The sequence below is a fragment of the Cornus florida genome, unplaced genomic scaffold (assembly GCF_030987335.1).
Source record: "Cornus florida cultivar Cherokee Brave unplaced genomic scaffold, ASM3098733v1 CherokeeBrave_3.0.0_Hap2_Chr11, whole genome shotgun sequence".
In the NCBI taxonomy this organism is placed as follows: domain Eukaryota; kingdom Viridiplantae; phylum Streptophyta; class Magnoliopsida; order Cornales; family Cornaceae; genus Cornus; species Cornus florida.
Genome location: NW_026775581.1, coordinates 5,612,967 through 5,685,055, shown reverse-complemented (window position 1 = coordinate 5,685,055; position 72,089 = coordinate 5,612,967). Strand labels below are relative to the sequence as shown.

Below are 72,089 nucleotides of genomic sequence, written 5' to 3'. Positions count from 1 at the left end.
TGATTTTCAATCAGAAGTAGATACTATGAGGTTCATGACTTATTGTATATTTACTCAATCGAAGGGAAATCAGTTAGTAGATTGTTAAGCAAATTTCATTTGCTGACTCAAACCTGTAGGGGAAGTTCAGTGCAGCCTTAAAGGCGGCAGAGTAAGCCTTTTTGGTTTGATCTCACTGATTTAGAGGTTATGGAGCATACTAGCCTGCCTATCGAGCTATATTGCGACAATAGTGCAGAAGTAGTCCAAACCAATGACCCAAGGTTCCATAGATGAACAAAATACACTGATAGGAAGTATCATGTTCTACATGATATTGTCCGGTAAAAAAATATACTTGTAGCTAGAACATTGCATTTGAACACAACTTTGTTGATCCATTAACAAAGGTGTCGTCGATCAATAGTTTTGATCAACACCTGCATAACATTGGAGTTAGATGCAATTTGAATTGGTTATGAGGGCAAGTGGGAGCTGTTGGGATTTATATGCCCTGGCATAGCAAATTCCCATTTGGATTAAAGTGACATAAGTTCCTGACGTTTCTGAAATATTTATGCTTTATACAATTGGTGAATTCAATGTTTTATGTTTCGATTCATTATAGAATTGATAGTGTCCACTTGATTACAAGAGATATTTATATATGTATGTGATGACGATCAATACATGAATATAAATAGTAATCATAAATGGTTCATAGTCGGTAATTTTGGATGGACTCATAATTAATTAAGACTTGAACTGGATCCGCATTAGGTTGAGATATATTACGAGAGCCATTGTATGCAATTGCTCCCTATCACCGTCATGGCATTTGACTCTTAAGCATGAGAGAAGTATAGACTCTTTTATTAATTAGTAGTTACTTTGATTTGTCCAACGGAATCTTCGGAATCCTTAGACCGGCACTTTGGGTAATTATGTAATTAATAGTTAGAGGGTTATATTTTCAATATTTGTATCGTTGCTACTTGTATTTATTTTGTATTAATTATGGTTGATCACAAAGTAAATTCGAAGGCATTCGTGTGTTTTTAGACAAAATGATTTATTATATATTTATTTATTTAAATTATTATTTTTGTCAAACAAATGTTTTATTGTGATCGAGCCAGAAATAATCAATAGTATCAAAATAAATATATTAATTAAGTAGTCGGATTGATGGCCTTATTTATCCGATAACTAATTATGCATAGAGGGGTCAAAGTGCAACATTGACTTAGAGGTTATTTATTATTTAATTGAAATTCAATTAATTTCTTTTAGTAGAGTAGAAATTAATTTATGAATTAAATGAATTGGGTCCATGGACCGGGCCAATTATTAATTCATTATAGCCAATAAAATAATAAGCCCAAAGGATTCTCACTCATAGCCCAACTTGATATTGAAATCCTATTAGATTTGAGACATGTGAATTAGAGATTGAGAATGATTTGTTATTTCCTTTTCTTTATCTTTATGTTGCCTATAAATATACATGGTCTATGTATATTATGGGGGTGATTTTTAGGAGAAGGAAAAAGGAATATATTTTCTCTCTCTAGTAAATTAGGGTTTATGTTCTCATCTAATGGAGGCTCCCACAAGCCTAGTTTTTCAAGGTCATTCATGGAGGCATATGAGTGATTCCTAAAGGCAAAACAATTACCAAGAAGATGGAGATCCAAGGAGAAGGCATCTTGCTAAGGGATCTACAATAAGTGAGAACATTCACTTTAGAGAAAAGTTTTAAAGGTTTACTCAGGCCTTTGATGTAAGTATTCAATCTGTTAAATGAATGATACATCATATTTTATTTTTACATAAAACTTGTCTCTATATGATGAATCAAGATCTATGAATCAAAATCCCTCGAAAAGTTTTTAAAACTAGCAGGTTTCCCAACACTAGTAACCCTAAAGTAACCATGTTGTTGGTCTGATCCGGCGTGGTGTCCAAGTATCCACCTTGTTTGATTTCATATTTATTTAGAATTGATAACTAGATGATGTTCTAACTTCTTGTTCCTTATTTGATTTCCCATCTTAAGCTTCAAGATGTTAACTTTGAGAAATAATGCTTTATGCGTTGTATTGGAAGTTCCAATGTTGGTTGAGTTGCATCGATATTGTGATTTGTGTTTTATTGTTCTAATGTAGCCTAGGATGATTCCTTAGACTCATTTGGAATATAGACGTTAGGCGACATGAGCCATTTTAGTTAATTTCGCATTTCAGATTTCAAGTTGATAACTTCAATGATTTGTATCTTGTTGCATTATATAGTATGCTTCTATATTGTTTAATTGCATAAATATTGTAGTTTCTACTTGGAATGCTTTAAAGTAGCTTATGATGATTCTTTGGTCTCACTTATGACATAGGCGTTAGGTGGCATAATCCTTTTGAATTGTTTCATGTTAATATAATAACTTTGTAACAAGTTAGGTCTTTGCATACTCATTCCCTACGAGTAACTTGTTTACTCACCCTAAAGTTATCGGGTGATTTTTCAGGTACGGATACCTTAGTTCAAGACACACACCATTCCTTTGATGACTTGTAGCTTTTAAGTTTACATTTCATGCAAATGTTAGTGTGAAATATCATTTTGCAGCTTTATATGTCAAAACTTGCATATTTGATTTTAAACATGTAATGCGTGCATAAGCACACCTTTTGGAATGTATTTGACATATATGAGATGAGGCCGGAGGCCAATGACATTTATTTTATATCCTATGTAATTTTTGACTTCATGAAATATTATGAAAATATTAAAAAATGACAAGTCATTACTTCACCATGTTTGCATCGGGTGTGGAAATTCCATTTTTATTCTTCCATAGGGTCCCATTAATCATGTATGAAGTGTGGCTAAGGGCCAAACGGTAATTTGAAGCCATTTCATAATTTTAAATTTCAAAATTTTCATTTCATGTGCATTTTTGACTTTTTGGCCATTAGGGGGTTGGATTTTGCATTAACAGTATTTTTAAGCCAGGGATCAGTGCAACACATTCCAATAGGTAAGTTGTGTCTGCGTGCATGATCGTTTCCAGGCAGAACTTCTTCTTTGGTGAAATGAGCTTCCTGTAGACTCATTTTGCATTTTTATTGCATAATATGGTTTAAGGGCATTTTGGAAATTTTCTTCTGGAAATAAACCCCAGCCTTAACATGGTCATTTAGAAAAGTGATTTTAGGGGGGGTTTTTTCTTCGTGTTTTTCCATAAAATGTTGTCTTGGTACTGGAAATCTCTCGCGAAGTTTGATTTTCTCTTTTTCATTTTAGCAGCTTTGTAACCCTCTTGACCTGATTTTTCTTGGGGGCATTTTTGTCATTTTTCTTGTTTTTCAATTTTGGTTTGGACCATGGTTGATCATAAAACATGATTTTAGGGGGTGTTTCCTCTTTGTGTTTTTCCAAAAACCCTCATATTGGCCCTCAAAAACCCATTTTTCCCCGAAAAGCTGTCAGCTTTTTGCTGATCTATTGTACAAGTGCACGGGTGGTTGGATCTCATAACCAGTTACATGTGCTTGGGCAAAATATGGTCATCTCTGATTTTGCCTCGTAACCAGTTAGGAAGATGGTCTTGGGTCGACTCTTTTTGACCTTTTTACCCCTTTTTCTTTCGTTAGCCATATTTTCTTCGTTTGAACTCCGAATCAAGTGATTCTTGAGTCTAAGTTTATTAATTTTTCATTATCTTTCAAATAATGTGCTCGGTAATACCCACTTTTATTTTGGAAATTACCATTTTGCCCCTAGGTTCATTCTTGTCCGTTTTTGAAACGTCGTTTCCGCATTTGTTTCTTAGGTTTCGTGACCTCATTGAGGGTCACATTGGTGTCTTAGAGACATGTTGTATCTCTAGAGACTGTTGTTTTATCTTTTGCTTTCGTATTCTGGATTCGTTATCGGATCTACGCTCGGTTCATCGCAGGATGCACTGGCCTAAAAACCAAGGCAATCACAGGTGGTATTAGAGCTCCTAAGTTCGAAAACCTTAGGACGATGGGTTTTAGGTGCATATCATGCTTGTGTTACCATGCTTCATGTGTTTATATGCTTCATGATAACATGTTTTAGTTTGGTAACATCTTTATGTGCTTATGTGCTACATGTGGTATACCGTTTGATTATCATGATTTTAAATTCTAATGTAAAGAGCATGACGTATGATGTATGCTAGATTATATTTATATATGCATAATTGTTTTGCATATTTGGCATAACTTGGGGTTAGTCGTAAAACACTTGATTTGAGGTTGGATTGTTTGGTGAGTTTGCACTTAGTGCGATGGTTGGTGTGTCTGGTTATGTTTAGGCACCCTTTTTAGATGTTGTTGGCATTTTGTTAGTTTAGTTTCATGGTAGTTTAGGTCATTGTTGACCTAGCATTGGCTTTGAATAGGTGGAGAGTCACCTTTTGTTTAGGCTCTCGTGAGGTGAGCCATTAGGCGTAGCCGTAGTGCTAGATTTGTTGGTTTTAGGCCATGATAAGGTTATGGACCTCTTAGGCTCCTTGTTTATTTGGGAAGGTTCCTCTCAGATTGTAATTTTTGTGGACGGGTACGCTTGTGGGCGGGTGCATGGCACTGTCATGCTACCGTATTGGCTAGCTACGAGCGCAGTTCGGATGGAATCAGCTTTGGTTTTTGTTTCGATAGGCGTAGTCCTTTTGGTTGGCGATGATACGAGTTTTGTTTTGAGCATCTAGTGTTGAGACGGTGATTGATAGTCATTTTGGGGACGATTTTGGAGATTTATTCGGTTGTCTGATTGTATGGCTAAAGTAGCTATTTCGTTTGAGTTCTCCTTGCATGATGATGCTTTTGGGATCAAGTCGATTAATCATTTTTTTGGGTTAGTGAGAGCATTGCATTGTTAGTGTCACTTGTAGTGTCACCTTTAGATTCGAAGATGGATTGTCAGAGTCTTACCATTGTGGTAAGGGCAAATGTTTGTTTTGAGATAGGTTGTTGTCGCATTAGTTTTTGGAGTCAGTTTATGGCTAGAACTGGTCTTTCCTTTTACCTAGACACTTTAGGACACGATGTCTATAGGGCTCTTGGTTGCATCGTTTTATCTTCTGTAGTTTCGTTTACTACCATATTAGTAGTATGATTTATGATATTGTGATGAATGAGTAGGTGGAGGTGTCCACATTTGTCTTCTTGTTGTGTAGTATTAGTATGCCTTATTTATATGCTTAGAGATGCCATGTTATTACTGTGCTTTAATGACATGCTTTTGTATTTACATGGACACATACTGCATGTACCCTTGATTTTATCTATATGAGTAGATTTGCTTATTTGGTAGTTGCATTCCTTGTCATATGCATGACTTCCATGTTTGGTTTTCCCTTTTGTTTCCCTCGGTCACACGTAGTTTGTATACTGGTTTCTGCAATGGTTTCACTGTGAAATTCCTTGTAGAAGAGTTATCACATTTATTTTGTCTTGAGCTGTCTACTTCCCTAAGGTGGGAAGAATGCTCCATTTTCATGTTTATTATGTTGATGCTCATGGGAGAATAGGGTTTCTCCTCCTTTTCTTGGTTTGTGTTAGGGATTCACAAGGAATGAATCTTCTCTTCGTCGCCTTGCGCACGATTTTGGAGTTGGTCGGTCCGTGAGGACCACCATTGTTATCTTGAGTCCTTGGTGAGGATTTGATGGATTTTGGTCGACTTACTCCCATGTAGGGGGCAAAGTCTTTGACCTTATTGCCTTTCATTTCAAAGATGGAATCGTGGTGTTATCCTTCTTAAGACTGGTGGTTCCTTTTCTTCATGTCTTCCCTTGGGCAGTTTAGCCATGATTGTTGACGGAGTTTGTTGTGCTCAAAGTGAGTGGATTGATGTGAGGTCATTTTACGGTCCATATCATTGAGGATTTGTTTGATTTGTTGTGTGAGCTTGTCGCTGTTTAAGGACGTCTTTTGGAGACTTGCTTTGGTTTTGGAGACCTGGATGCGGTTGGCTCTTAGGAGAGGTTTTAGGGGATCGCTGTTAGATATGGCTTGTTTGTGGAGTTTTCTCGTCATAGTATGGCTAGGCGTAGTTTTGAGGGATTGTAGTTCCAGTGATTGTTTATGGATCAAAATTGAGGAATTTTGATTTAACTTTATGATGCCAAGCACGGTTTTGAGAGACTCGTTTTGTGACCTTGATGGTCGGGATTTTGGTGGACTCATTTTTCGAGGATTTAGTTATCCATGATAGGGATTTTGATCCGATGTTTAATTACGATGAGTAATCTAGTGGTTGATCTGTTTTAGGATGATATTTGGGATTTTGGAGATGCTGTTTTGCTTGTCAGGCTTGGGATTCGTGACTAAGGTCGTTGATAAGAATGTTTTGCAATGTAGGAGTACGTTACCGGCTCTACTTACACTAAGGATTTAAGGCCTTAAGTGTAGTGGTGTCTATGATATTGTTCTCAGAGTTTTGGGATTAGCTACCCCAACTCTCACAAAATGCCTAGTTTCCGTAGTGTTTTTAGTAATGATTTTTTCTGACATTAATGTCACTTGTATCGAGAGGTTTAATGGGTAGACCTAGTGAAGGCAGGTTATAAACTAGTGCCTTATACTATCAAGCTACCGTACAAGTTGTGTGCTGTGGGCGGGTGTTAATTGTCGTCGTTGCTACCTTATTGACGAGTAAGTGTGGGCGGGTACTAGGCACTGTCATTGCTACCACACATTTGAGTACGTCGTGGGCGGGTTCTAGTCGTTATTCGTACTACCACGTCATCTTTGTTCAGTACCTCAATTTGATAAATGGATATCTTGGAGTTCTTCTGGTGGTCGTTTTTGGATCCGTATGATGGTTCATCAAGAGGGATGCTTATGGTTATAGTCTTCCATTCCTTTGTTTGACCTTGGGTTCCATGTGTGAGTTTCGACTTGTCGTGTGGCCGTGTGGTCATCATTCATTTGAGAGTGGTCATCATAAGCACGTGGTGCAAATGACATTGGTTTGTGGGTTCTCCTTCAATTTTGGGATTGCTTTTGTAGCATGTTGTGAGAGATACTCGGAGATATACTCTGTAGTTATCCTGGTTTCGCCTTTTGCTTTGTTGGGGCTGAATTTCAGGGACGAAATCCCTTTAAAGTGGAAAGGTTGTAATGACCCGATCATTTTCCTTCCTTTCCTTTTCCCTCAAATTTTACGGATAAATTTTTTCCATTGTCTTTTCTTTTCTGTGTTTGGCTTCTCTTCACTTAGTGTCGTCTCAAGTGCTCGAAAATAGTTTCCGAGACTCTTTCATTTGGATTAACAACTTTCCTTAAGGACCGAGTCATTTTTACATTTTTAGTTTTTGGACACTATTCACTTTTCATCTTTTTCCTATTTGTCATTTTGTTGGCACAACCTTACTTTTCGTGTTTCGGATTTGATTCCGATTTCGCATGCATCCACGATATTTAAATTCCATGCCATATATATTTTTACTTTTATAGAAAAGTATGCTAGCTGCTTACTTTTTTGAAAAACGGCATGAATGCATGGTCTCTTAGAAACATTCTTGATTTTTGGGGTTTTAGTGTAATTAAATACAGTAATTATTTTTTGTCTTAGGGACCATTTTGTAATTTAATTTGGAAGATATTTTTAAAAAGGACCATTTTACAATTAAGTTTGCAAGATATTTAGAGGAGGGACCTTTATGCAAATATTTTTGGGCCACTTTGTGATTTTTACATTAGAGAGGGGTTTTGTGTGATTGACTAAAGTAGTGTGTGTTAACCATGGTGCTAGTTCACATAGTGAGTGGAGGATCTCTATGTCCTCCACTCACATTTCATCTTCACCATTTTATCTTATCCCTCTCTTGAAAAAAGAAACCTAGCCACCATTGAAGCAAACATTGGCTTAGAGCTTTAAGCTTCATTTTGGTCCCCTTCCACTCACCTTAGACCATAAAGTTTGGAATACAAAACTTTTGCCTCACTTTCCTCTACATAACCCTAGAAAGGTTTTCCATTTTGAGCTTGCTTACCTTGGATTCTAGAGAGACATTTCTCTAATAAGGTAAGGGATGTTCTAGTTTATTATCTAAATAAATTAATTACTTTTGTAATGATGTATAAGTTGTATACATGTCCTTTATTAATTTGAGAAATTAATGATTAATTGTAACTTGCATATAACTCACTTTAGACTTGATATATGGCATGGCCATGACTTGATCTTTGTTATATATTAATTTGGGATGATTTAAAGGAGTTTTCAAATCTAGAGATTTAATAAATTTAAATTGATTTAAATTCTACTTAATTGTACCTTGCTTGTATTCCCTTTTAGACTTCATATATGGTATGGCCATGACTTAATCCTTGTTATATATTAATTTGGGATCATTTGAATAACTTCTAAGATTTAGAGATTTAATTAATTTAAATTAATTAAATTCTACATGATGATACCTTACTCATTTTGCACTTTTGATTTGATATATGTAATGACCATGCTATATTGTTTAACATATATTAATTTGAGGTTATTTGGAATTGATTTGAAATCTAGAGAATTTAATTATTTTTATTTAATTAAATTCTATCTAATTGCTCCATGGATTTAATTGTGTTTTAGAAGTTGTTTCCATGTTTAAATCATGGACTTAGACTTATTGTATATCCACTTAATTACGTATTGAGCATTGAATAACATAGTTGTTATATTTATATTCATGAGAACATGTTTCCTTTATTGAATATATTATTGTCTTGGGTAATGAGTTGTACACTTTGTATTTGACATCTTTCATGCTATAGTAGTTGTGTACTTAGAGTATGTATTGTATGTGTTTCAAAATTTGGTTGTGTGTGGTAGATAATTGATTATCTTGTATATACATGTTGATATAAACGTTGTTGCACAACTTGTTGATTTTGGAAACTTAAGATGTCATTGTTTGACTACGGCTAGGGCATGGTTCTAGTATAGGGGATTGTCCCCCTATAATCTAGTGCGCATATAGGGAAGTTACCCGTGGACTAGTAACCCTAAAGTAACCACGTTGTCGGTGTGATCCAGCGTAATGTCCAAGTATCCGCCTTGTTCAATTTCGCATTTTATTTCAAGTTAATAACTAGATAATGTTGTAACTTGTTGTTCCTTATTTGATTTTTCATTTTAAGTTTCAAGATGTTAACTTTGAGAAATCATGCTTTATGCGTTGTATTGGAAGTTCTAATGTTGATTGAGTTGCATCGATATTGTGATTTGTGTTTTATTGTTCTAATGTAGCCTAGGATGATTCCTTAGACTCATTTGGAACATAGACATTAGGTGACGTGAGCCATTTTAGTTGATTTTGCATTTCAGATTTCAAGTTGATAACTTCGATGATCTGTATCTTGTTGCGTTGTATAGTATGTTTCTATATTGTTTAATTGCATATATATTGTAGTTTATGCTTGGAATACTTTAAAGTAACTTAGGAAGATTCTTGAGTCTTACTTATGACATAGACGTTAGGTGGCATGATCCTTTTGAATTGTTTCATGTTAATGTAATAACTTTGTAAAAAGTTAGGTCTTTGCATGCTCATTTTATACGAGTAACTTGTTTACTCACCCCAAAGTTATCGGGTAATTTTTCAGGTATGGATACCTTGGTTCAAGACGCACATCATTCCTTGGATAACTTGTAACTTTTAAGTTTACATTTTATGCGAATGTTAGCATGAAATATCATTTTGCAGCTTTATATGTCAAAACTTGCATATTTGATTTTAAACATGTAATGTGTGTATAAGCACACCTTTTCGAATGTATTTAACATGTATGAGATGAGGCTGGAGGCCAATGATAATTATTTCGTATCCTATGCAATTTTTGATTTCATGAAATATTATGAAAATATTAAAAAAAAAATGACAAGTCATTGCTTCACTATATTTGTATCGGGTGTGGGAATTCCACTTTTATTCTTCCATAAGGTCTCATTAGTCATGTATGAAGTGTGGCCAAAGGCTAAACGGTAATTTGAAGCCATTTCATAATTTTAAATTTCAAATTTTCATTTCTTGTGCATTTTTGCCTTTTTGGCCGTTAGGGGATCGGATTTTGCATCGGCGGTATTTTTAAGCCGTGGATCATTACAGCATGTCCCAATAGGTATGTTACGTCTGTGTGCATGGTTGTTTCCGGGCAAAACTTCTTCTTTGGTGAAATGAGCCTCCTATAGACTCATTTTGCATTTTTATTGCATAATATGATTTAAGGGCATTTTGGGATTTTTCTTCAGGAAATAAACCCCGGCCTTGACATGGTCACTTAGAAAACGTGATTTTAGGGAGGGTTTTTTCTTCATGTTTTTCCAGAAAATGTTGTCTTGGTACCGGAAATCCCTTGCGCAGTTCAATTTTCTCTTTTTCATTTTAGCAACTTTTCAACCCTTTTGACCTGATTTTTCTTGGAGCATTTTTGTCATTTTTTATTGTTTTCCAATTTTGGTTTGGACCATGGTTGATCAGAAAACATTTTTTAGGGGGGGTTTCTTCTTCAAAACAACCTCATCTTAGCCCTCAAAAATCCATTTTCTCCCGAAAAACTCTTGTTGTCAGCTTTTTGCTGATATGTTATACAAGTGTACGGGTGGTTGGATCTCGTAACCGGTTACATGTGCTTGGGCAGAATATGGTCACCTTTGATTTTTCCTTGTAACCGGTTAGGAAAGTCTCCTAACCAGTTAGATGGTCTTGGGTTGACTCAATTTCACCTTTTTACCCCTTTTTTCTTCCGTTTGCTATATCTTCTTCGTCGGGACTCCGAATCAAGTGATTCTTGAGTCTAAGTTTATTAATTTTGCATTGTCTTTCAAATGGTGTACTTGGTAGAACCCATTTTCATTTTGTAGATGACCATTTTGCCCCTAAGTCATTCTTGTACCTTTTTGAAACGTTGTTTCCCTATTTATTTTTTTTGGGTTCTGTGACCTCATTGAGGGTCACATTGGAGTCTTAGAGACGTGTTGTATCTCTAGAGACCGTTGTTTTATCTTTAGCTTCTACATTCTGGATTTGTTATTGGATCTACGTTCGGTTCATCAGAGGACGCACTGGCTTAAAAACCAGGGCCATCATACGAGGTTTACCTGAATTGAAGATGCCTAAGAATGAAATATGTGGTCCATGTCAATTAGAAAAACAAACTAGAGTGTCACATAAGAGACTTATTCATAAAGTCACTTATCAACTTTTAGAATTGATTTATATGGATTTGATGGGTCGCATAACACTTGATAGAATTGGAGGAAAAAGATATATACTTGTTATGGTTGATGATTTTTCTAGATTTACTTTTGTTGCATATTTAAGAGAAAAATCTGATACTTCTGTGAATTTCAGGTCTATTTGCCAACTTATTCAAAATGAGAAGGGATATCGAATTAATCGGATTAGAAGCAATAATGGAGGTGAATTCGAACATAAGGAGTTTATTGAATATTATGATAAGATTGGCATTAAGCATGAATTTTCAGCACCTAAAACACCACAACAGAATGGTGTAGTGGAAAGGGAAAATAGCACAATTGCAGGTATGCCTCTTACTATGCTTCATGAGAATAACATTGCAAGTCACTTTTGGGCTGAATAAGTAGGTACTGCTTGTTACATCCTAAATAAAGTTTATCTTAGGCCTAGAACTAAAAAGACTTCATATGAATTGTGGAATGACAGAAAGCCCACTATTAAATACTTTAGAGTCTTTGGAAGTAAATGCTATATCCTTAGAGATAGGGAACACTTGGGAAAATTTGAGTCTAGAAGTGATGAAGGTGTGTTTTTGGGTTATTCACAAATAAGTCGGGCTTATAAGGTTTTTAATCTTAGAACCAAAGTGGTCATGGAGTCTATAAATGTGGTTTTTGCTGATACAAAATCTAGGATAACCTCTTCTCAACTTGATAAAGAAGAAACTAATTTTGAAATTGTAGGAGAAAGGAAAGAACCTACAATTCATGAGGAAGAAAGAGTTGAGAATTTAGGTGGAGAAGATGAAGAGGTTAAAGAAGATGAGGATGAGGAATTAGAGGTCATCCCTGATGAACTTATAGGAATTCTTGCACCATCTTTAGATATTCCCACATCTAGTAGTTCTAGAGTTCGATCAAGTCATCCATTTGACAAAGTGATAGGTCCATAGGATCAGCATGGTACTAGGAGTACAATCCGTGATCATACAAGACATTTATGCATTATAGATGGCATAGGACATTCATGTCACATGATTCAATTTGAACCTAAAAATGCTGATCAAGCTCTCCAAAATTCTGATTAGCTTATAGCTATGCAAGAAGAATTGCTTTAATTTGTGAAAAATGATGTTTGGGAATTAGTGCCTCGACCTAGTGATGTTAATATCATAGGAACCAAATGAATCTTTAAAAATAAACTTGATGAATATGGTCTTGTGATAAGAAATAAAGTTAGATTAGTTGCACAAGGGTACACTCAAGTTAAAGGAATTGATTTTAATGAGACTTTTGCACCTGTTGCTAGACTTGAGTTTATTCGACTTCTTTTTACTCTTGCATGTCACTTTAAATTCAAATTGTTTCAAATGGATATAAAAAGTGTTTTTCTAAATGGTATTTTACAGGAAAAAGTTTATGTAGCACAACCAAAAGGTTTTATTGATCCACATAATCCTGATTTTGTTTTTTATCTTAAAAAGGCTCTTTATGGTTTAAAGCAAGTACCCAGAACATGGTATGAGAAGTTAACTTCTTATTTAATGCACAAGGGCTTCAGAAGAGAAGGAGCAGATAAATTATTGTTTATTTTCAGGAAAGGAAAAGATTTTCTTGTTGCTCAAATATATGTGGATGATATTATTTTTGGTGCTACATGTGATAACCTTATTCATAATTTTTTTAAAGACATGAGTAATACTTTTGAAATGAGCATGGTTGGTGAACTGAATTTCTTTCTAGGTCTCCAAGTGAAACAGCTTGATGATGGGATTTTCATATCTCAATCAAAATATGCAAATGAGATAGTTAAGAAATTTGGTATAAAAGATTCAAAGCATATTCAAACTCCTATGAGTACTTCATCCAAATTGGATAGAGATTCTTATCCTAACAAGGTTGATCGTTTCTTGTATAGGAGTATGATTGGTAGTTTGTTGTATTTAGCAGCAACTAGGCCAGATATTTCATTTAGTGTAGGTGTTTGTGCTAGGTATTAAGCTAATCCTAGAGAACAACACATTCTTACAATTAAGCGCATTATTCGTTATGTCAATAGTACATTGAATTATAGATTACGTTGTTCTTCTGAGTCTAACTCTGAGATTGCAGGCTATATTGATGCTGATTGGGCTGGTAACAAGGATGATAGAAAGAGTACTTCAGGTGATTGTTTCTATGTTAGTACTAACCTTGTTTTATGGTACAGCAAGAAGCAAAATTGTATATCTATATCATCTTATGAAACTGAATACATTGTTGCTGAAAATTGTTGCACACAATTGCTTTGGATGAAACAGATGCTTCTGGATTATGAAATTGATCAAGGTACTATTGCTATCTTTTATGATAATACTAGTACAATTAATATTTAAAAGAATCCAGTTTTGCATTCTAGGACTAAGCACATTGACATTTGACATCATTTTCTTAGGGAACTTGTTGAATAAAATGTTGTGTCTTTGGAAAAAGTGCATACTTGTTAGGCGCTGAATGTTATACATTTTAGCCCCTTTACTTGCATGTTTTATTTTCTTAATAATAGTTTATTTGTGATTTTACATTGTTTTATTTTTTTTATTTATTTTAGGGCTTTAATTGTAAAATTAGTCAAGACCAATGATTTTGAGCTTTAAAAGATGACATTCCGTGGGATCGAGCAATGTTGAAGATCCAAGTCTAATTATACTTATAAAATAGTCCAAAAGAAGCCATAAGTTAATGAGAATGGAAAGAAGAAGAAAAGGAAAAATCCTTCTTCACAAAAGAAACCTTCGCTAAAGTTGGTAACTTGAACCTGTTTTGGTAATCTGGCTATATCTCTCTCCTTGAGTGTTAAAACAGCTAAATTTTCATGCAAGTTGAAAGGAAATTCAAAGAGTTACAATTTTGTATTTCACGAGGATTCCATAACACAGCTATTTACCTTGTCAAAATTGGGCTGGAAGTCTGTACAAATTTTGGAATCCTTATTTGGCAGAATTTCTATGTATGTCTTCTATATGAAAAATAGAACTTTAGGGCTAATCTTTTATTATTTAAAGGGATTCCTCTATAGCATTGAAGCATCATTATACAGAGGAGCTTAAGACTGAGATCAGAGGAAGATGTCTTCCTCAACCATGAAGAATTCTACTCCAGTAATACTTGGCTAAATACTTTACTAGGGTTGTGATGTAGCCCTAGCTTAGCACACTGGTTTGATTGTATTTAATTATTAGAGAAACAATTTTTATCATGCATGATTGTGTAATCTATAGGATTTTTAATTGACTTTTCAATAAGAATTGGTTTTAGAGTTTTAATTCAATTACAAATATTTTTCTATCTTGTTTTAGATATTTGATTGAACACAACTCATTCACTTCTTGTAGTTGTGAATGAGATGATTACACAATGGTATTTCCCTGAAAATAGTGTTAAAGATTTGATGGATTATGCCTAGAAAAGATAAACCATAGAGTAAAGTAGTTAGGTAGATCGTTTACACCAGTCGAAGATAGTCCACGCTAAGCTTTAAATTATATTATTTTCTAACTGAATTAATACGTGCTTGTAGCCATGATTAATTCCCTATGCATGTTATTTGATATATCTCCAATAAATTGATGCAATTGACTGGTGGTGCGATCTTAGTGGTGAAATCATACCCCTAGTTCTCTCTCTCTTCTACATCCTATTTAGTCATTGTTCTTTAGTTTATTTTATTTTTCGACTTAGTTAATTTAGAATTAAGCATCACAATTCGATTATCCTACTTTCAAGTTAATTTGGAATTTAAGAAATCTATTGACAAATCTAATTTACACAAGTCCCTTGGGTACGACACCCTTACAAGTAAACCCTGTCTACAAAGATTCGTGCATTTGCGAGTGGTACATATAAATCTCACAATAATACTGATCAGAGTTTGGGTGATATTCTCACTAAACCATTAAATGCTCTTAAGTTTTCTCATTTTAGGGAATCTATTGGTGTCTGTTGTCTTGATTAGTTGTATTGCAAGAACATAGTCTAGAAAGGATTTTCATGCATATCTTGAGTGTTTAGAATATGTTTTTGGGAAGTTAAGCAAACCATATTAATTAAGTATATTGAACACAAGGAGTTTCATGACACATGGATTATAGGTGTATGATAAGCGCCGAATATTTCATATTCAAGCGCGCTTAATTGCATTAGTTAAGTCGATTATTTGGTATTTGTATATAGATTATCTTCATTTTTGTATTTTTGTCTATTTTCAGGTGTACTCTCCAAAAAGAAATAAAAAGAAGACTTTAAGAGTTTTTGAAGATCAAATATGCTCCGAGTGTCAACATTTAGGGCTAGTCAAGAAAAGATATTCCAATATACCTATGGAAACTCTTAGCAACACATTTGGATAAAGGACTTAATGGTCTAAGCTAAAGAAATGCAAAATAGTTGCATTTGGGCATGCATCATGTGACGACCCTGGTTTTTAGGCCAGCGTGTCTTGTGATGAACCGAAGATTGACCTGATAATGGATCCGATATGCGGAAGCAAAAACAGAAAACAAGACTCTAAGAAGTCAAAGTGACCTTCCATGAGGTCGTGGAACTCAATGAGAACTGATGCGGAAGCAAAAGGTCAAAAATATGACAAATAAGCCCCCAGGGGCAAAATAGTCATTTTACATAGAAATGAAGTCCCTAGAATGTAAATTATTCTCAAGACACATCCATGACTTCCCGTGAAGTCACGGAACTCAAAAGAAAGTAGCGGAAGCGAATTACAAGAAAACCGGACAAAAATAGCCTCAAGGGCAAAATGGTCACTTCTGAAAAAAAAAAAATCGGGTACTACCTAGCACACCGATGGGAAGACAGCGAAAAATTAATCAAGTTAGACTCAAGAATCACTTAATTCGGAGTTCGGATGGAAGAGAAAAGTCAAAACAAAGTTTTGACGTCGACGCGACCGTAAATAGTAACCTGAGGAACATGCTGAAGTTCGTGTGCCGTTTTGAGGTACTAAATGATGTTTTTTGAAAAAACACGAAGAAGAAACCCCCTTTAAAATAATTTTTCCAAGTTGACTATGTCAAAAGAAAATTTTATTTTTGATGTAAAATCCCCAAAATGCCCCTACAACAGACTTGTTCAAATAGTGCAAATGCGCACAGGAAATCAGATTTTGGCGCGGGGTTTTCGGGTCCGAGATGACATTTTCTGGAAAAATGTTGTGAAGAAACCCCCCCCCCCCCCCCCTAAAATCAAGTTTTCTGTGTGACCATGTCAAGAACGAAATTTATTTTTCAAAGAAAATTTCCAAAATGCCCCTAAATCAGAATTGAACAAGAGGGTTAAAAGTTGCTACAGTGACTGTCTGCAACTGAGAGCAAAAACGGGCTAGAAGGTGAATTTTTCTGGAAAAACATAAAGGAGAAACCCCCCTCAAAATTGAGTTTTCTATGTGACTTGTGTGAGAATTTTAAAAAAACACAATGTAGAATGCCCGAAATGCCCCTCCATGAAATCTGGTCAAGGAGGTCCAAAAAGCTGCTAAAAAAAAAAAAAACAGAAAGCTGAACTTTGCGATCGATTTCTGGCACCAAGACGACCTTTTCTGGAAAAACACGAAAAAGAAAACCCCCCTAAAATCACGTTTTCTAAGCGACCATGTGAAAACCAAAATTTATTTCCTGAAGGAAAACCCCAGAGTGCCCTAAAATCAGATTATGCAACAAAAGTGCAAAATGAATCCATAGGAGGCTCATTTCACCAAAGGAGAAGGTTTGCCCGGAAACGACTATGCATGCAAACGTAACTTACCTATTAGGACATGCTACAATAGTCCACGGCTTAAAAATACCACCGATGCAAAATTTGACCACCCAACGGCCAAAAAGGCAAAAATGAACTAGAAATGGGAAATTTGAAAACTAAAATTAGGAAATGGTTTCAAATGACTGTTTGGCCCTTGGCCACAATTCATTCAAGATAAATGAGACCTAGTGGAGGTGCCGGAACACACTTTGCACCACCCGATTTTAAAATGAACCCTTAAAGGCTCGGATTCTACTATTTAGCCCAAAAATGCAATATGTGAACTAAAATGCAAAAATAAAAACTAAATGGTGTTTGGCCCTTGGCCACACCTCACATATGGCAAATGAATGCTAAAGAATGAATTGCATACATAATGCACGCACCGGTGCGAAAATGACATATCAAAATCCTAGTTTTCATGTTTTTCTCATTAAAGGCAAAATTCTACATTTTTGAATATACAAAGATTACAAATGATGTTTGGCCCTTGGCCACATATTATATACATAGAATGAATACCAAAAAGTGTGCTTAAGCACATAATACAAGTTTTATACAAAAGGCTATAAAATGATATTCCATGCTAACATTTGCATGAAATAGAAACTGAAAAGCTAGAAATTATCCCAACGAATAGCAAGCATCACGAACCATGTCTTCATACCTGATCAAATCCCCCAGTAACTTCGAGGTGAGTAAACAAGTTTACTCGTAGAGAATGAGCATGCATCGACTCGATTTCTTTAGAGATTTTTAGGACTAACATGTTATATTTCAAAAGGGATCATGCCACCTAACGTCTATATCAAATATTAGACTCAGGGATCATCCTACGCTACTCATGCAATTGAAATGAAATACACGACATAGAAGCATACCGGTTACAAGTGTACTAAACAAAGATGCAACATGCTAGGTAAGTATGCAAAACACAAGTATACTAAACAAGATCGGAAACACACAAGGTAAGTATGCAAGACAAGAGTACGCTAAACGGAATCCAGGTACAAGAAGCAAGTGTGTAGTTCCAAGTATGCTAAATAAGATCTAAATACACAAAGTAAGCATAGCATCTATGCATTTAAACAAGGTGGGAAAACACTCCATAAAACATGACAAGGTTCTTAGATCTTTAAGAAATAACACTAGAAGTCTAAGAATTTAGAGATTTTGCATGTTGATATAAATCATTACTCGCGGTCCATGCCACCTAGAATCTAAGTCAAGTTACACGTAGAGGATCATTCCTAAGTCATGGTAGCATAAAGTAACATGAAACAAGATAATAAAGAAATTTAACATGATTAAAACAATTCAATTAGCACGACAAGGACAAGGCATGAAATCAAGGATAAGGCATAGTATCAATGAAATCAAACAAGGTTGGAACATTTCATATAACAAGAAAAGAGTTTTAAATCTTCAAAGAATAGCAACTTGAAATTTAAAGAGTGAAATCAACCAATGTGGAAACTTGGATATCGCCCGGATTAAAACCGTTCTCATGAGATCACTTTAGGGCTACTAACCCATGGGTACCTTCCCCAAGTGCGTACTATAGAAAACCGGAATCTTGGGATCACTTTAGGGCTACTAACCCATAAGTACCTTCTCCGAGTACGCACTATAGTGTAGAGGGACTTTCCCCCGTACTAGAACCAAGTCCTAGCCATGTCAATTTTGATTGATATCACCAAGTTTCCAAAATCAACATGTTGTGCAAGTCAAGATAGCATTAAGACATAAGTAATGCATTGAACACGTTTTATGCACAACTAAGGTTTTGGAAATATACAAGTCATGCCCTAAGTTCTCAATTAACATGGCATGTGAAATGTCAAGAAATCATAGTATGCATCTACATAGACTACAAACTAGGATATATGTCACATAGAATCCATCGACGTAAAAATACCACAAGTATAAGATTAATGATTTAATTATTTACTAAGCAATACATGGATAATTAAATCATTCAAAGACAATTGTGCCAGTTCATTAAGTACATTAATGAAATTAAGATACACGGGGTCTAGTTACATGATGAAAAGCTAATAGTTCCATGGAATACAAGTCACAACTAAGTGAACTAAGTCCTATACGAGTAAAACAAGTAAGTGTAAGTCTCTAACTTATCCGATTGTTCTCAATTTAATACACGTGAAGGAACATGTCAAGGAAACCATGTATGCAAGGTTAGAAACTTAATCAAGTGCATAGAACCATTGAATGGATTTTAATTTTTTCATTTAATTAAAATCTCTAGATTTTGGAAGTCATCCAAATGATCTCAAATTAATGTATGTCATTAAACATACCAAGACTTGATTTAAGAGCAAGATACAAGTACATTCTATATAAGTTACAAACTTTAATACTAGAAAAATAATAAATGAAAGGTTTCAAAAATTAATCAAATATTCTAGATTTAATATATGTGAAACTACATGGCATGCACATCACGAATATCAAGTCGGAATTCCAATGGAGTGAATAGTACACTCGGAGCAATTTAATTAATCTAATTAATTAAATATTACTAGATTTCAAAACTTCTCCGATTACTCTCAAATTAATCTATGTTGAAGAGCATGCTAGGGCCTAATATAATATGCTATCACATGTTGATTTAAAGCTATATAAGGCCACATGATTTAATATCTTATTCAAGATAAATATTAAATAAAATCTTCATTACTTGTCCAAATAATCTAAATTTAATATATATCAATCTACATATCAAGGGGTAATATTCTATCATGCCACATGATTAAACAAAGTTATGGACAACCAGGAAAATTAAATCCTTCACAAGAAAAATAAATAATAAAATCTCTAGATTTTGTGATTCAAGCATGCAATCAAGTTGTATAAGCATCACAAGCATGTAATATAGCAAGAAAGTAAATTATAACACCCCCTACCTCAATTTGAGATGAAAACCCTAAATCCCCACCGGAAGAAAAGTGTTCCGAATCTGCCGAAATCGAAGGGTTTTGACGGGGACAACACGATCTACACGAATCCGAAGGAAGCCCCATGAAAATCACAACTTGACTTCAAACCCAAACTCAAGAAGTGGTCAGAAATGAATTCTAATAAGGGGGAATGGTAGAACACGTCGAGGGAAACAAAAACCGTGGCCGAAAACTTTTCACTTAGGAAAAGTAAATCAAATGAGGAGAGAGAAGGTGGCAGCTCTATGGACATCCATGGCTGCTTCAGGTCATGCAAGGTGAGTGTGGAAGATGAAAAATAAAATATTTCACCCCCTTTTAAAGAAATCTCAAAAAGTGCCCCGAACGGGCCCTGCCGGGTCTAAAAAAGTGAAATTTGAGCAAACGCGCTCAAATGGCAAAACTTTGTGAACAAAAAAGATTCAAAATGAGAAAATATGAACAACGGAAGAAACGGCGTCAAAAATTGAGTCCCGGGCAGAAAGTTATGCTCCGAACAAGTTCGGCGGCAACTGGGTCCAGAAACTCTGAAACTGGAGAAAAATGACCAGAACGGAATTCTAAGAGTCCACGACTCAACGAAATGTGAAAATGAATCCTGTACGAGGATCCAGGCTCCAGACGAGACATTTTGCAATAACTTTCGTTAATTGCACAATGGCCCTTACAAAAAGGGTTAACTGCGAAACTACCCCAGAATGAAAATATCTTCCAAAAGATATTTTCTTAGATACCCCTGAAATAAAATATCTTCAAAAGATATTTATGAAAAATACCCCAAGAAATGAAAAAGATTTTGAAGAATTGTGCATCCATGCCCTTATGGGCACCGGGAGCAACCAGAGTACTTTCTTGCAAAAGTAAAGATACGTATTTCAAGGAAACCACTCAAGATGAAGGCACGTGAAGTCAAAAACCAACTCCGAGCATGAGAAGTGAGGTTGTGCCAACAATGTGACAAACGGGGAAAAGACAGATAGGGAAAAAGACGAAACAAGGAAAAGGACGAAAGGCGCATAGTGTCCAAAAAGTGAAAATGCGAAAATGACTCGGTCCTCGAAGAAAGTTGTCAATTCACATGAAAGAGTCTCAGAAACCAATTCAGAGCACTCGAGATGACACTAAGTGACACGAAACAGAGCTCAGAAAAGAAAATTAAACGAAAAAAATTCATTCGTAAAATTTCAAGAAAAAGGAAAGAGAGGCAAATGACCGGGTAGTTACACATCAGCACTTCGCGTCTCGACGCGAGTTCTTGCGTCCCGACGTGGGGCCTTGTCTTACACGCGCACATGTCATCACCTTTACGCACCTTCGGTAAAAAATCCATAACTCTCTACTCTGAACTCTAAATGATGAACCGTTTGATTCTGTGGAAATAGAACTCAGAGCTCTATGTTTGGTATGTTTTAATAGAAGTCTAATTCCCACCTTTTAGATGTCAAAAATAGAGAGCAAGAGGACACCAACATGCTGTCAGGTGGTAGAACTCAGCTTTGCACTCTTGTGATATTTTAACCATATCTCTCTGGTTATAAATCCAATTGATAAATGATTTAATGATTTGGAAAGAAGACTCATAGAAATATATTTTCTATGTTGAGAGGAAAGTCTAATTTAGACAATTGATAGGTCAAAAATACAGAACAATAACATGCTAATTCTGCCAAAATGCTGAGCTGTCACACTTTGATTTAGTCAAAGTTTGTTACCTTAATTTTAGGGATGTCTTCAACTCTTTTAGAATTTGAAAGGCTACAAAATATGAACTCTTTAGAGGGCATTTTCAGTTTATATATCAATCACCCATCATTATCTATCTCTAAGTTTGAATTGGGAAAAAGATAAAGAGAGAAATATTGAGAAAGGGAGAGGAAGAAGAATAGGGCCGAATTCTGAGCTCATAGAGATGGAGTCTTCATCATCAATAAAGGCTTACACCTTGCACATGAGAGGCTCACTCCCTTCCTAGGGATTCAATGTAACCTAGACCAAGTAAATATGTTATAATTGCTATTTTAATTTGGGGATTTATCTTGTATATATTTGATTTCATAAATTAGAAGTTATTTATATTGAATTGATGTGTTGTTACATTGAATTAATGTATGTAATTTTCATTTGAATATATAGTTATGTTAATATGTTTATCTTGTCTTAAAAATCATATTAGCACAATTATGCACTTGATTTCCTATGGTGACAATGGGAATGAATTTATGAAATGGTTATATTGGCATATAATTAAGAATTTATATAAATTATACTTAAGGAAGATGAACCATGCTATACCTTTAGATTAATTTAGTTAGGTAGATGGTCCATACCAACTAAAGATAATTTATGATAGCTAATTGAATTTTATGTGCTGCAACATACAATTGAAGGACCTTGACAGGCCATGCTTAGGCAAGATGGTTCATACCACAACCTAGTTTAGGTGGATGAACCATGCCAACCAAAGATGGGTTATGCTTAGTCCTGAAATGTATGAATTTCTGGAAGATGTTGTAGTTGTTTTATACTTCTACACATCATTTTATACTTTTACACATCATTTTATATACATAGTTGTTTATTCCCAAGTTGAAAGCAAGTTAACATGTTTATGAAGTTTTAGTGAAGTCAATTCCCTAGCCATTATCTTTATAAGTTTAATTCATTCAAATTCATTTTTAGTAATTTTAGTTAATTTCAGTTTATGTATGTAACAAACAAAACAATCCAACAACTATATTTCACAAATCAAACCAGGAATTAATCTTACAATCTTGATTGCCATAAGTTAGCATTCCTTGTGGTTCGACAAACCCTTATGATAGCCCCTTTCTACATTGATATATGTGCTATTGCAAGTGGTAATTTTAAGTGGTAACAAATTGTGACCATTAGTGTAAAGCATAATATGGCTTTGAATTGATGAAATTGGTTTTACTTACTTATTTTGTATAGTAAATGAATTGTTAATAATACATTTACCTGAGATGTCATTGTTTTGGTCATAGATAATGTTGATATGATTGATCATTGTCTTAGAATTTAAACTTGATTTATATGTTTTAGACCAAAAGAGTGAAAAGAAAAGAAAATTGAAAAACAGTTTGAAATGAAAAAAATTTTGAAAAAGAAAGAAAAATATTTGCTGTTCTGAAAAAAAAAAAAAAAAAAAAAAAAAAAAAAAAAAAAAAAAAAGGTGAGATGGAAAAGGTTACCTTTGGGATTTATCCGAAAGCTACCTTGACTCAAAACAAATGGGGATAAGGGAAAGAGTTGGTTGCTCATAAGCGTGAAAGCCACCAATGTGCAAAAAGAAAAATGTGATATCATTGATTGTTTATTTTCTAAGGATATGTGATATCATTGATTTATTATCTGAAATCTGAACAATTGACAGATCATATGTTTTTCGAACTTGGTGGTGATTTTACTACTTACTAAGTTTGTGGAACTTCATTGAAATTGATCTTGGTTATTTCTGTTGATACATATAATCTTGTAGAGTCTATATTCTCATTGGTTTCAATTTACAAGATTTATATGGTTGGTTGTTTTCTACTTCTAGGATATTTCTTGTTGGTCCAAAGGTCCCTTAGGTACTGTTTGCCTCATTAATGTCAAAAACATGTTTATCAGTGGGTTCAAAGGACTTATTAATTCTCAATGTTGCTTAAAATAAAGTTCAAGGGCAGTGTGGTTATTTTCTCATCAGTGATTAATCCTGCACAATAGTCTTAGTGTGTAAATCACAGTGTGTTTACCTATTTTAGCTAAAACTGCTATGTTAAGTGTGGACTCAGTTCATGAAAAGTTACTACAGGTGATTTCAGGGGTAGCACTGTCATTTCTTAATTGTATGCAATATATATACTTATGGTCAGGTAGCTGCATTGCACTGGATTGGCTTGATTGAATCTGCATTGCTCTTTGAACACTCTCAGGACTTTTCCTTAGCTGAGAAGTTCACAATCTGTTGCAAGGGTATTTTGGTACTTTCTTACTATGCTTATGAGTGTAACACATTTTAGTGGTTCTAAAGAAAGTGAATATGCAAGAATATTGCATTTCTTGGAGGCTAAGTCTTGAGCAGAATAGAATGTACAGCTTTGTAGTGTATATGTGTGAATTCTGGTGTGCAAATTGACAAAATAGCTAAAGTGGCCTTCTGTGATTGGTTCTAGCTCCTAAAAATATATGCATTATACTCTATCAATGATTGGCTAGAGGTGACTGGTGTATTCTAGGGGTGTATAAAGTCTTGTCCATTGTGTGTCTCTATAAATATGTTGTTATAGCTATTTTAGGGTTTAAGCCCTTTGAGAGAAATGGAAAATTGAGCTGCAGCCTATATTCTCTCGAGATTATTGAATGAACTTGATTTTCTGAGTGTTTTTATAATGATTCATGCTATAAAACCTCACTAATTCAAGCCTTGTTAGTGTATTAACCGAGGAGATGCTGTTGTTGTTGTTATTGCTACTGTAAGGGCTGGACTGAGTAGTGAATTTGAGTTCCAAGGTACCGTGGTCTAGTCTGAGGGTTGACACAGGTATAATTCACCTATTTACACTTGCTCAGTAAAATTTTTTGTTGAAAATATGCTGACCTCATATTTGGACAGTGAGCTCACCTATTTTGCTTAATTTACTGGTTTATTCTTGGAATCAATCACTGGTTGATTATGCCTTGCTATATTATGAGATTTTAATCTACTAGCAAGTATATTTTGATGAATCTAGAATGTTGAAGTTGACCTTGTGACAGAATATTGGTTAGCTGCAATTTTCAGTATTCAAACCCTAAGGCTTAAACTGTGTTTTGCTGAAACAAGGGCTGTAATGAACTTTGTGATCTTCTCATGATATAATTCATTGTTCAAAGCTATGATCATGAGTACCATAGTGAATGAAGATAGAGTATGAGGCTATTGAATGAATCTCGAGAGCAAATTCCTATTTTACCCTTCATACACATAATGCATCAGATTGATGATTTGAAGTGGTAATTTGGTATTTTGAGTTGTCTGCCCTATTTTAATTGTAGGAAGGACTTGTGCTTATTGTTTTACACTTTCTAAGATGTTTTGATGAGCTTTGAGAGCTTGTTTGGTCCAGGCAGGGTTGCCTAGGATAGGAGGAGTGTGTGTATACACTGTATTGAACTAGTGTATGAGTAGAGTGTGTGAAGTCTACTTCTGTGACAAGGGTGTGTGCAGAGAGTGAGATAGCTGAGTGTGTAACAGCTTATTTGCAGCTAGTGGATGATTGAATTGGCATTGGCCAAAAACCAAGGTTTTCCCTAATTGAGAGGGTTTCCTTGTAAATTCTATTGCATTGCCTATTACTTACTTGCTTTGATTGCTGTTAAGTTAATATTGAAAAAGGTTTTGACCAATTCACTCCCCTTTTGGTCCAACAATTAGTATCATAGCTTTAGTCTGCTGTATAGGGTTCTAGCAAGCCTGTAGTTAATCTTAACAATGGATGAAGGCCAAGTTGCAAACAAAGCTCCAAGGTTCAGCGGTGTGAGCTAAGATTCATGGAAAATCTGAATGGAAGCATTCTTAATGTCTCACTCTTATGATGTTTGGCATGCTGCTGTGCATGGTATTGTGATTCTTAGTCCTGAAAATCCCTCTGAAGCTGATAAAATTGCTATGGCTAATGATGGTAAAGCCAAACATGTCCTTTACTGTGCTTTGAAGCAACAAGAGTTCACTAGAGTCAAGAATTGCAAGTCAGCTAAGGAAATGTGGGACTCTTTTCAGGCTGCTCATGAAGGAAGTACTGTTATTAAAGAAAACAAGATTCAGCTCTATAAAGTTCAATATGAAGCTTGTAAGATGGAGGAAAGGGAAAATGTGGCTATGTATTTGTTTAGGATCAATGACATTTTCAATAACATAAAATCCCTTGGTGAAGATATTAAAGACTCTGATGTTTGCAAGAAGATACTTAGGTCTCTTACACCTAGATTCAATGCAAAGGTTATAATTCTTGAGGATAAAGACTTATCTCAAATAAAGATTGATGATCTACAAGCTTCTCTTACAGCCTATGAAATGAGAATTGGAATTCCAACTATTCAAAGAAGAGAAGCTGCACTTAAAGCCAAAGAAGTTACTGAAGAATCTGAACCAAAGTCTGAAGAAGATGATCTTGAAGAGGATAAAGTGGCCTATCTATTAAAGAAGTTCAAAAAATTCAGGTTTAAGAAGAGAAGTCAATCCCAAAATCTAACTTGTTATGGTTGTGGCAAGCCTAACCACTATGTCTTAAGTTATCTAACTTCAAAAGGGCAAAACCAAGGAAGAAAGAAGGGGGAAACTTCAAGGGAAGATTTAGAAGGAAGGCTCTTATTTCAGATTGGGATTCAGTTTCAGAAGAAAAAAAACCTGAAAAATCAAAAAAAGATAAGTGTTTGTTTATGGCTATTCTTGAAACACCACAGACAGCAACTGAAGTTGAAGAAGATAGTGAAGACAGTGATTCAGAGATTGAAGAAATACTTAAAGAATGTGAGAGACTTGCTGTGAAGTGCAGTCAACAAAAGTCTCAGCTGAAAGCCCTCAGTTATGAATTGCAAAAATCCAAACAACTTCTTGCTAAACACTTCAAACTTAAGCTGTCAACCTTGTGTTCAGTTTCTCTTATCTTCTCAAGTCTAATGAAGTCTCAATCCTATACTGAATGGTCTACCAAAAGATGTAAAGAAGAACTCTCACTGATTCATGAAAGAAAGGTCTATGAAAATGGCTGAGATTTGGAAGCAATCCACAAAGCAAATTGAAAAGACTAGAATTGGTTACATCTATGACACTGCAACCAAAGTTAAACAAAACCACTCTGTGTTTCTTAAGGCCACCACTAGAGAGGTATATGCAAAGTTTCCAATTGTAAAACCAATGAAATCAAGGTACGATATACTTGACAACACCTAGAACAACTTAAGGTTGAATGGAAGTGATTTTGTTACATCATTCATCAAAAACTTCAAAGTTACCAAGATGTGTGTGAAGAAATCTGACTTGACTCAAGCTCAGAAGGTCAAAAGCAAAGGATCTCTTGTGAAGTCCAAGATGATATGGATGCCCAAGAAGATGAATGCGGTGAGTATGTTGGTGTATACAGCCTTCAAGGAAGGTAACTTTTACAATAAATGGTATGTTGACAGTGGCTGCTCTAGACACATGACAGGTAATGGTTCCAAGTTTGTTTCTCTGAAGAATTTTGATGGTGGAAATGTGATCTTTTGAGATAATCAAAAAGCAAAAATTATAAGCACTGGTATTGTAAGCAAAACTGGAGAACTGCCTGAGATTAAAGAAGTGCTACTTGTTGAAGGCCTCAAATATAATCTCTTAAGTGTCAGCCAATTATGTGACAATGGAAAGGTGTACTTTGACAAAAAAAAATACAATGTGGTTGATATTAAATCTGACAAGGTTTTATTCTCAGCTTGTAGATCCTCTGGAAATGTCTACATTATTACTGAAGAAGCTACTCAATGCAATTTAACCATTTTTGATGAAGCTATACTATGGCACAAGAGATTAGGTCATCTTCACTCAAAAAATTTAACCAAAATCTTGAAGCTTAAAGCTGTGAAAGGCCTACCTGATCTAAAATTCAGTGAGAATCATCTTTGCAAAGCCTGTCAACAAGGTAAACAAACTAAGGTATCATTCCCTTCCAAACAAATCAACACATCTAGAGCTCTTGATTTGATACACATGGATCTTTGTGGTCCTACCAGAACTACAAACATTGGTGGAAGTAAGTATTTTATGCTACTCATCGATGATTTCAGTAGAATGGTATGGGTTTACTTTCTGAAAGAAAATTTTGATACCATTACACACTTTATTAAGTTTATGAATCTTGTTGAGAATGAAAGGGGTTGTGCTATGAAGAGGCTTAGGTCTGATTTTGGTTCTGAGTTTACCATGAGAGAATTTGAAAACTATTGTGATGTAAAGGGTAGATAGAGTTCTCAACTGTAGCTACTCCTTAACAAAATGGGGTTGTGGAAAGGAAGAATAGGACTGTATAGGAAATGAGGAGAACTATGCTACTTGAAAAAGGTTTTGCAAAGGGATTTTGGGCTGAAGCTGTTAATATTGCTGTGTACATCACCAACAGGGTGCTTCTTAGACCGAATTCAACTAAAACTCCTTTTGATTTATGGTGTGGAAGGCCTACAACAGTCCATTACTTCAAGGTGTTTGGTAGCAGATGTTTCATTCTCAATCATATAGACAACTTGGGGAAATTTGACTCTAAAGTTGATGAAGGAATATTATTGGGTTACTCTATCAAAAGCAAGGCTTTCAGATGTTATAATCTCAGATCTTCCAAAGTTGTTGAATCAGTTCATGTCAAATTCGATGAAAGTCCTCAGTCCAGTATCAGTGATGACAATTGTTCTATACCAGGATCAATAGAAGCAAGTCCCTCTTCTTCAATCAAGGTCTAAATGAAACCATTCAATCCACTTCAGGGTCTGATAATCAAAGGGAGGTTATTTTATAGAGTTACAAAAATAGTTCAAGCTGAAAACATCATTGGATCATCTCAGGCTGGTGTTCAAACAAGAAACAAGAAGAGACTCACTGAATTAGAAGCTGATAATGGTGAAAAATACAGTCATTTTGCAATGCTATCCTCAATTGAACCAAAATCATATTCTGAAGCACAAAAAAGTGAAGATTGGATTGCTGCCTTGAAAGAAGAACTTGAATAAATTCACAAAAATGACACTTGGACATTGATTCCTAGACCTACAGCTAAGAATGTTATTGGTTCCAAATGGATTTATAGAAACAAGCTGGATGGAAAAGGGTCAATTCTAAGAAACAAAGCTAGATTGGTGTGTAAAGGATATTCTCAACAAGCTGGTATTGACTATGATGAAACTTTGCCCTAGCTGCTAGGATGGAATCCATTAGAATGCTCTTGTCCTTTGCTTATCACAAACAAGTCAAAGTTTATCAAATGGATGTTAAGTCTGCCTTTTTGAATGGAAAGCTAAATGAAGAAGTGTATCTAGAACAACCTGAAGGTTTTGAAGATCCTAAGTATCCATCTTATGTTTTCAAGCTAAATAAGGCCTTGTATGGTCTTAAACAGGCTCCAAGGGCTTGGTATGAAAGGCCGCATCAGTTCTTGGTTGAGCAAGGTTTTTATAAAGGAAAAGTAGATAGCACCCTTTATGTCAAACTTCATCAATATCAGTTTCTTATTCTTCAAATCTATGTTGATGACATCATGCTTTGTGGCTCAGATATCTCTTTAGCCTTAAAGTTTGCCAATTTAATGAAAACCAGATTTGAAATGTCACTTTTGGGACTTCTCAAATACTTCTTAGGTCTTCAAATCCATCAAACTTCTACAGGGATCTTCATTTCTCAACAGAAGTATGCCTCTAAGCTACTTCAAAAGTTTAATATGAATGATTGCAAGCCTGTTTCAACTCCACTATGTCCTAATACTGTGATTACCCCTCGATTCTAGCGCCACGGGTGATCAAGTCCGAGCACAGATCCGAGGGATACCAAATAATTAATATGTAAACAAGCAAGAATACAAAAGAATTTAAAATAAAATAATAAGCTGAAAAGAATTCTAATATGAAAAATCCTCAAAAGAATAAAAACATTAATATAACTTAATCTTTCCAATCCGTACAACTCGAGAACACATCAAGTGGACCCCTAATAATCCCCAACTGTAAATGAAATACAGAACCAAAATCCAAAACTAAAATAATAAAGGAACTCCTATGTAGTCGGAAGAGTGAGTGTCTATATCTGCTTTATCACGATCAAGCTCTAAGCCTGGTACTGACGAATACCTGAAAAATAAGAGTGGGTCAGGCCCACATGCAAGTTCCATTTTACTACAATCCATACATAAACCCGATACGCAAATACATCCTAGATAGCTTGGCAATAACTAAAATAGTCCATATAGATATAGATACACACTATAGGATACTCACTAACTTATAGTCATCACACCTGAGTAGAAGGTAACACACAAAATGCACGTAGCGTAGTCATACACACTTAGACCAACCAGGGAACGTCATTAGGTCCAGTTATCCATCCAAGGCGATATACGCACCCTAACCGTGATCAAGAGACTCAAGCCCATATCATGGTACCATAATGATATATATTTAAAGTTCTCTCATATCCATCCCTAAGAAAACCAGTTAGTCGTTCAGCTTATTCAACTGCACAGACTAAACATCCGTAAGAAATCCAGTTAGTCGTTCAGCTTGTTCAACTGCACAGACTAAAAATAAATAAGATTTTGTATTCATAATTCATTTCCTTCCTAATACAAAAAAGTAGAACAACCATCTGTTATGTCGTTCAACTGTTTTAGTTGACAGGACATGCATTCATGTAGGATTTAACTGTTTTAGTTAATCCATTCCGTATGTATGAAAAAGTAGGACTTAGCTTTTTGATCTAATCCATTTCCAATATGTCATCGTCCCATACCGGTGTATATAATGCAAATGATCTATAAATGATGCACATTCAATTGAACATCAAATACATCCCCAATATCCATATAATTGATAACATTAGTTGACAGGACATGCATTCATGTAGGATTTAACTGTTTTAGTTAATCCATTCCGTATGTATGAAAAAGTAGGACTTAGCTTTTTGATCTAATCCATTTCCAATATGTCATCGTCCCATACCGGTGTATATAATGCAAATGATCTATAAATGATGCACATTCAATTGAACATCAAATACATCCCCAATATCCATATAATTGATAACACTAGTATTTTATGGTTCATCAATTAAAATCCAGCATAATGTCCATGTAATTGACAGACATAATTTAATAGTCCAGCAATTGAAGTCCAAATCAATAATCCAAGTAATTGTAGAATCAAGTTTAATATTTCAGCAATTAAATTCCAAAACCGTAATCCATGTAATTGTAGATTATAGTTTAATATCTCAGCAATTATAACCCAAAGTAAGTGTGACACTCCTTGAATCCGAGACATGACATAATGCTAATCAGAAATATAAACTGAGCACATTAATCTAATCCATGACGTACAAATATAAAACGGTACATCAAATAGTGCAGAATATCATGAATAATATCATATATTCAATTATTACATTTAATCTAAACAATAAAACAGTTCTAAGTAGTACGTATTTAATTACAGAATAAGAAATTAACAGGCATCTCAAATAGACTGTAAAACATCCAGAGCATGATTAAACTATTTCAATTCAGTTGGTTGATTTAAAATAGTGTAAAACAATATCCATAAACTAACCATTATATTAATTTTATCCCAAACCTAGCATACTATTTTATATTATGCATTCCAGTTAATTGTCGGGTCCTAGAAATTCATTAAAATTATTTAACCAGGCCCAACCATCCCTAGAAACCAACTCCAGTGCCAAAATCCAACACTGGACAACCTATATGACGATTCCATGAACCAGTTGATGTAAAATCCCAAGTGTTGACTGGTTTGCCTAAACCGGTTGATGTAAAATTCTAGATGTTGACTGGTTCGCCTAAACCGATTGATGTAAAATCCCTAGATGTCAACTGGTTTGCAAAAATCCACTGAATCTAAACGATGTCAACTGATTCATCATAGATGTCAACTGGTTTAATAACCAGTTAACGTTTTTCCCCCAAGGTTTCAACCGGTTTCAACCAACCAGTCGACCGAATTACCACGGTGTTGACTGGTTCATGCAAACCGGTCGACGTGTGCACTAAATCGGTCGACCGAACTGTGACATTTCGTCTTCCACGGCTCCGGCGACTACGTCTTCCTCCGTTAAGGTCCTAAAACTACTGTTTTAAGTCCAGAACAACCCTAAACATTATGTAAACCTCTTATGTATAATTTAAACAAGTTAAAATCACAACTTATGCAATAAACTTTAAATAAAATTCAAACATATACACATACAATTAACATACTATAATTCAAGTTTTACCATGCATATATGGTTAATTTTTAATAACTTAAAGTTCCTGGAGACTACCTAGGCATGCACAAAACACAGGTTTAAGGGAAGGAAATAGAAATAGAACTTGCCTTTAGGTTTCAGTTTGAAACCTTTCAACGTCGTCTCTAAGTTCCGGCAACCCCAAGTAATTCTCCTCCTCTGATCACTGTTCCATTCCTCTGTTACTTCTTGGTTCAACCCACCAGTAACTCCCTTCAATAATTCCTTGAGCCTCTATATGTTTCACTCAAGCCTCTCTCTGTTCTCTCTCAAGAACCCTTACATGAATAGGGTTTATTTTCCAACCCTAGCCGACGTATACCATTCAATATATATAGGCATTTACTTAAAACCTAATTTTAATTCCCAACCTAATTATAAGATGGATAACCTAATTACATAAATTAAAACCCTAAACTATATATGACACCTACAAAATATAAACTAACTAAGTCACACAAGCCATTAAATAAAACACGTCACTTAAACACCAATTAAATTAAACAATGAATTTAAACTAAATAAACAATTACAATTAAACATATAGCTAGATATTAAACATTTAAATGTACATAAAACAAATAATCAATTAAAATGCACATAAAACAATAATTAAAATCCAATAATATCCTTTTGAGAAATGGGGGTATTACAAATACCAAGCTCTCTCTTGAGTGTACCACATAATCTGTCCCTTCTACTCTTTATACGTCTATCATTGGAAGTTTATTGTATCTCACATCTTCAAGACCTGATATTATGTATTCTGTGGGCTTTGTAACAAGATTTCAGAGCAATCCAAGAATCTCTCATCTTCAAACTGCTACAAGGATTCTTAGATATGTTAAGGGTACCATCTCCTATGGTCTACTTTATCTTTTCTCACCCACATTGTCTATTACAGCCTTTTCAAATGCTGATTGGGGTGGGTCCTTACCTGACAGAAAAAGTACATCAGGATGTTGCTATCTTCTTGGTTCCAACTTAGTCTCTTGGTTAAGCAAGAAGTACGATACTGTCTCTTTATCTACATCAAAAGCTGAATACATAGCTGTTTCTCAGGCTGGTTCCTAACTTCTTTGAATGCACACTACTCTTGTAGATCTTAGTCTTCAATTCCCAGGTCCTCCTAAGCTCTAGTGTGATAATCAAAGTGCCATTGCAATAAGTAAGAATCCCACACTTCACTGGAAGAGCAAACATATTGACATCAGGTATCACTTTCTTAGAAACAAAGTCCAAAAAGGTCTCATTGACATTACTTATTTACCAACTGAAGATCAATTAGCAGATATCATTACAAACCTTTTCTCCCTCAATATTTTCAACCCTTAGAGCTCTTTTCAAGGTTGTTCAACCACCTTTCTAAGCTTATCATTGTTGGTCCTTCTCACCTTTTGTCCTTCAATGTCAAAAAGGGGGAGAATGGACTGAAATAAGGAGGGTAGTTTTTCAGCTATCCCTTTTCTTGGTTTGGTGTTATTGTTACTATACTTATTAATTTTCAGTATCACTTTGGTTGAATTTGCTTCACTGAGGTCTTATTTCATGTTAAAGTTTTTGTCATTAAAGGCAAAAGGGGAAATTGTTGGTCCTAAGGTCCCCTAGGTACTGTTTGCCTCATTAATGTTAAAAACCTGTTTATCAGTGGGTTCAAAGGACTTATTAATTCTCAATTTTGCTTAAAATAAATTTCAAGGGCAATGTGGTCATTTTCTCATCAGTGATTAATCCTGCACAATAGTCTTAGTGTGTAAATCATAGTGTGTTTACCTGTTTTAGCTGAAACTGCTATGTTAAATGTGGACTCAGTTCATGAAAAGTTACTACAGGTGGTTTCAGGGGTAGCACTGTCATTTCTCAGTTATATTCAATATATATACGTATGCTCAGGTAGTTGCATTACACTGGATTGGCTTGATTGAATCTACATTGCTCTTTGAACAGTCTCGGGACTTTTTTTTAGTTGAGAAGTTTAAAATCTGTTGCAAAGGTATTTTGGTACTTTCTTACTATGCTCATAAGTGTGACACATTTCAGTGGTCCTAAAGAAAGTGAATATGCAAGAATATTGCATTTCTTAGAGGCTAAGTCTTGAGCAGAATAAAATGTGTAGCTTTGTAGTGTATATGTGTGAATTCTGGTGTGCAAGGTGACAAAATAGCTGAAGTAGCCTTCTGTGATTGGTTCTAGCTCCTGAAAATATCTGCATTGTGCTCTATCAATGATTGGCTAGAGGTGACAGGTTTATTTTGAGGGTGTATGAAGTCTTATGCATTAATATGCTGTTATAGCTATTTTAGGGTTTAAGCCCTTTGAGAGAAATGGAAAATTGAGCTACAGCCTATATTCTCTCGAGAGTATTGAATGAACTTGATTTTTTGAGTGTTTTTATGATGATTCATACTATAAAACCTCACTGATTCAAGCCTTATTAGTGTATTAACTGAGGAGATGCTACTACTATTGTTATTGCTGCTGCAAGGGCTGGACTGAGTAGTGAATTTGAGTTCCAAGGTGCTGTGGTCTAGTCTGAGGGTTAACACAGGTATAATTCACCTATTTACACTTGCTCAGTACAAAGTTTTGTTGAAAACATGCTGAAATCAAATTTAGACAGTGAGCTCACCTGTTTTGCTTAATTCACTGGTTTATTCTTGGATTCAAGCACTAATTGATTATGCCTTGCTATATTATGAGATTTTAATCTACTAGCAAGTATATTTTGATGAATATAGACTGTTAAAGTTGACCTTATGACAGAATATTGGTTAGCTACAATTTTCAATATTCAAACCCTAGGGCTTAAAATGTGTTTTGCTGAAATAAGGGTTGTAATGAACTTTGTGATTTTCCCATGATATAATTCAATGTTCAAAGGTATGATCATGAGTACCACAGTGAATGAAGACTGAGTATGAGGTTATTGAATGAATCTCGAGAGGAAATTCCTATTTTACCCTTCACACACAGAATGCAGCAGATTGATGATTTGAAGTGGTAATTTGGTATTTTGAGTTGTCTGCCCTATTTTAATTGTAGGAAGGACTTGTGCTTATTGTTTTACACTTGCTATGATGTTGTTGATGAGTTTTAAGAGCTTGTTTGGTCCAGGCAGGGTTGCCTAGGATAGGGCGAGTGTGTGTATACACTGTATTGAAGTAGTGTGTGAGTAGAGTGTGTGAAAACTAGTGTCTACTTCTGTGACAAGGGTGTGTGCAGAGAGTGAGACAGCTGAGTGTATAACAGCTTACTTGTAGCTAGTGGATGATTGAATTGGCATTGGCCAAGAACCAAGGTTTTCCCTAATTGAAAGGGTTTCCTTGTAAATTTTGTTGCATTGCCTATTGCTTACTTGTTTTGATTGCCATTAAGTTCATATTGAAAAAGGTTTTGACCAATTCAACCCCCCTCTTGGTCCAACATTTCTTTCTTGAGACCCTTGCTAATTTATGACAAAAAGGGGGAGATAGAGATTAAAGTCTTGTCATTCTTATCATTCAGGGGGAGAATTTTTTGCATTAAGGGGTATAAGAACCATTGTTATCATTGCATGTGTTTACATTTACGTTGATACTCAGGCATTGATAATTTGTTATTTTTATGCTTGTGTTTATTTTCTTGATTAAGCTTCACGGGTAGTTGTGTTTGAGCTAATGTGCAAATTACAGGTTGCTACATGTGTTGAAGATTCATACAATTCAAGAAAAAATTCTGTGAATTATTTCCTTTAACAATCATTGTAATTTTTTTTCCTGCTTAGGTAGATTGCTGAATTGTTTTTAGGGTTTTGTCACGAAATTACCAAAGGGGGAGACTGTGAGATATATTTTTATATTTATCTAATTTCGTTGTTAAAACAAGTCCGATCGAGTTGTAATTTTTCAGTTCAAAATTTTGAAGATTGAAGATCGGATGTAGATTTGAAGAAGTTCAAGTGTTCATGATATACTACATTCCGAGATGATGAGAACAATGTTTTAGGAATTTTGAGAGGTAGTGAGAACATTTAGAAAGGGTTTTGAAATGTTTTAAATAAGATTTTACATTCTATCCATCTTGAATTGGTTTAAGATTTATCGAACAGGTTTAACATTAGCAGAATTGCCAAAGTTTCAAGACTGGCCATCTTAAACCGGTTTAAGGGGGCTGAACTGGTTCAAGAATCCGAGGGATTCTTTACTGGTCATCTTGAACCGGTTCAGCCCCTCTGAACCGGTTTAAGTAGTCATGGCAACATCAGGTGTCTAGTTACCTTGTTTGATTGTTTTCTTTTTGATCCCAACTTCTTTCTAAGTCCTATGCACAAAATTTTTAATATTTTTAGAGGGATTAGGACATTCTAAACTCTATATAAACCGTGTCATACACATAGGTTTATTCACGGCTTTAGGGAAAATCAATTCTATATTTTGAGAAAGCCTTTTAGAGAGAGAAAATTTAGAAAATCAAATCTAATTATTTTGAATTTATTTATGAGAGCATACACATATATTCAGGAGTGATTTAGTAGTGTTATTCTCTATCTCATCGGAATTGGAGCTATATTGAAGATTCAGAGATTCTGTATGAAGAGCAGGATTTAATTCTTCTACATCGAGTTCAGATCTTGAAGAACAGAAGTAAAAGCGATCACACTTTTCAAGGGTTGGAGCATTTGAGGAGTGTTATCTAATCTACCTGCTACTCTTCTACAAATATCAAGTATAAGCTTGAGGTGAAGTTGCTGCTGGACAGGGAGTCCCAAAGCTAGAGGATTGTCAATAATTGGTGTTTGGTAGAACGATAGAGTGTGAGCCAGAGTCAAAGTTCGGTGTACTTTGTTTCAAACATAGTGGATCGATTTACTTTGGACTGAATAGTCCACTAGGTTTTCCCATGCAAACAGTTGACATATTTTATCAACTGGGGTTTCCTCGCTAAAAATCCTGGTGCAATCTCTTTAACTCTAACTTGCTTTACTTTACATATATTTGTGATTGTGGATGTTTAAATTGATCATATAATTTAATCAATCATAAATTGAGCAAGTTGACCTAATAATCAGATCTAGGTCATTAAAGAAGTTAATCACAATTAAAATCAACAAACTATTTCCGCACCCCCCGTAACTCTATTTTTACAGATAATTTCTGGGAACTTAAAAGCACTATTTTTTTCATTCATAACATTATATCAGATATTGAGTGATAGTGTAAACCAACAAGACAAACAGAATAGGCTCACCCCAATTCAACTGTAACAAGCAGGAATAAAGTCTATAATGTTTTATAAATTGAAAAGCACTATTTTTTTTTAATTCATAACATTATATCAAATATTGAGTGATAGCGTAAACCAACAAGACAAATAGAATAGGCTCACCCCAATTCAACTATAACAAGCAGGAATAGAGTCTATAATGTTTTATACATTGAAGTAAACCATTAGTAAACTATTAGCATTCAAATGAGAATGTTCTAGTCTTTCAGCTTTGTAAGTGAAGGCCTAACTAATTTTTAAGGAGGCCTATGAATGAATCTATAGACTTTACTTCTTTAATTTAGAATACTTGGAAAACATAGTCAACACCCAGCCAATTATATGATTTCAGTCCATCAAACATATATAAAACATAGTTAACACCCAGCCAATGTACATACACTAGTTTCCTTTTGATACACATACATGGGACAATCACTTATTACTTCATTTTACTAAAATAAGATAATTGAAGTTATACTTACATAAGCAGAAGGCCAAGAAACACTAGCTCCAGCTGTATCTCTAATGGTTTTGAAACGTGTAGAAGCAATAGGTAATGGTTCTTCTGGCATGATTGGAATGGTAACACTTACTCCCAATTATGATGTCCCAATTCAATGGCCTTTACTTTTGAACGAGTTCTTATTCAAAAGCATTCCTCGAGCTACTATGACATCGGGCTTTCTGAGACTTGACAAAAAAAACTTCACTCATGCCCTATTAAAACAAAAAAAAAATTCAAGTTAATAAAAATAATTCAAGATAAATCAAATGCATTTCACGTTAGATATATCCATTAAGGAGAGGTAGATTATAATGAGATAGACTTGGCGAGGTAGATTAGAATGGGATAGAATGATTACCTGTCGTCTTTTTATTGGTTGAGAACGAGCAACAAATTGTTTAGTTGGAGCAGTTTGTTGGTGTGGGTTATACCCACTATCCATCCGGCCTTACCCAAAAATGAGGTTCAATTAAATGATAAAAAGATAAGAAAACTTTTGAAATTTATCATTTTACTATGAAGTTACCTGACGAGTATTGATAGGCTCAGTTTGAGTGGTATATGAATATTGTTCATTATAAGCAGCGGGTTGGTTTTCGTTATCTCTACCATCCATCTGGACCTACATTCTAATTCTTAGTTGTTTTATTTTTGTTTGAAGCCCTAATGCATTATGACAATTGATGGATAATAATGTACATCAGTGAAGAGCATTATCCATTGCTTTATTATATCGGAGGTTTTCATTACTTGCTGTCTTTTCATAGGCTAAGAACGAGCAACAAATTGCTGAGTTGGAGCAGTTTGTTGGTATGGGTTATACCCACCATCTGTCTGGCCCTTAAAAAAAAAAAAAAATGAGAAAGAGGCTCAATTAATTACTGTTCAAACAACTTTCCTAGGATGACGTATTAACAGTTTACTATATTTTATTTATCTTTAACAGTGTTAGTGTTAGCAGTAAGCACCCCACCCTTATTTAGACTCCAGTTAGCAATTAGCAGTTTTGTAAATTTTATTCATCTAAAACAATGTTATTACCCCCACCCCCATTTATACTCCAGTTAGCAATTAGCAGATTTGTAGTTAAGATTTAACAATATATCAAGATACAACATCTTATTAAAAAAATTTTAAAAAGTCAAACTTAGAAAAGCCATAAAGTAAAAGAAAAATTCCCTCCCAAAAAGAGCAACATATATAAAAAAGAGAAATGATAGGTCTTCTGACCTTAATTGCCGACTCTTCCTCCAAATACAATGTGGTTGAATCACGTTGGAACTCTTAAAAAATAATCCCGTAAAATTCGACTCATTCCCAACCACGTTGTACTCGGAAGAGGAGGAGGCAATTGAGGTCCAAAAACCTATCATTTCTCTATATAAAAACCAGAACAATGAGAAAATAAAAAATTTCAAAAGAATGGATACTTAAAAAACAATAGTGCTAATCTCTGGCAGAAGAGTGATTAGTGTGTTTATTCAAAACAGCTCCAGGTCTGGTACCTAAAAATTTCCATCATTCACTAAATTAAGGGTGTTATTAAACCATATAACAAGGCCTTTGGCATATATAGGAAAAATTGTTATAAATGGTAAAAAGATAAGGAAGCTTTTGAAATTTATCATTTTGCTATGAAGTTACTTGTTGAGTATTGGTGGGGGCAGTTCGAGTGGTATATTGTTTAGTATGTGCAGCCGTTTGATTTTGGTTATCTCTAGCATCCATCCGGCCCTGCAATCCAATTATTAGTTGCTTCATTTTTTGCACTTCTTTTAAATCATGTACTTCTGCTTCACAAGACCTTTTAGCCTCTGAAGCCATCTTCATTGACTTCACTTGACTAGGTGTTGTGCCCCAAAGATCTAACGGAGAGGAACCCAAGCCATACGTGCTAACCAGGCCATGTCTATCTTCGTTAACTACTTGGGAAAAGATGTCATCTTTAGTAGGACGGCGTTGTGAAGTTTCTGGTTGCTAAGTTGCATATTCTTTAAGCTTATTCTACATAAAAAATAAAAAAAAAATTATAAAAAAAAAAAGGGGGGGCAAATGTTTGCATTATACAACCATAATATAAAGTAAGCTATAATTTAATCTTATATGTACTATTATGAAAAAAGAATCCACTACAAAGTCCAAATTCCACGAACATATCTTACAATAATTTCTACAGATGCTCCATCCATTGGTCGTCCATTCTTCTGCGTGTGCATTAGTATATACATCTCTATCCGAGTTGGTTCCCCTTCATTAGGCCTCTTCTTACGTTATCCTCAAATAAATAATTAACATTAAAGTTCAGAATAATTATTTGGAAATTAGATTACCAAAACATTCTCACATAAACATAATGCACAAAATAGCTTACCTCTTCCTCGCGTATTCGCGCAAAGCTTTTTGACCCTACTGTGTGAGCATATTTTTGCTTAAAACGACTGATAGTATTAGTATTGCTATGCTCCTAAAAATAAGAAAAACATGTTAAAACATTATTTAGAGAAAGATAAGAGAAATTAAACATCTAATCTAACATCATTCCATCAACAATAAAAAGGGAATGTGTGTTTTAAACCTGTCCTTTGTCTGAGTTCCAAAATTTAATTAGGTAATACCACTGCTCTGGCAGAACTTGATCGTGATCATTCAATCACTTCGCATCAGTCGTATGTTTCTTGTAATGCTTTCTCTTCAAGTTAGATTTAAAGTTACTCCATTTCCTACCGGTCGATTTCAGTATCCATGATTTAGCATACTCTAGAATGATAAACTTTTCCTACCACAAATTCAAAACACATAAAACAAAGTTAGTTGGACCTACGAAGTATAAATTGTGTTGGTGCATGTTAGGCGCTGAATGTTATACATTTTATGTAATGACCCAAGTTTTATTCAACCCGGTGCGTCAGTGATAAATTGTGTTGGTGCATGTTAGGCGCCCTTCGGGGTTGTACAAGGAAGCGATGGTGGGCAGGCGAGCATACCACTTGGAGGAGAGAGACTTTGGAATGTTGGACGCAGCGGAGTCAGCGCCGCACTGCAACGAGGGCGTCGCAGGATTTGGGTGGGGCAGAATGTCACGATCCGATTCCTAACGACGCCATGAGCATAGAAGACACGCATGCTGGTTGGTTAAGAACATTCATTGACTGGGAATGGTTCCAGGGAAGGGGCGTGCAGGACCACAGGATGGTACCTCTTTAGAGTTCAGGCAGGTCGACTCGGTTCAGTTCGAGGTGCTTGTCGCTAGTCGTGGACTTGACTATGAAGAAGGGAGTTGGCCATCCCTGCACAAACTGGTCGGGAGTTGGAGCCGTTCCCCTGACAAGGCCACGGCAGGCCGAAACCAGTCAGCATGTATCCTTGGGAGGGCAGGTCGTGGTGGCTGACCAGGGCGCTTGCGCGAGCTGAAGCAACGCCTTGGTGCCGCACGGGCCGTGCCGCTGCGCCAAATCTTTAGGCCCGTGACATTAGGTACACATTACATATTTCAAGGTAAAAATAGCATTTTACACCAAAATGATACTACATGCTAACCCTTGCATGTTTTCCAAAATACAACAAAATATATCAAGGCGTCAAAGCAACTTAGGGATGTGATGCATTCTAAAACAAAGTCTCTTTACCTACAAAACAACCTGGTAACTTTGGGATGAGTAAACAAGTTTACTCGTAGGGAATGAGCATGCATAAACTTAATACAACTTGCAATTCATACAATTTAATCCAAAGTGTTTAACCGACATTGAAACTTCCAACACAATAAAACAACATGCAAACTCACAAGGTTATCAACTTGGAATTTAAATACGAAATCAAACCAAAGTGGATACTCGGATATCACACCGGATCAGACCGACAATATAGTTACTTTAGGGTTACTAGCCCACGGGTAACCTCCTTATGTGCGCACTAGACTTGTAGAGAGACAATCCCCCGTACTAGAATCATGCCCTAGCCGTAGTCATAACAACGACGTCCCAAGTTTTTAAAATTAACAATTTGTGTAACAACACATATATATCAACACAACATATATATACAATGTAAAACCATCTACCATGCACAAGCCAATTTTGGAAACACAATACATGCTCTAAGTTCATAACTACTATGGCATGAAGAATGTTGAATCATCATTGTACAACTTATTGCATTCTATAAAAATATTATTCAATACTAAGAACATAGTCTCACAAATATAATACAAGTCTAAAATCACGATTTAAACATGTAATCGACATAAAATACAAACCCAATTCATTAATACAACAAGGATGAAAATTAATTAAATAGAATAATTAATTTCTCTAGATTTCATTTCTCATCCAAATACCCTCAATTTAATATATGTTAAAGAACTTATCATGATCATTACATATATCACTTCAAAACTTAATTTGAATCATGGAAACATATAAATAAAATTAATTTAATTAATTAATTAATTTCTCTAGATTTCAAAACAACCCTATATGACTCCAAATTAATGTATGTTATGAATCTAGTCATGGCCTTTCCAAAAATCATGTCTTAGTTTAATTTCATTCAAGGTACCATTACTATCAACTTAAAGATTTAAATTAAAGACATGTACTTCATTTGTACCAAGTTATAAAACGTATATAACAATAATATCATAAGTATGAATCACCCCTACTTCAATAGAGAATAGAATCTCTATAATCTAAAGCAACCAAGTCCAAAAAGGAAAACCTAACTAGGATTTTGTAGAGGAGAGTGAGAGGAAGTTAAAATATTCCAAGCTTAAGAGCCTAAGATGAGTGGAAGGAGGCCAAAAATAAAGTCAAAGCTATAAGTCAAGCTTTTCCTTCAATGGAGGCTAGGTTAGGGTTTGAGAGTAAAGTGGTGAGGAAGATACAATAAAGTGAGGTGAGTCGAGGATTTAGCATTCCTCCACTCACTATGTGCTCTTACACTACCTCTCACACACACACATAATGCAAGACTTAATTTGGTGCCTATACTTGTCACAAATCCATGGCTCCTTCTTAGGCTTAATCCTAAGCCTACACTTGTCAACCATCCAAGCCAACAAGTGCTCCAATTCTAGGCCAACAAATGGGTGAATCTCTACCCTCCATGTGTCAAGAGATTAAGCTTCCAAGCTACTCCACCCCAATGCCAACAAGTGGCTCCATGAGAGAGTGACACTTGTCACACTTTCTATAAATTGCAAAAAGGTCCTTTTTCAAAATAACTTCCAAATGCCAACAAGTGGCTCCATGAGAGAGTGACACTTGTCACACTTTCTATAAATTGCAAAAAGGTCCTTTTTCAAAATAACTTCCAAATTAAATTTCAAAATGGTCCCTAAGACGAAAAATAATTACTTTGTTTAATTACACTAAAACCCCAAAAGTCAATAATATTTCCAAGAAGTTATGCATCCATACCCTTTATAAGAAAAGTAAACATCTAGCATGCTTTTCTACAAAAGTGAAAATGTAGATATCATGAAAATTAAATATCATGGATATACACAAAACCGGAATCAAATCCGAACATAAAAAGTGAGGTTATGTGTGATACCCCTCGGATCCGAGACACGGGTTAATCAGGCCCAGGCCCAAACCCGAGGGAATATCAAACAATTAATATTTTATAATGAACACGGAATACAAAATAAATTAAGAAATGAAATTAAAGCTGGAAGGAATACCAAATAGAATCGGCAAAATATTATAATTATTAAAATCCATCAAACCCAAACTCCAAAACTCCATCAGTTTATAACTTAGGAATCCATCTCTAGTGGACCCCTATTAAACATCCAAACGGAAGATAGCATAAATGTAATAAACGTCCAGAAATAAAACTATAGAGAGAGCCCTACATCGTCGGAAGATTGAATAGAGACCTCTGCTCAGCACGAACACGTCTAAGCCTAGAACTGTCGTGTACCTGAAAAATAGAAGTGGGTCAGGCCCACGCGCAAGTTCTATACTACTACAATCCAAACAGAGGCCCGATACGCATGTACATCCTAAACAATTCAACAATAGCTAATAGTCCGTAAATATATATATAGTCACACTAAAGGACTCTCACTGGACTACAGGCCGATCTCAACCTGAATAGAGGTAACATGCTAAAACGCACACGAAGTGGGCATATGTACCTATACCTAAACAGGGTACACCTCCAACCATCGTAGCAAGCTACACATCCTGATGCATATACGCTCCCTAGCTATCGGTCCTGAGGCTCAAGCTCATACCGAGGCACCATAACAGTACATATATAAAATCCATCCAAAATCCCTGGTATTGCCGCTCAACAAGTAGTTGCCATGACAATACAAATCCACGGGACTTAACTTTTAGTTAATCACATCCTTATTCCAAGTAGGTGGGTAATGGTATTGTTTTAAAAACCAAACCCATCCTTAGTATGCCACCGTCCCATACCAGTGCCTACTTTCCAATCCTCCAGTAGTCAATAATACCAATAAATCAAGTATATATCAACTAAATTCCAACATCCAACATTCAATATTAGCAGTGATAAAATAAACATTGATAAACAGGGTCACAACAACAACATATACATGCCCAATTTAAGTTGTTCCCTTTAGTCTGATATAAAGACAAAATTAATTAAAACTTTCATTTAACACCTTACAAATGACATACAGATATATAGGGTATGTATCACAAAATCCTAACCTCCACAGTTGATACTAACTATGATAATGTAAGCATCAAAACAATATTCACAGTATGTATGTAGACATGCTCAAGTTATAGTGTTCCACAAAACCGATCTAGTGTTAAACTCAAATCATCCTAGTATTTAAGTTCCAACAGTTGCTATTACAGAAGTTAAGATAGCTATCATCTAGACCCATCCTTCCAATAATTTATACTAGCAGTGGTAAGGAAAAACGTGAACCACAGAACCACAATGCATCCACAAACATGCTTAGTCTAGGTTGAACAAGCATACAACACTACTGTAACTACCAATTTCATAGCAAAACAGATATCATTTTAGTTTGGTTTAATCTTTATTAATCCTGAAATCATTTAAGAGTGCAAAGAGTATGAAGCCTAAGGGAAAGAGTAAGGATAGAATCTTGCCTCAGAAACTTTTGTTCAAAGTTTCAACGTCGTCTACTTAAAAAAATCCCGGCGAGCTCCAAAACCCGGTTACTGTTCACGGGTACGAAACACTATTCCCGAACTCAAAATCTGATCTCCACCGTTCAGATTGTGAGACACTGAGTCATGAACCTATCCTCCAAATTTCAGCTCGATCGGACCACGGACGAAGCGGGATCTGATGTTTGATGAAATCTGGGCAGAATGGAAAAAAACCTGTGCGACCCGGTTACTGTTCACGAGTACGAATCACTGTTCCCGAGGTCAAACTCTGATCTCCACCGTTCAAATTGTGCATCACTGAGTCGTGAACCTCTCCTCCAAATTTCAGCTCGATCGGACCACGAACAAAGCGGGATCGGATGTTTGATGAAATCTGGGCAGAATGGAAAAACATGTGCGACCCGGTTACTGTTCACGAGTACGAATCACTGTTCCCGAGGTCAAACTCTGATCTCCACCGTTCAGATTGTGCGTCACTGAGTCGTGAACCTCTCCTCCAAAATTCAGCTCGATCGGACCACGGACGAAGCGGGATCGGAGCTTTGATCGAACCTTGGCAGAATGTGAAAAACTGCGTTTTTCCTTCTCCACTTCCACAAAACGTGTGCTTTGTTTAAAAAAAACCCTACACAGACGTCTACTTTATACTTATAGAGTTTTCCTAAACTCTAGATTCATTTAAGTTCAACTCACAATCCTAACCGGCCCATCCAATTAACGTAGAAACCTACGACGGCTATAATATAAAACCCTAATTTATACTGTAATTAAAACCCTAGTTAGATGTATTTACCTAATTACCCTATTCATCATTAAATACTTAATAAATAATCTAATTGAACAAAATAATAATTAGTAAACCCAATTAAACCAAATAAGACACACATAAAATAAGACACACATAGAATAATTAAACCAATTACACTTAAACCATTAATGCCAATTAAATAATTAAAACACTAACAAGTAATTCCAATCAAATAACTAAACCAATTACACTTAAACCATTAATGCCAATTAAATAATTAAAACACTAACAAGTAATGCCAATCAATTAACTAAAAATAAATATCATTTAAATAAATTAAATCACCACAAAAGAAAACAATTAAGCACCTAATAAAAAAAATAATGACACATAATCAAATAAAATGCACTTAAATAATAAATTAAATATCAGGAATATCCTTTTAAAAATTAGGGGTATTACATTATGCAAGGAAAAATGATAAACGAGAAAAATACGAAATAGGGAAAAAGACGAAAAAAAATAAATTACCGAAAAAAGAACAGAAGGAAAATGACCGGGTCATTACATTTTAGCCCCTTTACTTGCATGTTTTATTATCTTAATAGTAGTTTATTTGTGATTTTACATTGTTTTATTATTTTTATTTATTTCAGGGTTTTAATTGTAAAATCAGTCAAGACCAGTGATTCCGAACTTTAAAAGAAGATATTCCATGGGACCTAGCAATGTTGAAAATCCGAGTCTAACCAATACTTAGAAAATTGTCCAAAAGAAGCCACAAGTTGATAAGAATGGAAAGAAGAAACGAAAAAATCCTTCTCCAAAAAGGAAACTTTCACCAAAGTTGGTAACTTGAACCCGTTTTGGTAATCTACCTATATCTCTCTCCTCGAGTATCAAAATAGCTAAATTCTTATTATGGTTAAAAGGAAATTTGAAGAGCTACAATTTTGTATTTCACGAGGATTTCATAAAACAGCTATTTACCTTGTTAAAATTGGGCTGGAAGTCTGCACGAATTTTAAAGTCTTTGTTTGACAGAATTTCCATGTATGTCTTTAATATAAAAAAGGGAACTTTAGGGCTAATCTTCTCTTATTTAAAGGGAGTTCTCTACATCATTAGAGTATCATATACAAAGGAGCTTAAAGCTGAGATCAGAGGAGAAGCATTCAAAAGAAAGAAAGGATCAATCCATGGCGGTGAAGATGTCTTCCTCAACCACGAAAAATTCCACTCCAGTCATACTTGGCTAAACGCTTTGCTAAGGTTGTGATGTAGCCCTAGCTTAGCATCACTGTTTGATTGTATTTATTTATTAGAGAATAATTTTTATCATGCATGATTATGTAATCTATAGGATTTTTAATTGACCTTTCAATAAGAATCGGTTTTAAAGTTTTAATTCAATTACAAATATTTTTCTTTCTTGTTTTAGATATTTGAATCTTGTAATTGAACACAACTCATTCATTTCTTTTAGTTGTGAATGAGATTATTACACAATGGTATTTCTCTGAATATAATATTAGAGATTTGATGGATTATGCCTAGAAAAGATAAACCATGCTACACTCTAGAGTAAAGTAGTTAGGTAGATGGTTTATATCAATTGAAGATAGTCCATGCTTAGTTTTAAATTATATTATTTTCTAGCTGAATAAATATATACTTGTAGCCATGATTAATTCCCTATGCATGTTATATGATATATCTCCAATAAATTGATGCAATTAACTGGTGGTGTGACATTAGTGGTAAAGTCATTCCCATAATCCTCTCTCTCTATTTTCTACATCCTATTTAATCATTATTCTCATTTTTATTTTTCTACTTAGTTAATTTAGAATAAATCATCATAATCTGATTATCATTCTTTCAAGTTAATTTGGAATTTAAGAAATCTGTTGACAAACTAAATTTACACAAGTCTCTTGGATATGACACCCTTACAAGTAAGCCATATCTACAAAGATTCGTGCACTTGCGAGTAGTACATATAAATCTCACAACAGTGCGTCCACTAGTATTAATAAACAGATTGATATAATGCTTCATACCAAGACTATCTTCCAGATCTTTTCTTTAAACCAACCACGTAAATTCCTCTAATCTATAAAATGCAAGGTTAGTAGCTCACTGCTCCGTGCTATAGTACCCAAAAATTGACTAAAAATTCCGCCTTCTTCCTAAATGGGCTGCCCCAATTCATTAAAAGCAACAAACGTACGATCTTCCTCAGATCTGCCCCATATGTCAGGGCACCTAGTGTCTCCACGAGTCTTTTGATGTATTCTTGATGATTCTATTACATGAGTGGTTACTTAAGAAAAAGAGTAATCTTACAAAAATCAAGATGGTTTTTATTAAAATATTGTTCAAAGATTCATATACCTCCAATTTCAGTAGTACTGCAATTTTAAGAAGGGATTGGCTGTTCCAGATTGGAGGTGGACTAGTTTTGTGTAAATAAAAATTGTTATTTCTGTATAAAACTTGTATTTAGAGTTTGCACAAAGTAGTGTGCTGTGTTTGCATGGAGCCAACCTGATGAATCCGCTGTTGCTGAAGTGACTGTTGTGCCCCACTAGTCATGACACCCTTAATACTTTTGGCTTTCTTATTATGCCTCGTATTTTCTGAAAATTTTAACAATAAAAAATGAGATAATTATAAAACATGAAATTGATTAAATAAAACCATTCACAAGACAACTAGTAACATCTAACTACTGCAAACCTACAAAAGGACATTGACATTCCCTTCTGATTATACATTATGAATTAGATAAGAAAAATATGTTAGAATGGAACAGAGAGCAAGTGTGCAAAGCACGAGTGAGAATGTCATTCAATTGGCATCTATCTAACAAAACCCTGCCATTAATAGTACAAAGGTTTGATATGAAAGAAACAAAGTGTCAAATTTATTTATGCATTTAATAGGAATTCAGATACTATTGCCCATTTATTTTTGCAAGCAATACAATTTTTATTATATTAAATAGATAAGGGCCTTTCTGAACTAAAATGCACTATAATCATGAGACAATCAAGTTCTACATACATCCATCAACCAGAACAACAATTAAAAAAGAATGGAAAGTTAGCCCTCCTTAATTTATTCATTTTGGTACAAGTATTTTTAGAAGTGTGATATAGCATAAAATACCAAAAAGAAATCCAACATGTCTGCCGCAGTGGAAATAGGACTCTGATGTCTCATTTTCATTCCGCTATTACAAATTCTAGAAATAACAAAAGTTGATTGTTACTTTATTGGTACATTATAGCAGCCGCGAACAATTGCACACACAAAAGAACATGTACTCTAATATGAAATAAACAAAGAACATTTCAATTTCAACAATCTCCACTATTATATGTGAATATGAATTCTCTTCTGAATCAAGTAATCAATACACTTTATGCATTTTGCAGTAAACATGTCAATGAGGAGAAGAAGTTCAAAGATTTTTTTATGGATAAACATTTGAAATTCTAAAGCACTGAGTTGAAGATTGAAGTAACATCTTGGTGCTTTTTAATTATGATTATGTATCTTCATCATCTTCATAAGACATGTTGTCATCTACTTGTTCCACTCTAGGCCTCCGATTTAATACCATTGATGTATTAATTATGGTCCCAACCAGATCCGACCTATCCCACCTAATATTATCATCCCTTTCGGGTTCAGAATCCTCCATGCACTGACTGTGATTTGGCTCACTTTGCTAATATTTGTCTGAATCTTCAACAACCTATTCACCTTCTTCTTCGAAATAATCTCATGGTTTAAACTTAGTAACCATATACCAATCGGGCTCCACTGGATCTTGTGTATGGAACACTTGTTCAACTTGAGATGCCAGCACAAAAGGTTCATCAAATGGTTGAGATCCAGTATGACATTGTCGAGAAAGATTCACCAATATAAAACCATATGGATCTTTCTTAACTCCCCTACCATGGTTTAAAACATCAACCCAGTTACTGTAACGACCCGAAAATTCAAATAAAATCCTCAATTGATTTTAAATCTCAAATACGTCAATATACATCCAGAATCATAAAAAAAAAAATATCCTTTATTAATACAGAAATCAAATTTCCTCAAATATATACACAAAATCTCCAAATAAATGAAATAAATCCCGCAACACAACTCCACTCTAATTTTGCAACTAGAAAGCCAAGTTCATCCTCGGTACCTGAAACTGGAAGGGGGTGAGACGGGGGAAGTCCCGGTAGGAAAAACCATAACAAGGATATCAAGAAGTTTCATAAAAATTAGCTTCACAAAAATATACATATACTTTTAAACAAAATACAGATATGTAATTTTAGCAAAATAACAGTCGATAAAATATTTGAAACAAAATCATACAAGCCATTCAAGGTATGAAGAACCTTACACTAAAAAATAAATAATTATCTAGGCATCAAACATTCACACTGTGTCTGTCCATCTCTCTCTCTCTCTCACTGTATTTCCTCTATATTTCTTCTGTATCCATTAACTCAGTTCACAACAAGCAATTTGTTCCAACATAACAAACAACAGTTCACATGCAAATATCAAAAAGTCAACAATGGGACCCGCCACCACTTTTCCTTAATTCCTATCTTCATATTTCTTCCTTATCTTTCTTTCATCAGATTGCATTATCACTTAACAAACCCACGTGTGCACAATGCCAAAGGAAATTTGCCTAAGTAATTCTCCAAGTGGGTCCCGCCACTATCTATCACAATATTCATCATCAAATCACTTCCTTTTTATCCTTCTAATGTTGGCTGCCTGCTTCCTTCTTCATCCGACAGTATTGACTAGATATATATATATTCAATGTAATATATCAACCCATTAAATATCTTTTTGTGGGATCCGCAATCAACCATTTCTTTCTTTCTTTTCCTATTTCAGTTGCTGCTCCCTTCCTTCTCATCACACCATCCATCATATGCTACAATATATATATATATATATATATAATGCAACAAAACCAAATCCAATAACCTGAAACATGAATTTTCAATGGGGTAAATCTCTAATCATAATTAAATAATCAACTATGACAACTAAAAATAACGAAATGAATACAATTTAAAATCTCAAAAAATCCGGGTTGTCACATTGCACCTGAACAATACAACCTTCAAATATGCAGAATATGTTACTTGAATTATAGCATTCAGAATGCCATAATAAGTGACATCTCCGTCAATAGGGTTCTTATCTCTTGAACTCGAGAAGCTTACTGTTTTTGCAGTGACAATAACTCCACTATTTTGTGTTTTTCTTATTTTCTCAAGATCTTTCGTGTGAAATTGATATCCATTTACAATATATCCCTTTTATCTTTCTGCAACATTATAAGGACCACGAGCCATCAATCTTATTTCATTGAAAATATGCTTATGACCAGCATCTACCAGTTGACTTACCTATTTTGTTATAAGAAACATTATTCTACGCCCACTTGTTAGAGTTATATAATTAAACTAATATGACAATTAATGTCAACATCAAATTCTTACATGATTCTTGAACCAATTCAGAAATGTTGCATTATGCATGCGTTGTACTTCCGTTGGTCGTACTCTATGATTGTTTGCCATAATTTCATCTTTATGTTTTCTGGATTTTACATAAGGCTTGTAAGTTATACTATATAATTACATTGCTAAGACATTTTTATAGCATTAAACAATCAGCTTACATCTGAAATGGGGCAATTGCTTCACAATTGAACAATACATATCAATGTGCTTGTGTTAATGTCATCCGTTTCAACACGACCATGCTAGTATTTCCAAGAGGATGACCCCTTAATGGGAACATTCTACCTGAGTCAACATCATTACCATGAAAATTCCTTATTGGTTGACTTAGCCTTGTCTCAAAACCATGCAAATACCTAGAGCAAAATGTTAGGCATTCCTCAGCTAGGTATCCTTCAACAATTGATCCCTCTGGATGACTTCTATTACGTATATAACCCTTAAGTCTACATAAGTACCTATAAGTATACACCTGAATTAATCTTAAATATGTTTTATTACAATTCAAAGTACATCATATTAAAATTAATTACCTTAAATAATTAATACATACCTCTCAATGGGATACATATTTCGATGGTGTACAGGTCCACCAAGTCTTGCCTCCTCTGATACATGAACGGTCAAATGCACCATTATGTCAAAAAAAAAGGGTGGAAAAATCCTCTCCAAGTGACAAAGTACTAGTGCAAATCAAGCTTCTAACTTCTCGAAATCCTTAGGATGTGCAACTTTTGAATATAACTCCCTAAATAGCCGACAATATTCAATCAAACTTACAGCCACATTCTTGGGTAAAACCTTCGTATAGCCAAAGGAAGTAATTGTTGCGTCAAAATATGACAATTGTGACTCTTGAGTCCCGATATTTTATAATCCTTGAGATGCACACATCATGAAATATTTGATGCATATCTATTTGGGACCTTAACATGCTTCAAAATGGTACAAAACATTCGTTTCTCTTCTCGAGACAAAGAGAAACATGCAGGATGCAAATGTCTTGTTCCCTCCTTGCTGAACTGGGTAGAGAGATGGTCATATGCCAATATATTGTAAGTCAAGATGAGCCTCGAGATGATCTTTAGTTTTTCCTTCTATATTCAGAAGTGTTCCAACCAAACTTTCACATACATTCTTTTCTGTATGCATTACATCCAAATTGTGGCGAATCAAATTAGACTTCCAATACTAACTCAAAAAAGATGCTCCTTTTTTTTTTCTAATTTTATATGATATTTTTTCTTTCACCCCCTTTGCTACTATCGCCATCCCTGTCACGATTTGGCTTACAATATATGATGTTTTGACCTTGTAATTGTTTTAACACACCAATCCAACGAATCAAATTAGGAGGATCTCTCCATTCTTGTGTACCATCAAAGTATTGTATATCCTTCCGAAACCTATGATTAGAATCAAAGAACCGACGATCACCCAAATAACAAAATTTATGACAAATTTCCAACCATAGAAAACTTGTCCTTGTTACAAGGTGGATATGCCAATTTGCCCTTAGTTCCCCACCCAGACAAGTCTGTAGATGCTGGAAAATCACTAATAGTCCAAAAGACTGCTGTTTTCATTTTAAACATGGCATTACTTACTGCATCAAATGTGTCCACACCAACGTCCCATAATTCCTTTAACTCTTCTATCAAAGTTGTAAATACACATTAATATCAATTTCTAGCCCTCGAGGTCCTAGAATGAGTAGTGACATAATGAAATTTGGTTGCTTCATACAGATCTTCCGGGACATGTTGTATGGGATCAGAATAACAGGCCACGTGCTGTGGGATGTGCTCATGGTCTTAAAGGGATTGAATCCGTCAGTTGACAACCCAAGTTTAACGTTTCGAATGTCATTAGAGAAGTCAGGGTGCTCATAGTCAAAAGTTTTCCATGCACTAGAATCAGCAGGGTGCTTAAGGATCCCATCATCTATATGCCCTTCGGCATGCCATCTCATTTCACTATCTGCTTTTGATGACATGAACAACCTTTGAAGCCTTGGTATTAAAGGAAAGTGACGTAGCACCATGGCAGGAACTTTTCTAACCTTATCGAAGGAAGATGATGCCTCATCATCAGAAAATGTTTTCCATCTAGAAGTATCGCATGTTGCAAAAGAATCATGATTGGCTATCTTCTTCCAATATAACATGCAATCATTAGGACAAGCATCAATTTTTTTATAATCTAAGCCTAAATCTCCAATAATCTTTTTGGTCTCATAAAAAGACTTTAGTAATCTTTTACCCTCTGGAAATGCTTCTTTCGACAGCTCAAGTAACATTGTGAATGACTTGTTGGTCCATCCACCAAGACAATTTATATGAAACAACCGAACAATAAAAGAGAGCTTTGTGAACTATTTACATCCCGAGTACAATTCCATTTCAACATCTTCTACCAACTTGAAAAACTTCATAACATCTAAATTGGGTCTCTCGGTACTTCATACATCAGATCATCCACCTCATCATTAGGACTTCTAACTCCAAATGCATCATGCAACATCCCTTGTATGTAATCTTATAGGTCTAAGTCCTCATGCTCTATTATTTTATTAACATCTCTTAAAGAGATTCTCTCCCCATAGAACACCCAACATGTGTAATTATTAAGAAATCCATCTGCAATAACATGATTTAATACTTCTTGACGATTCTTCCAAAAGCGCGCAATTGCTACACTTAGTGCATGGACATAAGATCATCCCCTCTTTAGCTGCATTAGAAAATGCAAAATCCAAAAAGTTTCCAACTCCTTCAACGTATTCTTCGCTCACTCTGATATTATCGAACACAAAATAAAAATAAAAAGTTAACTCGTTAAACATGTGTTATAAGCTTATAAACCATATAAAATGGAAGGAAAAGTATTCTAAAATTTGTACCATGATATGTGAATCCAACTCCTATCCAAATTTGTCTCCCTAAAGTGGCAACTATAAGCAATGTGATTGAAGAAACTACAAAGGCAAGTAGGTTATAGAGTACATGCAAGTATGATACATGAAATTGGTAGCTTCATATCAAAGAGAGTAGTTTTTGCAACCTTTACCACTAACTTCCATTTGAAAGATGTAAAATGAAATCGGTAGCTTCATGTAGAAGAGAGTCTAGTTTTTCAATTGAGTGTGTGTATTAAATGTAAAAAAAGGCTCACATAAAGATGCAGATGAGAATAGAGATAGAGATATTTACTATATATATATGTATATATATATATATATATATGCTAGGATAGGATAGGAATTAAAAGACAAATGAGTATATAGCAAGAGAAAGAAGACAAATAAAGACACCTTGTCTCTACCACACCCACATAGTTAATTCGATGCTTGCGGTGTCATTCTCATGTGCCCTATTTTTGTTTCTTATACTTCACCAAAATACATGCACAAACATCATAATACATTGATAAAAGTAAAATCCTTAGTGAGAAACTTTTGAACTTAAAAAGAACTACATAATTAATCTTTACACCAATTAACTAATTAATATTGCAACAGTTGAGATCTTCTTCTTAATTAAAAACATAATTATTTCAATTTTACTTTGACCAAAAAGTAGGTCTTTAGGATTACATATAACTGCAAGTCAGCACTACATGTACACAAAAACAAACTCATTTCTACTGGAATTAAGAAGAACCAAAGTTGAGTGAGGTTTTTGAAAGACACAAATCCAACTATAATTGACTAGCCTAAAGACAAGTTTTCAGTCACAAAAAGGGTACTGACAATACCATAATACACTATGAGAGGTTGGTAAAAACTTCAACATGACAAGGAAGACATGATGGCAAAGTCTTGTACTGCATAATACTCAACAAAATAAAATTTCAGCAATGGCACAAGCCATTTCAATTTTCTTCGCACTCTAAGGACCTAGCTTAAGATAACCATATCAATTATTTAAAGGACTTATATATTCAGAATATCACTTTTTATAATCACTAAATATAGAAAAATTAAAGAGCTTCACCGTGACCAACCATAGGAGGATCCATAAATTGGCAATGTTAACACTAAATGAGATATTAAGTCTCAAAGAGCGAAAGTATTGAGGATTGCCATTGATTTTCAATTGGGTATATTGAAAATGAAAGGCTTCCTTTATCTATCATCCATGATTCTGGCCGTCTCAGCATGGTTCAATCCTAATTATTTTCAGGTCACTGCTACTTTCAACGCATTTTGGCTTTCTATATTTAGGATATATGTTTTTTCTTTTGATAAATTTGATACTCGAATTTTTAACTGTTTTGTGTAAATAACATATACAATATTTCTCTTCATCTTTATCAAGAGAAAGCATATCACACACAATAAACGAAATCCAAATTAAACACAACACTGGATAATTCGGCAACAATGTGTCTACTTTGGGTGGACAACTTAAATGCCTAATTAGAGCATAAAATCCAATAAAGAGAGAGAACGAACCAGTAGAAAGTGATGAAACTCTTAGATTCCTACAATATTAACATTAATGCCTAATTAGAGCATGAAATCCAATAAAAACAAATTATGATGAAGAGTGAAAAACCTAGGGTTCGCCGACTGATTTAGGAGAAATAGTGATGAGCGAAGAAGTGAGGGCGAGAGTAGAAAGAGAAGATTGAAGAACGGGAGTGGAGAGAGAAAGTGAGATCTTAACACCCATATAAATAACATCAATCCCCAATTAAATAATGAATTCAAACAAAAAGGAGCAATGCTTGTGAAATTTACCTGCGAGTGGAAAAAAAAATGGAGATAACGGCGATGATCGTTGGCCTATTTTGGCAAATCAGATATAGATTTGGCTCCCAAATCAAATAGCACAACCAAATATATGCTCAAATACCACAACCGATGATCGTTGGACTATGTTCGCAGTATAATTTTGGGAGATCAAATGTAATCAAGCTCTCAATTGAAGAGCAAAGAGCGAGGAGCGACCAGAGAGAGCCTAAGTCGAGCTAGAGAGAGAGAGGATTGGGGGTAGAGAGAGAGAAAGCGAGGAGCTACGAGAGAGAGCCTGAGTTGAGCTAAAGAGAGAGAGAGTGAGGAGCGATTGGAAAATGAAAAATGAAAAATGAAAAAAGAAAAATGAATAATAAAAATAAAAAAGGAAAAATTACATATAAATGGAGTTAAAAGTTTCATATTTACTTAGAGACGTAGTCAAAGTTCCATATTTCTCTAAAATGGATTGCTGAGGTGGCACATGATTTTTTACTGTTTAGAAAATTGTAGTGCCTAAAATGCCCTTCCCTAACAAAAAAGTAGTACCTTCAGTTCAAAAAAGTAGTACCTTCAGTTCAAAAAAGTAGTACTTTCGAAGAAAAAGTAGTATCTTCGCGGGTGTTTAAAAAACATGGTACCTGGACACCAAAAAGTAGTACCTTCAGTTCAAAAAAGTAGTACCTTCGAAGAAAAAGTAGTACCTCCGCGGAAGGGTATTTTAGGCACCACAATTTCTAAACAGTAAAAAACCATGTGCCACCTCAGCAATCCATTTTAGAGAAATATGGAACTTTGACTCAGCCTCTAAGTAAATATGGAACTTTGACTCCATTTATATGTAATTTTCCCAATAAAAAAAGGGCCTACAACAATAATGTGAATAATGAAAATTAAAAATAAAAAATGGGCCCTTATTGTTACAGCAATCAAGTGCGGCACTTACTAAAAATGCTGTTAGAAACATATAAATAGCAGCATTTTTTTATAATTGCTGTTAAAATTTTGCCACCAAATGAGTATTTTGTTGTAGTGCGAAATGGTTCTTATATAAACTTTTCTTTTTTGTTTGATCAATACAATGTCACAGGGATGATGACAGATTCAACAAGCTTACACACACTTATAAAGTCCCGTTTGGCATGTATTTTATTTTTGCTGTTTTTGTTTTTGGACTGCTACAGTGTCAATTTTGACAACGAAAGCATGTTTAGTGTAGCCTTGTTCTATTTTACACAATGCTAAATACTTTGTGAATAGTGACCCAAAACCAAAATACTAAAAAATTATTTTTTCTTGTTTTGACAATTGTTCATGGCCCAAAACTATATTTTGCATATTTCTGTTTTCGACATTTCCACAGCAAAACATTGTTCCCAAACGTGCTTCCGATTTTTTTCCAAAACACTCCTACAGCAAAAACATTGTTTCTGTTTTAGTAAAAAATAAAACGCCTAAAACAAAGCGCATGCCAAACAGGCCCTAAGTACTCAGTGTATTTATAAGGAAAACCCTCTTAAATAGGGAAAAAACTTGGTTCTTGACCTCAGCCAATAACATCTCCACTAGTTGTATGAAACTAGTTACACACTCACATATCTCATTCTTTGCACACACCATTGTACAAGATGAAACACTAGTTTTTACAGCCTCTACACACAGTAGCACTGATGAGTACACTCTGCACTCTCCCTATCCTAAGCAACCCTTCTTAGACCCTGCAAGCTCTTACACCTCACCAAATACATATAAAAAGATGTATTATAACAATACTCAAGCTATTACACAAGATAAGAATGAATAACCTACTCAAAGTATCAATACAAACACCTTGCCTTCATTCTGCAGAAACTAGGGTTTGGGGGGGTAAACTAGGAAATTTATGTCCTACAAACTTAGAGATGAAATCCTCAACCTTATATCTTCAATACAAACATGTTTGGATGATAATCAAGATGAATATAACATGAATACACAATTACAATTCTGATTTAGGCTCAGTTCTGCAGAACTTTCAAGAACTAGGGTTTCACATGGTCAAAATATGTATTAACCTTATTTCTATGCAAACCTCAACTTTAACAGCATTAATTCAACTATCGAAACTTGCTCAGATGATAATAATGCAACTCATATCAAGATATAGTGATATTAAGTTCAGATCAACAAGCTAAACCAATAAAAAGGCTAAAACACATGTCTGAGACATCAAAATTAAATGCACCTAAAAGATGGTCACAAACATACTTTCTGCAAATGTAAAATGATAAGTTACACTTGCATCAACCTTGTTTCAACACCATAGCAAGCTCAAACCAAACTTAGATCTCCAAACCAGCTTCTGCACCAGCAAACATCACAACAACAGGCCTCCATTTGATCTTCTAATCTTATGTTTACTCTGAGTGTATTCTTGAGCTTAAATCAAGCTTTGATTATTATAAACAATCTCAGAAATGTGTGTTCATATTCAGCTCTCATTTCTCACACAATGTAACTTGGCTTAGAATTTTTCTTGAAGGCTTAAACCCTAGTAGCCCTTGAATACAAATCCCGTCTCACAGAGGAAATATACCTGTCACACTTATCCAATCATTGGCCATAAAATAATATGTAATTCCCTCTGTGAATGTACTATAATACCCCTGCCACCTTTACAGAAAGTATCATCTAGCATGCAAGCTAATTGACGACTTATGTATGTATATGTATATGAATATATAACAAGCTTAATAACTAAGTAATGAATAACAACCTGTATATTCTCACACTACGACCACATGGCACGTGTCACAAGAATGCTCAACAATTTATTTTGGCCAAAATGCCCTTGTAGTGACACTTGTCAATATACATTGTCTTCTGTAGCTGTGACTGTGAACACTTGATCAACTAGAGAATATGAGCAATTCAATACAATATGATATAATACATATGTGAAAAGACTTAATTGCCCTGCAGTGATCTGTAGCCAAATATTAACTTCTGTATGTGCTGGGCTTGTACCCCTAAATGGCCTGCAAAGCGAGTCTTCAACACAATTTGCCTTTTTTAGACCAGTCGAATAGTCTTCTTAACAATGTGGAATGACCAAGCTATCCCTGAAGATCAATAATATGCATTGTGCATACAACAATCACTTAGAACTCAATGTAGTGAACCTGTAACAGACTTTTTGACATTTAAAAAGGCAAATCCTAATTCAAAAGTGAGACCAACAGAAAGGACTTAAAATTGCCAAAGCTGAGCATTCAAAATTGACTTATTTCTATTTATAAAGAATCATGCATAGTCACTCTTATATCATTCTTTAATTAAAATATTGATGACATGATATCATTCATTAATTAAACACCGGCACATTGTAAGACTTTTTAAAATAAAATACAATCTTATTAACGTAGATATATGTAATTTACGATATGATGCTTCAACTTTGCTTGTATAAAATGCAATTAATACAATCCGCCCTCCAGAATTAATCAAAAGTTTGGGAACACTAGTTGCATGACAAGCTCACATCATAATTGTGACTAACCTATCCACGATGACGCGATAGTGACGATTTTATGAAGTCAATGAATTAAAAAGATCCATCATGATTTGATAAACCTAATTTAATTATTAAACGAATCATCAACCTTCCACTGTTGGGCTGGATCTTTGACTAAATATGTGTTTTCTTTACTTCTTTTTTTTTTTTTTTTTTTTTTTTTTTTTTTTCAATAACTGGGAAAGTTTTTCATTTATCAATGGAAGAACTATAATAATTACTCCTCACCTACTACTCAAAAGGGTAGTTTTTCATTTATCAATGGAAGAACTATAATAATTACACCTCACCTACTACTCAAATGGGTGTTATTTAAATTTCACACTTTTTATTCCTATATATAAATAAAAATAAAAATATCTATGAACAAGTATTGCGTGAAGCTTGTAATTCAGTTTAAACAAAAAGTAATTAGGCACAAATCATTCATTACGAAGAAAAAATCCGTGCATGTCCAAAACTAGTGATTACGTAGAAATTGGCCTTTGTGAAGAAAATTTCACGCTTCTTTATCCTTGTATATAACCCTGTCTAGCTCTTTATATTCACGTACTCTATTTCCTCCGTGCTCTGAAACTCTCTTTAATCTTTTCTCGATCTTCTGGTCACAGCCATGATTTCTAGAGATACTACTCGAACACTAGTTGGCATTCTAGGTACGTCATACATAGATTACGCTAATTGAATTTTACAACATAGAGAACACGTTTTAGCTTTAGGTATCTAAGTGCAAATACTTTGATTGTTTTGTTTTTTTATTTGTATTTTCTAAAATCACTTCTTTATTTTTTTATTTTTATTTTATAGAGAACTGCATGTTTTGTGTTTGAACAATATTTTTTTATTTTACTTCTATTAATTATATTGTCAAAAAATTTGAAAAAATAAGTTTGAGATGGGTTTGCTTGGTTCATTTTCAGGGAACATCACTGCACTCATCTTGTTCTTGTCACCAGTGTAAGCTTGCTTTTCTCTATTTAATTTATTGCAATAATATAAGCACTCCTGGCTGGCCTATATTATTTTGAGAAAATTAAGTAGGGAAGCACCCAATATATCTTTAGATTGATCAAGTTTATAGAAAGAGGGGTAATTTTGAATTCATCAATTCTTTATTAATTAAGAAACAAGTACAACTATATATATATAATTTATGTGTGTGCGAAAATTTGTCACGTCCCAAGACCATAGGGCGCGATTAGTAAGGTTAAAATGAAAAATTGGAACAGCAGTGCTCAGTAAGAAGAAAGATCTGCGCAGCAGTTAATACAAAATTTATAGAAAAATCAATTTTATTTGGAACGAAGCAAACCAAAATTCTTTGGAAGCTACACTTAAGGTGTAACATGGCTGGGACACTCACGGAAGCTGAATGGTGGCCAATCAAAACTGTTTTTTGAAGAAAGAATGCTTTTGTACAGCTTGGGTTAAAATTAAACCAAGTGACGAACTTTGGGCTGCTTGGTGTTTAGGGAGCCGATATAATTTTAAGACTTGGGTTTTTAGAAACTAGACTCATGAATTAACAATACTGAAAAGTTTTGGATTTTGAATCTATTTGTACTTTTAACTCTTTTGGACAGGTTTCGAGGTCTTGTATGTTACTTGGCGAAGAAATTCTTTTTGTATAAATTAATTTGATGGAAGAGTTTGTTTTAATAATTAATATTGTATGCAGGCCAACATTTATTAAAATATGGAAGAAGGGATCAGTGGAACAGTACTCAGCCATCCCTTACCTTGCAAGCTTTATAAACTGCGGGCTTTGGGGGTTGTATGGACTACCCATGGTGAACGCTCATAGCCTCCTCCTCATAACCATTAATGGCTCCGGACTTGTTATGGAGCTCGTGTACGTGGTCCTCTATGTCACTCACACTAGTGATCGAAACAAGAGGATTACACTGCTACTAATAACGCTTGCTCAGCTCCTGTTCCTGCTCCTTCTTGGCCTTCTGCTTCTCAATCTAGTCCATTCCATCAAGCTTCGCTCTACCATTGTCGGAACCATTTGCGTGTTGGCTAACATTTTGGTCTATGCTTCACCATTATCAGTCATGGTACGTACGTAATAATTATTTAATCTCCCTCCCTAGCTCCACCATTAAATTTATTTAATTGCATGCATTTCCCTTGTATATAAAAGGACATACATCTATATATATGTACAAAAAAATGTATACCTATATATATATATCTATATATATATATGCATATAACATTCATTATATTTTGGGAGTAATATAGCTGCTTAGTGCTTATATTAGGAGCATGCATATACGGATCGACTTTCTTGTAGAAGGACTTTAACATAATCCACGTACCATCTTATACAAATTATAAATGTATTATCAGAATATTTTCTAGATCCTTAATTTAATCAGGGTAAAGTACAAAGAGATCCCCTGAGGTTTGAGGAAAGGACAGACAGATGAAAGTTGGCTTGTTTTTGGACAAACACACCCCCTTGTGAAATTTGTCCTCCAAACAGAGCCTTAAATCAAGTGAAAAGTCCATTTTACCCTTCACTATTTTATTAATTTTAATTATAAAATATTTAAAACTTAAATGGCCAAAATACCCTTTTCATATATACTTATATATATATATACACACATACACACACACACACACCAACAACCAGTCACCACCGCCCCCAATCTCCACCAACCCCCAACCTCCATAATCACCACCCACTAAAGAAGACGCCAAAAAGGAGCTCTGCCACTGCCACCTCCTCTACCTCACCGGAGCTCAGCCTCGGTTCGGGCGGCGAACTCGGCCTTGGACAAGCCGGGTTTGACCGGGATTGACAGAGACGTTCCCCACGCCGGCGTCTTTCATTCTTGACAGCAGTAGAGAGTTGATGTTTGAGCCTGCAGGGAAGATTTGAGGATGAGATCGGTGCCGCCGCCGCCACCACCCTCTTCCCCTCTCTCATACACACGCACACACATACACACATATATATCACCCCCTCATCTGTGCACATCACCATCCCCAATTCTCACCTTCGCACGGAAAAGGACTCTAATTGGACTCAAAACGGACGGCAGAAGCGATGCCCACTTCAGCCTCCTCGGCCTTGCAGGTGACGGTCGCCGGACTGTGCTTATCTGAACCTTGTCGTCATCAAAGCTTGGTCCTCGCCGGATTGTTTTTGCTCGTCGATCTCTTGTTGCTCGGTTTCTAAACTTCGCCACACTATTCAGTCCGTGGCCGCATCGTCATCGGAGCTTGGTCCTCGCCGGCAATTTCAGGGTTTCGCCGATGCTTCTGGGTTTTGCCGCCACTGTCACAGTCATCGCCGCCGCCGCCACTGTCACAGTCATTGCCGATGCTTCTTCCTCTCTCTCCTCTTCACCTCATCTCTTCAACTATGGCCGCCCCTCTCTTCCCCCTCTCTCTACACCCACCACCGCGGCCACAACCACCATCCATCTGATCTCCCTTCTCTCTCCTCTGGTGAACTGTATAATATACGCAGGCGGGTTCGGGTTCGGGTTTGGTTTCGGGTTTGGGTTTAATCAAAGGGTATTTAAGTCAATTAAAATATTAATTTTATTTGAAAGGGTAATAAGGTCAATTCACCATTTTCAGGGTCTCTTTGTCCATTTTTCAAACTTGAAGGGGTGTCATTGTCCAAAAACATGCTAACTTTCCTCTGCTTGTCCTTTCCCCAAACCTCGAGGGGTGTCAATGTACTTTACCCATTTAATTAATTGGTTTGTTTGAATTAAAAATAAAATAAAAAATTGTGTGATGCAGAAGTTGGTGATTATGACAAAAAGTGTGGAGTATATGCCACTTTTTCTCTCACTGGCTTCTTTCGCCAATAGCATTAGCTGGACTTGTTATGCCCTCATCCGTTTTGATCCCTTCATCGCTGTAAGTCTCTCTCTCTCTCTCTCTCATGTTAAGCATTTTAATTTCTATAGGTATTCAACTCTCTCTCTCTCTCTCACACGCACACAAAACACTCACTCACTCAGGGGTATGTGTGATCACAACCTTTGAATTTGGAAACTCGTTATTATAGTCTCTCGATTCAATGAATAATTGTGAATGTCTTCCTAGCCGAGTGATTGGGTTGTTTTAATTTATCTTTGAGAACTCGACTTTGAACATTTACGTCATATATTTAATGTAACAAAGTACTTTATATGTGCATGCAATAACTTTAAATTGTAAATACAACAATTTCAAATCAACAATGCAACAACTATATATGTAAACATGTTAAATTCTCGATTTAATATCATTTATATGGGTATTCTATTTTTTATATAAATGTGTTGAATAACCTTTTTAAATTTGTTGGATTGGCATATTTTGTGACATACATTGTGATGCACTGTATTGCATGCACCACGATGAGTGCACATAATCCCACCATCGAGACCAAATTGTTATTATTATTATTATTATTATTATTATTATTTTTTAACAAGAACGTTGGGAGTTGGGAGTTGGGAGTTGGGGAATTAATGGTACAAAGCTACCACCGGAATCAACCCAACGTATTATATGTTTCATCTTGATTGGAGTTGGGGAATTAATGGTACAAAGCTACCACCGGAATCAACCCAACGTATTATATGTTTAATCTTGATTGGAGCTGTTGTTTTATGTTTCAGGCACCTAATGGGCTGGGGGCGTTGTTTGGGCTGGCCCAACTGATACTCTATGCCACTTTCTACAAATCCACGAAGCAACAGAAAATGGAAAAGCAACAGATGGGCTTCGAAGATAGGTCCTTGTCTGGAGGCTCTGAAAAAATAACCACGAACGGTCTGCCTCAGAGTGGGACTTGATTTACTGGCCTTCAAAACCATAACATGTGCTTGGTCCTATAAGAACTAGCTAACTTTTGTTTTTTTTATATTTTTAATTTTCTTTTTCTCTTTGTTTTATGGGACTTTTACGTATAAGTGGTGGTAGCAAAAATATATTACTAGATCATTGACATAGTTTGTACATTTACTATTTCATGAACTAAAGGTAGAAACTTTCTAATTGAACCCCTTTTATAAGAAAAAATTATATTTTCACCCCTAAAAGTTTATTTTATGCACAATTTAACCAAAGAAGAACTTTTAGCAATTCTAGAATATTTTCAAATAACACTTAAGAACTGTTACACTTCACGAGAATCCAGAAATACAACACATAACCTTCAACGAAGAATAGAAAAACTTAGATCTAGAATTATTCTTGTACAGAATATTCTGGAAGCTAGACGACAAATATTTTAGTTAGGTTTATGAACATAATAGATTTTAATAACCTAGACACCTCGATAAAACGATTCGGAGAAAACTTAGATTATATTAAAACAACAGTTGAACAAAAGTCTAGTCCCGGAAATTTAGATAATAAAATAATAATTTCCGCCATTCAAGATATAAATAGTGATATAAAAGATATTGCAGAAAATCAAAAAATAATTATAGACTATTTAAAATCATTAAAAGAAGATATCCAAAGGTTATTACAATAATTTATGAGCACTAGTAATCCTGATTGCCTACAAGCATTAGCTGAGCTCTATAAAATAGATAAAAAAAAAAACCTATAGGATTTATAAGTTTTACGATAGACGTAAAATCAACCAATATATATATTAGACAAAACAACTTTTTAATCCAGCTATTACTCCAATTATCTGAAAAGGTTAATAAATTTGAAGAAAAATTAGAGGAATTACAAGAGAGTATTCCTGGAGAATCTTCTAAAGAAATAGCTGAGCTCTCAGATAAAATAAAAAAATTTAAAATTATCAACTAATCATTTCTCGACTAAAAGCACCAAGCGAATAAATCTATTACAACCATATAAAGAATAGCCATTATTCTTAGAAAAGCCAAGGAACTAATGTGTGTAGAAGATTTATATGATAATGAACAAGATACTCAAAATTATATAGAAAAAGGAATGAAGAAAGTACCCAATAAAGTTAATCCTTATTCCAATAATCTGTTACATTTCCAGAGTAAAAAATATAATCATCTTAGCCAAAGAAGAATAAGTTAAATAAATAATCAAGTAATATTGGATCTCATAACACCAGAAGCTTATCATGAATTAGAAAAAACTAAATTAGATCTTATGCATTTAGGTGTTATAATGATAGGCAGAGTAGGATTAAATAGATCAGAGGTAGGAACTAAAGCACTTGTTTATATTTAAAATGATAGATGGACTAACTATCAACAAGCACAAATAGCTAGCGCAGAAGTAGATTTAGTAGTTAACGCAGCCATTGTAGAATGTATTCCTAATTACACAATGTCTACTAGAGAATTTAGTAAACATATTAAGATAGCAATATCTACAAAAGGATATAATATGGCAGGTCAATATGAAAACTTATTAATTAATACTTTATTTATGGGAAAAACAATTAATCAGTATAACCTAAAGTTTAAAGCTCAATTTGACGAAATAGATAAACCATTTAGTAGTAAATATGTTCAAATAATTGAAGTTAGGAAAGTGAGTAGTGAAACCTACGAAGGAACGGAATAGGAATTACCAAATCTTAATAAGACAATCCAAAAGATTTCCGAAAATAATAAAATATATGTAAAACATACCGGAGATGCCAATATATGTTTCAGTAATTATAAACTACAAGATAATTTAATAGATAATAATAATGAAGAAAATTTTGTAACAACTCTAGTTGAAATAGAATCTCCCGAAAAAATTAATGTCCTCTATGATAAACTAGAAAATGAAATTCTAGATAAAATTAGTTTGATTTTGATAATTTTGAGATAGATGATCTAAATGATAAATATCCAGAACCTAAGTATGAACTGGTAGAAAGCATTTACCTAGGATAGGGAAATAATGAAGACATTAAAAGAAATATTTTAACTGTAGGATTCGAATCCTTTTACACAAAGAACGAATTAAACACCTTAAAAAAAGAATGAAATGTCGCAGAACATAAAGAAGGAAAAGATATAGTAGAAACATCAACCTCTCAAGGCCAACCTACAGGGTCAGTTGACCAAGAAATGCCTAACGCCACAGGTAGTACTAATACCATAAACGATGACTATACCACTGGACCATGGTTAAATCCCACACAAGAAATCTATGTAGAAAATAGAAATATACCAGACATTGACACATGGACACAAAATCGTAGACGTTACAATAATATACCAGCACAACAAGCAGAAACAATACTAGACATATCACGACACGATCCTCAAGATTAGGCAAAAGTAATCGAAAATTAGAAACATGACTGTATTAGGCAATCTATTCTAACCAATTTTGATAATAAAATACAAGCCCTAACTAGCTTATTGTGAAACTTTATTAAGGGGAACAATCTATGATTGGTTGCAATCCTACAAAGTGACTTATCCTAATGATTATGCTCTCCTATGTGATAATTTTACAATATAATGTTTTACTAGCTTAATAAAAAAAAGGTGTTAGTAGGAGAAGATAGATTATTAAACGAAACTCAAATAAAGCAAAACGAAGCTTTGCGTAATCTAGAATTATTACAGATTTGTGATTTTAGATATATAAGGAATTATACTAATAAGTTTTTCGAGTATTTCGCAGCCATAGGTAAAACAGGAGATAAAATATTAATCGATAGGTATCTTTAGAAATTACCAAGAAGTGTAGGAACTAAGATATGGAAAATGGTTAAAAAATCCCAGAAGAGATGGATTAACTATAGGAGATAGAGTACATCATGTTTATAATATGTTAAAAGCAGAATGCAGACAACGTAAAGAATCTAAACAAATTAAGAAACAATTTTATTATACATGTAGGGAAATAGACTTTCCACCACAGTATGGTTGTATGCCCCAGAAAAATTAAACCATAAGCATAATAAACCTAAAAAATATAATCTACGCAAAAGCAAAACCTACAAAAATTATCGTAACAAAAAACCTTAGTTCAAAAATAACCCCAGACAATTCAAAAAACGTCATTGGTATAAAAAAATAGAAAATAAATAAAGATAATAATAAAAAAGATAATAAAGTGAACACATTACCCATAAAAGAAAGAAATTGTAAATGTTTTATTTGTGGAGATCCAGGTCATATAAGGCCAAATTGCCCCAATAGATACAAACAGAATCCTATCAAAGGATACAAGAAAAAATAATATACTTGAAGATATTAAAGAACGAATAGAAGAATTATATGAATTAGAAAGTATTTATGATTCTGAAGATGATAATGAAAATATATTTAGTATCGAAAGCATAGATAACGATTTCGATAATGATGATGACTTTGAGCAAGAACTTAATTCAATGGAAGATTTCGTCTACACGATAAGCAATTCATTATGTCATTATACTTTAGTTAATTTTCATTTCTCATCTTTTGATTGTAAACAATGTAATACATCCATTAAAGAAGGTCATTACTGTAGAGACCATTGTAAAACTTTATTATGTCATGTCTATTACTCAAAATATGAAGATAAGCAAAAAGATACTCTAGTCAAATCTATACATTCAATATATAAACCATCTAGTTTAATCCAATTCCCAGTAACTTTAGAATTTAAGGAAAATTTAGTTCAAACATCAGCTATGTTAGATACTGGAGCATCTAAAAGCATAATTTAAAAGCATTTAGTACCAGAAGAATTATTAATAAAATTAAACTATAATGTTAATATGAGTCAGTATAATAATCAAAAACTCCCAATACCTCACTGTGTTCAAATTATTCCTATATTAATTAACAATGAAAAATTTATTTTACCACAAACCTATGTAGTTAATAATATTCCTAGTACTTATGATTTTATTTTATGATTAAATTTCATAAATTCACTCACCAGAGGATTCATGTATACCCCTACGGGTTTACAGTTCTTTAAAAAATGAATTTTTATTCCATACAACCCTCCTTATATTCCTCATAAAGAAAAAAAGAGCTATTACGTATGTCAATACTTTACCTATGACAAAAGAAATTACAGAAAACTTATTTGATGTAACCGAATTTTTAGAAAATATTTCTAAACATTGATAACAAAGCTATACTTAAAAATCATAAACTAAACATTGATAATCTTTTAAGATTAGCTGAAACTACTGAGATTTTAGGAAATGATCCCCAGAAATACTGGTATAAAAATAAAATCTAAGCAAAATTAAATATAATAAATCCTTTTATAACTATAAAAACTTAAGATAATCCTCATACTTTAGAAGATCAAAAAGAATTCCAAAAATAAATTAAAAAACTTCTATTGCTAAAAGTAGTAAGAAAAAGTAATAGTAGACATAAGAGTCTAGCCTTTATGGTCAGAAATCATACAGAAATAAAATGAGTAAAAGCTCATATGTCATCAATTATAAAAGATTAAATGATAATACATATGATAACAGTTATAAAATTCCTAATAAAGATATTTTAATAAATAGAATACAAGATAAAAAATGGTTTTTTAAATTTGACTGTAAGTCAGCCTTTTGGCAAATCCATATGGCAAACAAATCTATCGAATGGACTGCATTTGCCTGTCCTGAAGGACATTATGAATGGCTTATTATGCCTTTCAGTTTAAACAACGCACCACAAGAATTCCAACAAAAAATGGATACCATCTTTAATAAACATTCAAAATTCTATTGTGTTTATATCAATGATATTCTAGTCTTCAGTCAAACCAAATAAGAACATAGAAAACATCTTGAGATAATATTAAATGAATTTATAACACAAAAACTCATTATAAGTAGTAAAAAGATGATATTAGAAAAACAAGAAATCAAATTTCTAGGTTTATTCATAAAAGGAGGAAAAAGAGAATTACAATCACATATTGTCAAAAAAAATTTAAGTTTTCCTAATAAATTAGAAGAAACCAAGTTATTACAAGCATTTTTAGGATTATTAAATTACGGTCACAATTTTATTCGAAAATTAGGACAATTAGTAAAACCATTATACTCTAAATTAGGAAACAAAAAAATGGTCAAAAATATTTTAATACACAAGACATAGAACTAGTTAAAAAAAATAAATCTCTAGTCACTCAGTTAGAACCCCTGCAACTCTCACTTGAAAATAGTTACAAAATAATTCAAACAGACACATCAACACAAGGATGGGCAGGTTTACTTCTTCAAAGACATACAAAAGGAATCTTCTCGAGAAAAAGAACAAATTTGTCGCCATACAAGCGGAACATTTAATAAAGCACAATCTACTTTACCATCCACAGATCTAGAGATCTTAGGAGTAATAAACTCTATTGAAAATTTTCAAATATTCCTTAATAAATAATTTCTTATAAGAACAGATTGCGATAATATAGTTAAATTTGTAAATAAAGCAAAATAACAATGAATGTCTGCAAAAATATGGATTTCTTTTATTGACTGTATTACTGGAAGAGGTTTTAAACCCATATTTGAACATGTCAAAGGAAAGGACAATTAATTAGCAGATATTCTATCTCGTTTACTAATTGATTGTTAAATTTTGCAGGTATGGAGAAGAGTAACAACAGCATTTATAGCCTTATACCAAGCACTTCTAACCCGCTTTTGATTATCCAAAACCCAGCTCAACAATTCCGTGCTAGACATAATCTTTTTTTAGACCAAAAACTTTTTTAGATAATCTTTGGTCTAAAAGAAATGCACCCGATAGATCTATCGTCAGAAATTTAAATACCTTAAGTGAATATTTTGTAGCATCTAATCAAGCATATCATAATCTCCAGCAAGAACACTAGATTATCATCTCTCATTTTAAAAATTTAAATTTAGCTTATCAAAATGCAACAAGAAACCACACAGCTGAACTAACCTTTTCTGAACAGAGGACTAATGAAGATAAAAATCTTTAGAAAGTTCAATTTCTGCAGGTACAAACAACATATGCCAACCTATAATAGATAAGGAAGAAGAATGCGTCAGAGGATTACATGCTCAATTAGATAATCCATCAGATGAAAGAAATAGTAGGTCACCAGACAGCACTGAAGAGAGAAATCTATTTAATATGCTACATGTGTAATAATTTCGCCAGAAGAATCTAAAGAGCACTCCAGAGTCAAAAAGTCTACAATATAATTCACTTTCAGGGACCAGTTGTAGATAAGATTCCATCAAAAAAACATATTTTGAAGATAAGAATCCACCAAAAGCATATTTTGAAGTCACAAATTTCTAAAAGACAACAGTTTAAAGATAAAAGTGTCCTGCAATAATTTAAATAACCTTATCTCCAAAGCATCTTACATCTCAGCCATCTATGCAGCATCTGCAATCTCAAGCGTTGATCCATCCCTCAAATCAGTCTATAAAAGGAAGCCTTCAGCTCAAGAGAAGATCATCGAGTTTAGAGCCATCAAGTCTTAGCTTCTATCAAGCATCCCAACCTTCAGCCATAGCTTCCTAGTGTGTTTTGTTTTGTGATTTCTTTCAGTGTGTTTCCTTTTGTAAAATATTGTGTGAAAGTGTATTCATGTATAAACAGTGTGTATCCACATATATAGAGTGTATCCATGTATAAACAGTGTGTATCCATGTATATATTTCCCATAAAATAAATCATCCAGTTTGCTCTTATTCAAAAATTCTTTTTCCTTATTTAGTATTTTCAGTTCTTTTAGGCAAAGACTTCGGTTGACAAAAAGATCAAATATGTAGATTTTATTTAGCCAGACAGTGTAGATCTTGGAATTTTCTTGAATCCAACCAGTACAAGCAGCCTTAGTTTTAATTTAGCAATTTCTTTTGTGAATTGACTTGAACTGTTGGTTTGTTGGCCCGTTCTTGCAGGTGTTTAGGCGTTTTTACAGGGCGTTATTAGAGCGTTATCAGGTTCGGCAGTCATTTATGTGATTTAATTGTTAAATTTATCTCTATGTTATTGCATTCTTTTATTTTGGCAGCGTTCGATTTAATTTTGGTATTAGAGCTATACTGTTTCGTTAAATTTAATTTATATATAAGATCTTTTGTCTAAAGAAATCGATAAGTCCATATTAATTTACTGTGAAATTTTAATTTATTGTGAAAAAATTAAATACTTCGAAAAATATTAATAGTTTGTTCAAGGATCTTTTCGTAAGTTTATTTCATGTTTTAAGGCTTTTATGTTATAATAGTATATTGTTTTGGGTCATTATAGTAATAAAGATTGTTGTGTGGTCCAGAATAGAATAATTTATGTAGTCCTTCCATGTTTTTACAATAGTTTGTGTGGTCCTCCCATTATCTTGTTGTTTCAAGACTTTGACCTCATTATAGTGTAGTATTTGCCCCTTAAGCCCATATATTGGTAGTTATCCCTTGTCTTATTCAGATATGTACATGTATTTTAATATAATCATGAATGACACGGCTGAATTGATAGGAGAATGATTGTCACATGCTGGTAGTAGGAATAAAAATAAAATCCTAAATGCATCACTTTCCCCTTACACAATTAATATTAGACATATAGTTCACACATAAATTTTATTTCTTTAATTATTATACATGACTTTTATATGGGTTCTCAACAGGGATCGAAATTCTCTCCAGTGCTACAAGACATATGTCCCAGCCAGTGAGTAAATTAGAAAGGTAAAAAATTGATAAGGCAACAAAGTAATAAAGTAATGTAT

General features: G+C 34.3%; 2 protein-coding genes across 7 annotated transcripts; one reads left to right on the top strand and one right to left on the bottom strand.

Moving 5' to 3' along the window:
• Window positions 1-29,581: 29,581 nt before the first annotated feature.
• LOC132281313 (uncharacterized) lies at window positions 29,582-56,450 on the bottom strand. 6 transcript variants are annotated; one of them, XR_009471723.1, is made up of 8 exons: window positions 55,913-56,443; window positions 51,722-53,963; window positions 50,019-50,623; window positions 48,149-48,240; window positions 40,095-40,187; window positions 39,886-39,998; window positions 37,701-39,727; window positions 29,582-29,804 (listed from the first exon to the last, which is right to left on the bottom strand). XR_009471723.1 is itself a non-coding variant. In XM_059783028.1 (5 exons), exons 2-5 carry the CDS (start codon window positions 51,783-51,785, stop codon window positions 39,853-39,855), a joined length of 384 nt encoding a protein of 127 aa, XP_059639011.1. In that variant the 5' UTR covers window positions 51,786-53,963; window positions 55,913-56,441; the 3' UTR covers window positions 39,734-39,852. The 6 variants fall into 6 exon arrangements, 2 of the variants coding, with proteins under 2 accessions (XP_059639011.1, XP_059639012.1); XR_009471726.1 differs by lacking the exon at window positions 29,582-29,804 and adding an exon at window positions 30,204-33,161 and having other exon boundaries at window positions 55,913-56,444; XR_009471725.1 differs by lacking the exons at window positions 50,019-50,623; window positions 51,722-53,963 and adding an exon at window positions 55,625-55,653 and having other exon boundaries at window positions 55,913-56,450.
• A 3,622-nt stretch (window positions 56,451-60,072) lies between these two features.
• On the top strand, window positions 60,073-64,480 carry LOC132286078 (bidirectional sugar transporter SWEET4-like). The gene is made up of 5 exons (XM_059788331.1): window positions 60,073-60,115; window positions 60,380-60,416; window positions 61,138-61,519; window positions 63,228-63,347; window positions 64,097-64,480. The coding sequence occupies exons 1-5, from the start codon at window positions 60,073-60,075 to the stop codon at window positions 64,271-64,273; spliced, it is 759 nt and encodes a 252-aa protein (XP_059644314.1). The 3' UTR covers window positions 64,274-64,480.
• The last annotated feature ends 7,609 nt before the right edge of the window (window positions 64,481-72,089 follow it).

Bases quoted from the DNA above. Each gene is read 5' to 3' on its own strand.
- LOC132281313 (XM_059783028.1), bottom strand. From the start codon at position 51,785: ATGTATCAGAGGAGGCAAGACTTGGTGGACCTGTACACCATCGAAATA. The intron at 48,241-51,721 runs GTATGTATTAAT...TAAAATTTTCAG, and splicing joins AATATGTATCCCATTGAGAG to AAAATACGAGGCATAATAAG. The intron at 39,988-40,094 runs GTAAGCTATTTT...GGATAACGTAAG, and splicing joins CGCGAATACGCGAGGAAGAG to AAGAGGCCTAATGAAGGGGA.
- LOC132286078 (XM_059788331.1), top strand. From the start codon at position 60,073: ATGATTTCTAGAGATACTACTCGAACACTAGTTGGCATTCTAG. The intron at 60,116-60,379 runs GTACGTCATACA...GTTCATTTTCAG, and splicing joins AACACTAGTTGGCATTCTAG to GGAACATCACTGCACTCATC. The intron at 63,348-64,096 runs GTAAGTCTCTCT...TTTATGTTTCAG, and splicing joins GTTTTGATCCCTTCATCGCT to GCACCTAATGGGCTGGGGGC.